Source organism: Ambystoma mexicanum, chromosome 1p (assembly GCF_040938575.1).
Source record: "Ambystoma mexicanum isolate Mex_15411 chromosome 1p, UKY_AmexF1_1, whole genome shotgun sequence".
Lineage (NCBI taxonomy): Eukaryota > Metazoa > Chordata > Amphibia > Caudata > Ambystomatidae > Ambystoma > Ambystoma mexicanum.
Window position 1 is genome coordinate 75,091,897 of NC_090921.1, and position 72,089 is coordinate 75,163,985.

Here is a 72,089-nt window from a genome sequence, read left to right on the forward strand (position 1 = left end):
TGGTCTGCCTTCCCAGTTAGGTGTGCCTCCAGGGCCTGTTGAGCTATTCGGAGTGCCCGGGGTGTGTTGGTTGCCTTGTTCAACATGCTCGTGTTCTTTCTCCTGCCCCCTCCTTCTAACATAGCCTGATGACACTTCTGAGCTCTCCCCCAGGCTACCGATCGTTCAATAAGTACCCCTCTGACTGCTGCTTTCCCTGCAATCCATATTGTCCAAAATTCAGGCTCTCCTGTATCATTAATCTGAAAATAATTTCTAATAGCTTCTGAAAGCTATGCTTTCAGGGTTCCATTAGGTAACATGGCGTTGTTAAGTCTCCATGGGGGCCTGGGACGTGGGCCACCCAAGGGAAGCGCCAATGCAATTTTAAGGGGGGGGGCGTGATCTGAAAGGACTTTCGTTAGAATGGCCGCTCCTCGCACTGCAGGGATAAGGGTATTGGAGACCAAGAAAATGTCTAGTCTAGAGACTCCTTTATGTACTACTGAAATAAAAGCTATCATCTCTTTCCCCTGTGTGGAAGAACCGCCATGCCTCCATCAGTGAGTGCTCCCTCAATGTTGGCAGGGCGTAAATGTTTTGTTCATCATTGCCAGTGGGGGTTAGTGTTTTAGCCATAGTAGGGTCTATCACACAGTTGAAGTCTCCCCCAGGATGAGTTCACCCTCTGCCGCTTCCGCTAAGACTGTTAAGACCATAGAATGTAGCGATTGTAATCTTGAATTCACCCGTACGAGCTATAAGCACCAAGAACCTCCCTCCTCAATCTCACAGCACTTTCAATATTTTCAAAGGTAAAGCCTTGTGGATTGTGATGGGGACACCCTGCTTTTTCAGACCGCTTGAGTCAAAGTTCTAAGAAATACCTCATTGCTAAGATGAGGTTCATCCACCTCTAGGAGGTGGGTCTCTTGTTTAGGGTGGACAGTCTATGAAGCAGAGCTTTGCGCTTTACTTGTGAATTAACGTTCAGGGTCAGACAAGAGAGTCTAGGGGATGACAGTGTGTATCCCTTCAGGCCCTAACACCCCAAGACTGGGCACAGTGAGAGCTGTGGGGGTCTCGTCTGAGCAATGTCGCTTAGTCCTGGTAGTAATGTATGACCATGTGACAAGGAAAAAGATAAAAATCCCAACCAAAGAAAATAAAATATTAGAAGGCATTGGGCTTCATTACCAGTCTGCCGGTCTGGAATTAAGGGTGCCAGTAGCAACGTATTGGCACCCATTCTGGAGTGACAGACTACAACTGTGCCTCCTGGGGCCGCTGCGGCCGGCAGGGCTGGCCTGCCGGATGCCTCAACCCCGGCAGAACAGTTGTCACAGTCGCACTGGCACTGTTAGCAACGCAGCTTGTGCTTCCGAGTCCTCATTCCCGTGGAGTCCTACAGGACTTCACGGGAATGGGGACTAACATTTTCCACCACCTGACTTCCCGGGCCACTGAGACTTGTAATGTCCCGTGGCACCAGGAAGTCAGACGGCGGGAACAGTGTTACAGGGTTGTCAATAACCCTGTAATGAGGCCCATTATATGTGATTCAACCCACATATACCAAAAATAGCCACAGGTGTGGTACCCTGTTGGATTACTGCTCAGGAATCAAATTGGATGCAAGCCTAATGAGCCACCTGCTTGGCCAGTCTGATCCGAGTGCAAATTAGTAGATATGTTATAGCTCAGATATTAGGGGGATGTTTTAAAGCACAGGGTTGTGCTTCTTACCGTGGCTTCAGGCTGATTTGGAAACTGGTTGTGATTTTTTGGGACTATGCTCCCTGTGCTGGGTTGTGCTGGCCTTGCCCCACTTATTTCATGGAGCTGAGAGAAGATCTAGACAATATCTCCTTCAATACAAAAAGCGACCTTCCACCTCTGTAAGAGTCCGGTTTTCTTGAGTTTTGTGTTCTCTGTGGGCTTGCACTGCACACCAACAGGGTATCAGGCACCCCACATCACGGCTCAGGGAGAACAGCATGCAAACTGCTGCAGACCTTGCCGTGCCCCTGTTCCCGGTATGGAACGGCGCGGGACCAACCTGCTTCTCAGCGCAATGTGCAGTCAGGTTCCAGGCAGCCACACTTCACCGACGGGTCCCGTCACCACTAGGGAGAGACTGTTCTTCCCCCAAAGGCACTGCTCGCCAATCCGCTCCGGTGCAAGTTCTCTGGGACCATTGTCCCTGGTCACCCAGCTCTCTTCATTGACAGTGTACACAGGGTACAAGAGATCCCCTGGTCCCCCACTGTCACTGAATGGATCACCTGGCGATCCCGGGCCGAGTTCCACCCTCCAACTGCAGAGACCCGATTGGGTCGTAGCAGGTACCGCACACGGCTTCAAGGCAACCGCCATTTTCTCAAGCCGATGTGCAGTCCCACTGATTTCCACTTGCATGAAACAGCACGTTATCTGTCAACACGCCTCATTCCGTCGGATCGCCATGGTCTTAAATGCTTAATTGCCATCTATTGGGTTTTTTTTTCGCTCATATTAAATAAATAGAGAAGATTAAGGTGCTGATCGACGGAGCCTATGGTGGGCACATCTTCATTGGGTGCCACCTGGCGATGGCCCCCCGCTTTGTTTATTCTTGCAAAATATTAGGTGCTTGGTTCACTCTCCTGCCAAACACCTGACCCGCTTATCTTGGTTGTTCTTGGTTTGTTATATGGGTGTCGGTCCCGGACTTGCAATTCAGCATCATATTTGTTCAGTTCACGTTCTTGCCACACATATGAATCTTTGCTTTTGGGGTTTTCCAGGGTCCCCAACCCTCTTACAATGCATGATTTTGTGGGTGCAGGTCCCAGACTCGCTGGGGCCCTTCAGGATGCCAGGACCCCTTTATGTAATGTTCAAAATCACTCTGTAGCTTCCCCGGACCTCCAACATGTCTTTGTAAACCTACGTACCTGTTCTCTCTCTCTTGACAGGTACAAGCATTTCCCCAGCTTCTGCGTTGCTCTTCGAGGCTCTGCCAGCTGCCAGGTGAATGGCGAGGTCTGCAGCGGTTCCGCAAGTGTCTCTCTTCTGCCGGTTGCTCGTCCTGCCTTGCAAGCAGCCCACTGGCACCTATGGTGCCCTGAGGTACGTATCGGCAGCAACTTGAACGGTCCTTCTAGTTTGGACCACGTCCGGCTTCTCCTTCCCCTTGGTTCACGGCTTCTTCCCCTCTGGCTTCTCTCAGCCAGCCTGGTGCAGTAGTCCCGCATTTCCACCGTTGAGGATCATTCACACCACCTTGCTAGTGCTGAAGCCCCCCCTCCCCTTCCTCTGGGAGACAGGCTAGTTTACTTGATTCCCCCAGTGAGAAAGACTCCAGCTCTCCTCAGTTCCCCATAGACTGCTGGGATTCAAGAATCCGCCCTCTCTCTGGGTAACACAATGGTCCACAGCACCTTCTCTTGTAGCACATGATTCCTGCTCCCTGCTCCTCCATGGAAAGCTTGACAACTTCCAGAGTCTGTTTTCCCTTTTACATTGGCTCTGGCCGATAGGAGATTGGGAAACACTAGACTGCATAATGTGGTTCTTACAGGTAATCCTCATGCCTCTAATCTTCCCCCTCTTCACATTACTGATCTTATGACTTCCTTGTAAGTCATTGGGTTTCTTCTTCGTCACAGTACTGGGAAAGGGATCTTCACTTAAGTAAGTCCCATTCTTCCTAGTCCCAGTACTTCTTAGGGAAAGGGTATGGTAACAACAAAAACACATGAGCCTATTAGTGAAGGGGTTGTTCTTAAGGATATAGGAAGGGGGTCTATGGTCGACCCAACTGACATTTTTGATAGGGAAGCTGAAACCATTTGGGGAAGGGTATTTGACAATTCACAAGGGTCTTGCCACTTCTCTCTAGGTGGGGAGCCCTTTCCTATGAGGCTAGGGAGTTGAGGCCACTACCCAATAGTTCCCCTAGGGGTGGTAATATGCGGGAGGACCTCATAAGGGGGAGTACCCTCCTGGGGATAATGACATCCACCTGGGGAAAAGCCCCATAAATCCCTGTCACACAACCCCCTACCCTCACAGCCACCCTAGTGGAACCACACGTTATTGTAAATACATGACTGTGGCAAGTGTAAAAATATTCTGGGATGAAGAAGAACATGAGAGGCATATTGAGTAACCATATGCAAAGCCAGCCAACAATTGTAATGAGGAGTGCCAAAGAGACTTTCCACGACGGTGTTGAAATTACATGAGGGCGTAGCCAACAGTATAAAGATGAAAGCAAGAAGGGACTAAGCGGCCCTCCCTGCGGAAGCCAGGAGTATGCAAACAAAGCCCAGGAAATTCAAACTTGGAACGCTGCAGCCGGAGAAGTCGCATCTCTCGGGGAGGGAGGCGAGAAGAACAGGATGTTGCTGGAGCATCCTGAGAGATGGCAGGAAGCTGACTCACTTGGTGGTGGCGGGACCACTGGAAGGTGGACCGCCGGTTTCAGAAACAACGTCAAGATCACCAGCCTGCTGAGGAGCCACGCAGGAAACAAGAAGGAAGAGGAGAGGCCCCCCGTACCCTGTGAAGAACTGGAGCCGTGTCCCCAAGCCACCACAGGTAACGGGAATGGCGGGAAGACTGGGTGGGGTCCAGGAAGAGGGCCATCTCAAGCTGAGTGCAATGGGAGTCGTCACTCTCATCGCAGTGGCCAATCCAAAACCACTGCTCGAGCATTGTGCATCGGGTGTCATCTCCCTCGTCACAGTGACCAAACCAATGCTACTGCTCAAGCTGACTTTAGAAAGACTTATAAGAGAGATACAGCCTAGATAGTACATCCCTCTTCAGAGTGTTGAATGTAAACCAAATAAGGCTATGAGTTTTTCTACTTCCTGGAAGGAGTTAAAGATACTAATCCACGTTTTCTGAAAGCGTGCTTTAAGACCTCTGTGGAGAACTTTTATAGAAGGACCAGGAGAAGTGAGTAATTCCCCTGGCCCTTTTGGAAGGGACATTTAAAGAGTTACTGCTACTATAAGACGGAAGCAAGACACCAGGTGAAGGGAGTCATTCCCACGGTGAAGGAAACACAAGCTTTACTTAAGTTAAAGATTTAAAAGGGCCTCATCACGAGTTGGGCTATTACTGCCGCATTTAAGGGCTGGCCCTATTATGAGTTGGGCAGAAAGTTTGGAGTTTTACCTCCTGCTTTTTGCTGGAGGTAAGAATCCTGCTTTCCGCCCATTTCTCTGCACAATTAGCACAGCGCTAATAGCGCCCCAATGCCATTGGGTCCAATGGACCCAATGGGGAATGGGAATTTACCGCTACTCAGGATCCGGCGTAAATTGTGCCAGGCTGAGGAGCTGTAGTGCTATTTGCATTGGAGGTATCCAGGTGCTATTACCGCCGGGATACCACCAGACTTGTGATGAGGCCCTTTATGTTTATAGTGTTAGGGTTAGGTTAGTTGGTTTCTGACGGAGGACGAACATTTAATTTTGACATACATTCTGACAGCTCACTAAAGCTTTCCTAGGTTGAGGAAGGCCAACCCCTTAGAAGTAGGGAGAGATTGTTTTTCTTTAGTTGCACAATAAAAGCTTGTAGCCCACAAAAGGACCCCTTCTTGTCAGTCTCCTTCTTCTACACCCTCACAGTCCTTACATTCAGCAACAACACCACCCTTCTAGGTTTCCCACTCGCCTGACCCGATATACAGAATAATAACTTTGGTAGCAAGAAATAAGTATCGTACAACAGTCTACCCCGGATCTCCATGTGATTCCATAAGCCAACAGCACTCCTCCGGTCTTTCCCATATTCATGTCCCAGATTCCAATAAAAAAAGGCAACAGTAAATCAGCAAGCAACCATAGAAAAATATCCAAACCGAGTTAACAGGTGTGAGAAACCTGAAACAGGTTTGAGAAACCTGACGGTATTCTCCCACCCACTCTCTCGGGGATCTTTTAGTCAGGTGACCAGAGAAGGGCCTTCTCATTTGGACCCCAACCATGAGGGTGGACAAGCAAGGGAGGATCACCTGAGTGGAGAGTTGGGGGGGATTGAGAGGAGAATGCCTGAGAGCGAGACATGTTATATTCCCAATCCTAAAACACCTTACCCTACTCTCCCTCAGCCTTTGTGGGGTGTTTACACTCTCACCTCATCTCCCCCTCCCCATTTCCAAGAAATACTGAGACGAGGAGGAGGCCACTAAGATCAATGAGGATTACCCATAGGAATAACATGGGGAAAGTAAGGGAAACCACTGACTTTAAAGAAAACCACTGTCCCACTAATATAGTCAGGCAGAGTCAGGCATGGGTAGGTACCCATTCGCACCTGACTACACTTGACTATGGGCCTCATTACCAGTTTGCCAGTAAAAAAAATAATTACCAGCATGTCTCTGCTACCGTGTCCGTGTAGCACTGCTGCCGGAATCTATGGTAGATTCCGAGTCAGCGTGCAACGTGCATTCCGGCATGCCAGAAACGATAGCACAGGCATGCCAGTAACCATCCTCAAACCCCCGATACGGCATCATTGCCGCAGGCACTGACCCCGGCACCAACGATGCTATAATTACCCTGATGCTGGTAATACCGCCAGCGGAAACAACATCATCGCGCCGGAACGGGATATGCACCAGCGGCCATCTTTAAAAACGCAATCCATTGCAATCCTCAGTCTACAGCAGTCCAACAGGATAACTGAGTAGGCAGCAACAAACCAAAGCATCATGTCATCCAAGCAAGGCACCGTTGGTCGCTGGAAACCAAGATTCAGTGAGATTGAGCTAACCATGTTGGCGGACCCACTCGTCGAACATGCCGATGTCGTCTTCTGTGCTGACCTGCGTGGCCAGCCCAATTATGCAAAAAAGACATATGGGAGGAGGTGACCCGCAAGGTTATCGGCAGAGGGGACAACATCCCGGACTACGCGTGACTGCTGTAAGCGCTGGGAAGATCTTCATCTGCGGGTCCGCAACCTTCTTGCTGCAGAGCACAGCCAGGGGCTGGCCACAGGAGGCAGACCACCATCTCCCCTCAAACTGACTTCCTGGGAGGAGACCTGCAGCACCGCCATCCACATGGAGGGTATTGAGGTTGTAGTAAATGTGGAGATGGGAGCTGCAACATCAGATGATAACGGTGAGTGTCCCTTAACATAATCCCAAAGTCACACCACACACCTTCATCCCCAAAACTAATGGCGAAGTCCAAATGCCAAGTAGGTGGCACCAGATTCCTGCTGCATTTGCACCCACCGAAAGCCACCTCCCACACAACTACAATGTACCTGCCATGTACTGTCCTTTTTGCCAAAAATCAATCTTAACATAAATCACACATTTGTACAGTTGTGGCATTTTGGCAAATTACATAGGCAGATTACATATTTCACACAGAGCATAGCAGTCAAATTCTCACGTTTGTAGGACTTTGTTTCGTCCGTCCAATAATTTTTCATCATTTTCAATTAAATTATTTTACCTAAAATTCTATTACTTTATACATGTGTATATATCATCATAAGGCATGTGAATATGGAATTTCAAGGTGGCATCATGTACACTTTCCTCAGAATATCCAATTCTCTGCCATTTCTGTCCACAATATGCCAGTGAAGGCCAACACCTCTTGTTTAAATGCCACACAAATTACATTTAAAAGTTAAACTTTTACATTCCTGCAAAGTCCTATTGCAGAGATAAAAGACTTAAAAGTTTATTAATAAAATAATCTTTTCAGCCAAATGGCCAGCATTGTCTACCAAATAAGTGCATAGCTTGCGAGGCGGCTCTGGAATTGGCTTGGAAGCTCCCCCATAGAAGTTGTGGGGAGGTACTACTTGAGTTTTCACACGTAGGCGTCCCAGAATCTACCTGGAGCACAGACAGTAGTCTGACGAGCGTGTGATATTCTGCCTCCTGTTCCAAACAAAGTTTCAAAGGGCATTATTTACACAGAGGTGTCCCAGAATCTACTATGGTTTCTCTTGGGGGTAGGGCACTCCTGTTGTCAGCACCCAACTGTCCCTTGAGTCATGGCAGAAACCTGTTTGGACTGATTTCCCAGTCCAGCCAATGCATTTATTTCTTTATTTTATTTTATTTTGTTCTGAATCAGCAAGCCTGTTGAAATAAAACATCCCATATGTGTTTCCCAGCAAAATACCCTTTACAATGCTAGGTCAGGACAAGGCATTATTCGAGATTACACTTTTAAAATAGGTATTTTTCTTATTTGCAAAAGCACATTTTGACACGTGGTGAAGTCTGCTGGGTGTCCTTCTCAAATTCGGTTTTTCTCTTCCATCTGAATTCCCAATATTGTTTTGCAGCCCTAGTCAGTTTCTCTCACACAGCAGTATGTTCAAGGCAAAGGTCCACTGAAATTGACCTATGCGCAGAGAGCTAGGGTTTGTTTTGAAGGGTTTATTTTGACATTTTGCAGCACAAAAGTCAAACGTCTTCCCGTGCAGCTGAAAGTAAAGCTTCTGTTGATTTCCCAGATCTAGTCTGACACAGCCTGTCATTCAGGGATAATGCTCTCTTCTGCTGGAGCACAATCTGAATATGGATGGGCATGGCAGGGCCTCACTGATAAAAGCAGTGTGATGCTAAACAGATAAAAAGAGTGTCAGGGCAGCATCCTTTTCAATGTAAAATGTTCCCAATGGGAACTTTTTGGCAAGAGCAGCGCTGCTTTTCACTTTGTGCTTTAGTGCACACAAGAAAACACACTGGCGGACTTTCTCGGTGTGCTCCCTGTTCCAACTTGCCCATTAGGTGTGCTTGGCTAGACAGTGCAGCCATCTTGATGTTTACTGCTGAAGTGCAGCTTGGTTATGGATTGGAATTCTGCGGAGTGGATCAATGTACCGCACAAATTAGGGCTCATCTATGGCTTGGGGGATGGGTGCAGTTGCCGTCCCAAGGATCATTCAATGTGGACCTGCACTCTCACAAATCAAGTCCAAATGTCCATGATGACCTCAGATTTCATTGATGTGTTACCAATGGGAATGGACTGTGCATGTACAGTGGATCAGCAGGCACGTTTCCTATGCTTCCAATTCCTCCCCCCCCCCAATCAACACCCCACATGGCCCAGCCAGCAGACAAGTTGCCTATGCTTGTGATTCCCCCCCAATCAACACCCCTCATGGCCCAGGCAGACATGTTGCCTATGCTTGTGATTCCCCCCACCCCGATCAACACCCCTCATGGCCCAGCCAGCAGACACGTTGCCTATGCTTGTGATCCCCCCCAATTAACACTCCTCATGGCCCAGCCAGCAGACATGTTGCCTATGCATGTGATTCCCCCCACCCCAATCAACACCCCTCATGGCCCTGTGGTTGGCCTCACAAAGCAGCCAGGTGCATTGTGCTGCCTGTCGCGCTACGAAGCGGGGAGTTGCGCTGCATTCTGGCGTCATGTGTGGAGCCAGGGAATCTTGCACAGCAATGCGTGATGATTTTGCGTGCATTGCACACCATCTGTACATTCAGGGAATGGTACAGCTTCCTATTGCGGTACACTACCTCCACGGCATGCCGGACAACCAGATCCACATGTGTACAGTAGAGGGCACCAATGCCATTTGGTATGCCTGCCAGTGCATAGAATGCTATTTTGGTTGCATTCACATCCTCTGCAGTCCGTGGCAACTTGATGTGGTCGCTTGGTCGTTTCAGGAGTGCAACTAGCACCTTGTTGAGCACACAGAAGAAACAGGGTTGTGAGATTCCATGCAGCTGCCCCACTGTTTGCTGATAAGTGCCTGTGACAAGGAAGTGCAGCGCGGACGCTACCTTCAGCAAGGGGTGGATGGCTGTCCGGATATTGAATAGGCTCACCAGGTCATCATGAATGATGTCCACTATTGTGGTGATGGTGTCCCGGTCCAGCCGGTACAGGATGTGGATCTGAGCAGGGGTTAGGTTGAATGGATAGTCCTTAGGCAGGGGATTGGTGGTTGCCTGCGGGGAACAACTGCCTGCACATTGGGTATGTGCTGGCCCATTCTCACCCTCCTTCTCCTCTTGTGCATGCGCTGCATGCTCTGGCTCACTGTCTCCTCAAAGAGTAGCAGTGCATGCATTTCCTCGAGCTCCAGTACTGCTAGCGATCATGTTAGCATTGTGGGTTTGGGAGGGGTGTGGTGTGTGGGAGTGCTCCTTTTGTGCTGTTCCAGACTCCATTGCCTCCGACTGTGCAGATTGTGTGCACCTGTGGCAGTTTTCTACACTCCAGATTCCCATTAATGCCTGCACTGCGATGCCGGTGTTTACGGCATGATTGCATCCGTTATTACAGGCATGTCCATGCCAGTAATTGCATGTCTGTGCACCACTTAATGCGCACCTAACTGCAGCATGCCGGTGTCACTGGCATGGCTGCCTCGCGTCGGCGCTCATACTGGCAAGGGTGGGGCCATACACAGCGTGTCCCTGCGGATGCCGATGAAACCAGCATCGCGGCTCCTAATACTCTGGTCTGGTACACGATGCTGGTACGGTAATACCGGCATCGATTTTACCAGACCGGCAACCTTGTAATGAGACCCTATGTTTTCAGTTATAAAAGGTGCGGTCACAGAAACTGGAGAGAGCTGGGGATGCAGTCCGGTCCAGTGAAGCCCACAAGCGGAAAGAAGCATGAGCTGTAGGCAGGAGCAAGACGGTGCAAAGAGACACTGGCCCTGTGTGTGTGGGCTGCAGCATGGCGAGGGAGCTGTGCCTTCAGAGAGCCAGAGAAGCACTGCCAGAACCTTTTTGAGCTGAGGGCAATCAGACTAGCGCTGAAGGCTTCCTTCTCTCTGTACGGGGAAAGAATGTCCTGATAATGACGGACAACACAGTGGCCATGTACTACCTCAACAAGGAAGGAGGTGTAGGGTCACTACCACTGTGCAGAGAGGCAATACAGCTCTGGGCAATACAAGAAGGAATCTCTCTGTCGGCTACTCATCTAGCCAGAGAGCAGAACCTGGCAGCGGATGCTCGGAGCAGGGAGAGCACAGTCTCCCACGAGCTGGAACCAGCTCAGGAAGTCCTTCAAGAGATCTTCACCCTTTGGGGAACACCTCAAGTGGATCTATTCGCGACCTAACTGGAAGTGCGAGCTGTATAGCTCAAGGGAATTTTCCCCAAGAGGAGTGTTACAATGTGTGTGAAGGGCTTACCTGGAATGCTGGGTTAGCTTTCTATATGTTCCCTTATCTGTTTCTCTGTTTACCTCTGGAAGAGGTTCCAGGTTCTATGTAACAGCAATTGGCAAAGGTGGCTGGAGAGTCCTGCTGGGCTCAGGGTTTGATGCAATAAAGCTACTTCTCCACCTACCCAGTGTCTTCATTATTACACTGGCGACAAGGGCAGCTTACCCTGGTTCACCACGCATGCAGTTTGACCATATTGCAGCCCAGCAGTACCTGCTGCTGCTTGCCTTCCCAGGAGGGAGGACCCAAGGCCTGCGGTGAGCGAACAGCCTTTGTGTCCTAACAGATCCAGTTCACACGATTGATTCTCCTGCGCTCCCCGTGACAGGAGAGGAGTCGAGCGCGGTGGCACCCAGCAAGTGGCTTGTAGCCGTACCGCTCGCGCTCCCCTGGTTGTGTGGGGGTCAAGCACGGCGGTCTCCTGTGCGTCCAACTCCCCTTCTTCACCTATGCAGTCACCAATAGGCGGCGTGTTGTGCCGCGTTCCCAAGCGCTTGTCGGAGGTCAGCTGCATCGAGGGACAGGCCCCGCCCCCCTCCGGTTCCGAGTCAGCATGCGCACCCTTGCAGGCACACAAGGTTGAGCGGGGCTGACGCGTTACTTCCTGCCCTCCTCTGAATTAGGCTGGGCGGAGCCACTCTGGTCACGTGTCTCCGTCCGGGCTGCACATCCTTCTTGGAGGAGAAGGGGCAAGTGGGGTGAGGAGGCCAGGCTCAGCACAGGAGTTAAAATAGCCGAGCTGCGCTCATTCATAAACAGGGGGCAAGTATCAAATTGACGCTGAGCTTCAAATTCACTAAGAAACTAATCTATAAAGAAGGGCAATGTCATGTCTCACAACCAGAAAGGAATTAATGAACAAGGAAGTGCAACTTCTCAAGGGTGAGGTTCTGAGGCCACATAGAAACATTGCAGGACTATATATAAAGATAAGCAGACCAGGAAAAAGGAAAACAGTGTTTTGCTGCCCGTACTCCCTACCCTACAGACTAAGGCTCCCAGCGAACTCCAAAACTGTTTGTTTGAAGAATAACTATGCAACAAAGCAACACTCGTCCATCCTCTGCCTTTCTCCCCAACCCAGGTGAAACCCCTATAGCATGGGACTTATGGGTAGACAACTTCAAAGTATACTTGAGAGCAGTTGGTGGGTCTAGACTAAGTGATGACGACAATGAAGCCACCCTCTTGAATTGTTTGGATACTGAAGGGTTAAGAGTCTTCAGACATCTTCCTGGGCAGGAAGTGCAAGCTCCCCGCGCTGATGGAGGCGACGGAGGAGATGAAGGCGAAAGGGTTATATTGGCCTATGAGACACCTTTAGGGAAAGCACGTTCCGGAAAAAGAACAAATGTGGTGTTGGAGAGATACCACTTTTTCTCTAGAGCTCAAGGAGCCGGGGAGAGCATTGACACATACATGACTGCCCTACATACTTTGCTTACATCTTGCAAATTCACTGGACTGGCCGATGAGTACATTTGTGATCAAATCATGATGCGTACCAGCGACTCCAGGGTAAGAGAGAGAGAGAGACTCTGGATTGAGAGACACCCACCCTTGGAAAAAGTGGTGGAATTTGCAAGGGCCATAGAAGAATCTAAGAAGAGCGTTCAAGTGATGACGGATAGGACTGAAACGGTGCATGCCATAATGGCCAGGAGAGGCATTTAAGATCACAAGGGGAAGGGAAAAGAAACTAAAGGGATACCAACTTCAAGGGAAGTGTGCAGAAGATGTGGATGGCGGGGGCATGCAACGGGCTCCCAGGAGTGTACCACATCTACTGTTGACTGCAGGAAATGCAAAGGAAGAGAGCACTATGCCCGAATGTGTAAAAGCAATGTCAGCAACAGACAGATTGTTAGGATGGTTGATCCTGAGCCTGATGATGACAGTGTAACAGTTGTGGGCTATGTGGGTGACAGTAAACCCTACACAACGAGCGAGATTGTGCATGAGGGAATGTTGTTGAGTGTGGGAAATGGGCACGGGAGAAGAAGTACATGGGCTACACTGACTGTGAATGGAGTGCCTATGAATATGATGTTTGACACTGGTTCACCCTATACAATAATATTGCCCGAATTATATGTGGCGAGCTTTCACAAAGACGTGGCACAATTGCTTTCCCCTGATATCAACCCATGTGCATATGGTCGAGTACCAATAAAGGTTTTGGGGTATTCATGGGCGACCATTAAGTTCGAAGGGCGTGAAACCTGCGGAAAGTTGTATATGGCCCATAAGGGTGATCCTGTAGTGGGTTGGGATGAGCAGGCAGCTTTGGAAATATAAATTCAACCATGGAAGGCTGTTCCTGTCCTTGTATGAGTGCTGATGGAAACCAGAGGAAGGTCACATGTTATCTGTTGAGTATCTCAAGGAGGAGACCTTTCCTAGTGTTTTCGCTTCAACCTTGGGAAAACTAAAGGGGTTTTCGCATAAAATAGTGCTCAAGTGGGGTGCCAAACCGAGTGTACACAAGGTGAGGAGGGTTTCATTGTTGGCCAGTGAGGGGCTTAAGGAAGAATTGGTGAAGCTCTAAGAAGCTGACATAATTGAGGAGGTGGAGAGCTCCGAGTGGTTGGCGCCAGTGGTATTGGCGCGGAAGGCTGATAGTAGGATGAGGATGTGTGTTGATCTGAGGGACTTGAATGCCAACATATGGGTGGATAGACATCCCCTGCACAACATAAACGAGTTACTGTCATTGGTAGGGAGGGCTTCATGTTTTTCCACCAAATCGATCTTCATTTAGAATCCCAACCTCTTACGTCATTTGTAACACCTTTCGGGGCTTTCCAGTTTTGTTGGATGCCATTTGGTTTAGCTTCCGCGTCAGCTGTGTTCCAAAGGATCATGCATAGGTTGTTTGACGGCATTGCGGGAGTAGAATACTTTCAGGATGACATTCTGGTATGGAGGAGGAGTCGTAGCGAACATGACAGAAGAGTGCTCGAGGTGATGGAAGTATTGAAGGGTAGCGGGCTCACCATGAAATTGAGCAAATGTCATGTGGGTGTGTCCAGTGTCACCTACCTGGGACACACTCTGGAGGAGAGTGGAATTCATCCCAAAGAAGATCTTGTTAGTGTTGAAAGATACCCCTTCCCCCGCAAATAAAGAACAACTTAGATCATTCATGGGGTTAACAGAGTACTATAGTCGTTTTGTTGCATCCTACGCCGACAAGACACTCAAGATGAGAGCATTGTTGAAGAAAGGGGTTCATTTTATTTGGTCTGAGGAATGTCAAAAGGAGTGTGACAGATTGAAAGAAGAGGTTGATTGGGCTCCGTCTTTAGGCTCTCTCTCCCAGTAAGAAAACTGTACGAACAGCTGATGCCAGCGAAATTGGTGTCGGAGCTGAACTGGAGCAATGAAACGAGGGAAAGTATTGTCCCATAGCATTCGCATTGAGGGTATTGAGGGAGGCAGAACAAAGGTATGTTGTCATTGAGAGGGAGGCCTTGGCTGCGGTCTGGGCGTCGAAACATTTTAGGACCTTCCTGTGGGGCATGCAGTATATGCTGCGCACTGATCACAAGCCCTTGGTTCACGTCCTGACCACCAAAGGTTTATCACATGCATCGTCTAGAATTTTGAGATGGATGGCTGACATGCATGAGTTTAATTTTAAAGAAGAGTACATTCCGGGTGGAAAGAATGCTGTGGCCGATTGTTTGTCTCGTCTCCCCTGTGGTGGAGGTATAATTGAGGAAGTGGATGCAGACCAATGCACCATGGTTGCTAACATAGTTCCAGCTATCTATGAGGAAGTGTGGAACAAGGAGTGTGCCGACAACTTGACTTTGCAGAAAATCAGGGTAGCCCTTAAAAAAGGTATTCTTGATGAAGAATTGAGTAGGTACTATGGTCATGTATGGCACGTACTTGCTGAAGGCCTACGGGGCATCGCCAGAGGTCAGGGGTTGATACCTCCGGAGTGCCTTAGAAGTAGACTCATTACATTGGCTCATGCGGGGTATCTAGGTAGATCCATGACCAAGAGAAGATTGAGAGAGTCTTATTGATGGCCCAAGATGGATAGTGTTATAGAGCTGGAGGTAAAGGAGTGTGTGGCTTGTGCCACTAGTGATAAAAGCAAAGCTCCCAGTCCCCAACCTGTGTATCCGGTGGAAGTTACGAAGGAGGTTTGGGGCAAGGTTGCGCTCGACATAATGGGTCCTATGGAAGTTCTAGGAGGTGGTTGCAGGTTTGTGGTTGTACTGGTGGACTATACTTCTAGGTGGGTTGAGGCGACTGTTTTGGAAACAGTTACAGCGGAAAAGATTGTGGATTTCTTGAATAAAGTGTTCGACAGAGAAGGGGTTCCAGCTGGGATTGTAACCGATAATGGAATGCAGTTTGTGTCTAATCATATGCAACAGTTCTTGAAGGATATGGGAATACAGCATCACAGGGTTTTGTTGTAGAATCCCGCAGCCAATGGTCTCATAGAAAGGAAGAACAGATTTGTTAAGGGGGTGATTCAGTTAGCTATAGCTAATGGCTTGTCTTGGAGGAGTGTGGTCTCGGAAGCGTTTAAGACATTTAGGTATACCCCCTCTGCCTTGACGGGTTGTTCTCCATTTGGACTCATGCGAAGAAGGAAGCCGGGCACCAAGTTAAGGGTGCCTGCCTTAGGCGAGGGTACCCATTCCGGGGTGGATATGCAAAAGGTTTTGGAATGGGTGCGGAGGAAACAGGAGGTACGCAGGGTGCTGTATAGGAGCAGGAAGCCTTTGGAGGTTAAGATAGGTGATCTGGTCCAGATTAAGAATCCTAGATATGTTGCAAAGGGCACCAAAACATACATGCATCCTCGTGCTGTAGTAAAGGAGAGGCGGGTTATGTCAAGTTGGATGACGGCTTTAGATGGAGTAAAAGGCGGGTGGTGCTTGTCGAAAAAGGAGGTGTTGGGAATAAGTACGATGTGACTCAGGGTGATGTGTTATTTTCCGAACTTGAAAGTGGGGAGATTAGTGAGGGCCCCGGTAAGGAGCAAACGCAGTTGTGCAAACAGAGCGTATTGATCAGGTCCCAAGAGAAGCAACAGTACCAATTAGTGTTACTGATGGTGGGCGGCAGAGCAATCATCCGGTGCGGGAGAGAAGAATGCCTGCCAAATATAATGACTTTGTTTAAGGAGCTTTTATAGGCTAGCCTTGTTGCTCTTTTCTCCTTTTTGTTGGTAATGGTGATAGTTATGACTGGAATGAATGGGGCTTTGACTATGTGCGGGGTGTAGTGCTTGAGTGGGTGTGTGACTGATGTGGTGTATGTGTCTAGTGTTGTGTTAAGTATATTATGGGGGGAGAAGTGTTACAATGTGTGTGGAGGTCTTACCTGGAAAGCTGGGTTAGTGTTCTATATGTTCCATTATCTGTGTTTCTGTTTACCTCTGGAAGAGGTTCCAGGTTCTATGTAACAGCAGTTGGTAAAGGTGACTGGAGAGTCCGGCTGGGCTCAGGGTTTGCTGCAATAAAGCTACTTCATACCTACCCAGTGTCTTCATTATTACAAGGAGCTCTAGGAGACGCGTTCGTCGACTGGGAATTTCCACTCCTATATGCGTTTCCTCCAGTCTCCGTCATTCCTCACGTGATCAGGAGGTTGAGAAAGTTTGGGAAATCCATGTTCCTAATTGCTCCGGATTGGGCCAGGAGGACGTGGTACCCGGACCTTCTGGACATGTCCATCTGCCCTCCAATACGTCTTCCAGAAAGAGAGGATCTTCTCGCGCAAGAGTAAGGTCGGGTTCTACATCCAGAGGTCAAGACACTCGGCCTTCATGCATAGATTCTGAGAGGCTGGGATACAAGGGGCCCCATTACGAGGTTGGAGGTAAGTACCGGTCATTACCGGCATGGAGCAAATACCGTGTCCGTGCTGGTAATAGACAGCTAAAAGCGGCCTATTACGACTTTGCGGGCACGAGCTTTGCGCCATGCCTGTAACGAACATACCGCCCTGCCGGTAAAGGTCGAAAAATCGCCCTTACCGGCATTGCGCAAAGCGTAGATAGCTCCACCGCCATCCAAGCCATCTGTATTAGAGGTGACCGCTATTAGCGGTGACCGCTAATAAGCAGAACCGGAAATAGCGTCATCGCACAGGAACGGGAAATAGCACGGTGGCCATCTTTAAAAACACAATCCATTGCCAGGACCCAAATCCCGACCACATCTCTACCACACCTGTACCATTACCTGCAGCATATAAGAATGCCAAAATCACTTGAAAAAAGCGCAGACCGCCTGCGCAAGGAGCGCTTCTCATAGGAGGAGCTGGACATGCTCACCGAGACGCTGCAGGAACATGCAGATGTCATTTTTTCAACCAACATGTCCCGACCCGCATTGCTGCGCAAGAAGGCCATATGGGCGGAGGTGGCGCAGAAAGTGAGTGCCTTTGGCACCACCCCGCGCACACCGAAAGACATCCGGAAGCGCTGGGACGTCCTGCGCTTACGCGTGCGCAACATCCTTGCGGTCAACCGGAAACAGGGGATGGCTACAGGTGGTGGTGCAGACTCCCCCATCAAGTTGCAACCGTGGGAGGAGATCTGCGCAAGCATAATTGGGATGGAGGCCATAGAAGGAGTGGGGGACATGGAGCGAGGAGCCCCGTCATCGGCAGATGCAGGTAGGCGTCACAAAATAAACACTCTAAAGCACAACACAATGATGTCCCCCTGAACTGACAGTGCAATGATGGAAGGCAGGGTCCACCAGACACATTTTTGCAAGACTGCCTACAGGCAGTGCCATCTTAATGCGCCATCATTTACCAGCGGGGCTCAACCAAGCAAGTTCGCTGCGCTGAAGCTCCGCATACCTAAGGGAGAAAAAAGAGACATTTTAAACAAAGAAAGGCATTCAGGATAGCAACAAAACTAAAGAACAGCAATAAGACCTACCTGAACAATATCAAACGGGCCGGCGTCAGTGAAGTAACTGGACCGCACTCGCCCATGAAAGACAATGCGCCCCTGCAAAGAAGGCAGGACGGAGAGCATGCCTAATTCTACCACAAGGCAGAACCGTCCCCGCAGACCACATCAGGGCAAAGCTGAGAAGCATACCAGCGAGTAACCTGGCTGGGTGGCGTCCCTGTGGATACCAGGTGAGCGTAACAGGCAGGTCCTCTCCCAAATGGTGGCAGCAATGCAGGCCATGGTTCCAGCACAGGTGGCCGAACAACCTGCCACATCGTCGAATGCCAGCTCCACGAGGTCCAGCCCCCTGCGTAGGTCTGGGTGGAACCTGCACTGGTCAGCCAAGGGTCCACCTGATGCCCGGAAGAGGAGAAGGTGTGTAGGTTCTGGCAGGCATCCCGAACTCATGTTGACTTACGGTACATGCGAGTGCACACCATGTGTGGGGAAGTTGATGGGGCAGGGGGAGTGGGTGTGTGGGGGAGTTTAGGGGGGAGGGGTGAGAGGGTGTATGGGGGAGTTGAGGGGGGACGGGGGAGAGTGTGTGTGGGGTGAAGGGCTTGTGCACTTTGTTATGTTTCTTTAATAAACCTGTTGGAAAATCATAATTCATATGTTCGTTCATTGCTTATTGTGTACGTGTGCTTTATTGGTGAACAGTCTACAGTGTTCGTGTCCCTGACACACCCAGTGCCCTGAGTGCCACCTCCATGTCACACTCCCCATCCATGTGTGCTAGAAACATTGGTTAATCAGAGTCAGAGGCATGTCACGCCCCTCCTGTGCATCGCTGCTCCCTGAAGTGCAGCCCCATCTCCACCCCCCTCATCCTCATCGTCAGGTGGTTGCAGTTCAGCGTTAGGGGACAGAGGCACAGTCTGTATGATGCACATATTGTGTAGCATGACACATGCCATGACAATCTTGCCCACCTTCTCATGGCCGTACAGGAGTGCCCCACCAGACCTGCTGAGGCAACAAAACCGTGCCTTCAAGAGGCCAAATGTCTGCTCAATCACCACACGGGTACGTGTATGCACACGATTGTAGTCCTCCTCGTGCCTGTTCTGCGGGTTCCGGACGGGGGTAAGGAGCCACCTCTTCAAGGGATAGCCTGCATCACCTGTATGTGGGCAACAATGTATATGTGTAAGTCATCACATCATATGGGACCTGTATCAATGACACCATAGAATGCATTTATTTCGTGTTTGCAACCACATATCCATGCATGAATAGAGACACACAATGTGACTGCTATGTGTGTATTCCTCTTATGGACAGGTGTGCGTGACATCGTCTAGTGGGCGCATGGGCTTCCTATTCCTTGTGAGTGCTCATGCACTGTGTTAGTCCACGCTGGTTGTTCCCATGATCTGGCAGATGTGCAGTCATTTCTATGCTTTCATCCTGTCACCGTTGATGGCAGTCTCATGATGATCTCACTTTGCACGACAAATGGTGACATGCAGTTTTGGTGGACCTTTGTGTTAGTGTAGTGGTGTTTTAATGTATTTGGTCCTCATGTGACTCCTCTGTACGCAGTAATGGAGGACTGTCCTTTCTGTTGATGGTATTTGGTGCTGTGCATTGGCCATAATAATTGCTAGTAGCTGCATTGTGTTGCGGGGGATACGGTCTGATTATGTACAGTGCACATGTTGATGGCTATGGAATGGTTGTAACACTGCATCATTTTCATGGTAGGGAAGCTTACGTCTTGCATTTTGGGGTCATGTGTCAGGTCCAGTCTGGCCTGCTTTGGGGTACGAGCATGGTCCATTCTCTCAGGCACTCTCAGCCAGGGGAAGCATGCATCCCCCCCCCCCACCTCAGCCTGGTGAAGTATGCATCTCTCCCCCCCATCTCAGCCAGGTGAAGTATGCATCTCTCCCCTCCCCCCATCTCAGCCAGGTGAAGTATGCATCTCTCCCCTCGCCGATCTCTGCCAGGTGAAGTATGCATCACCCCCCCCATCTCAGCCAGGTGAAGTATTCATCTCTCCCCCCCCATCTCAGCCAGGTAAAGTATGCATCTCCCCCTCCATCTCAGCCAGGTGATGTATGCATCTCCCCCCCCCCATCTCAGCCAGGTGAGGTATGCATCTCTCCCCGCAATCACCTACCCACATTGCATTTCCATGAGCCTAACATGCAACTCACCGAGAAGCCAGGATCTCTGCCCTGCATGTCGCTCCATGTAGCGTGGTATCGTGGAGTTCCGCATGACCATTGAATCATGGGTTGATCCGGGGAATCAGGCACAACAATGTGTGATGATCTTGTTTGAGTCACATACCATTTGCACGTTGATGGAGTGGTATAATTTACGGTTGCGGTACACTACCTCCATGGCATGTGGGACCACCAATTCCACATGGGTGCGGTCGATGGCGCCAATGTAACCAGGGATGCCGGCCAGTGAATGGAAACCAACTTTGGTGTTGGGGATCTCCTGGGCTGTCCGTGGTAGGAAAATGTGGTCGCCTGTGTGCTTCAGGAGGGCATCAAGCACTTGGTTCAGCATACGTGAGAATAATGGTTGTGATACGCCATGCATGTGCCCCACTGTGTGCTGGTAGGTGCCTGTGGGCAGGAAGTGGAGCACAGACACTACCTTCAGTAGGGGTGGGATGGCGGTGCGTATTTCAATCAGGCTGACAATGTCATCATGTCCACAATGGTGGTGATGGTGTCCCGGTCCAGACGGTACAGGGTGTGGATCTGCTCAGGGGTTAGGTTGAATGGACTGGCTCTGATGCGAGGGATTGGGGGCTGCCTGCGTGGTACCACTGGCTGCACTGGTGGGGCATGCTAGCCCTGCCTAACCCTCATTCTCCTCCTGCGTCTCCTCTGTGCTGTCTGTTGTTGATGTTGTTGCTGTTGCTGGAGTTCCACTGGAATCATGTCCTCCAGCCCCAGCATTGCTAGTAGTATGGGAATCATTTTGGTGTGTGACTGGGTGTGGGAAGGGGTGGGGTGTGCACCTTTTGTGCTGGCCCAGTCTATATTGCCTCCACCTGTGCTGATTGTGTAAACCTGTGGCAGTTGGGAACGCTGCACATGGCGGTTTACGGGTGGTCCGCGATGCCGGTATTTGCTCCATGCCGGTAAGGTACTTTTTTTCGGGCTTCAGTAGGCCGTTATTTGCATGTCCACCTGACTTGTGATGTTATCCTGCTTACGCCATGCCGGTATTGACGGCATGAAGGGTCGCGTGCCCGCGCCCATGCCGCTATTAGCGGCACCGTCAAATACGGTGCCGCTAATAACGGGTTGCTGTGTCATAATCGTGCAGAGCAGTAAGCGATGCCGGTAATGCATTACCGGCATCGTTTTTCCCTTACCTCCAACCTCGTAATGACCCCCAAGGATTGGGACCTCCCGTTTGACGCAATAGAGATTTTGCTTTCAGCCAGAAGGCCAGCAACCAACTCCTTGTACCGGTGCCGTTGGAATAAATTCAGCAACTGGTGCAGGGGTAAGAAAGTGGATCCATTCCAATGTGGCACACCTATGGTGCTTTCGTTCCTATTGCATTTAGCCAATTTTGGTCTCCTGATTCGAACCATAAAGGGATACCTTGCAGCGCTTTCCATTTTTAAGCGCTCCTCAGAAGAGGATTCGTATTTTAAAATCCCCCTGATTATACAATTTCTAAAGGGACTTACCCTTCAGTTCCATTTAATGTACCCGTTTGGGACCTAAACCTTTTATTTGAATTCCTGACATGTATCCCATTCGAGACCTTTACATTCATGTCCTTTAAGGCTCCTAACATTGAAAACAGTCTTACTTATCACAATAACATCAGCCCACAGGGTAAGTGAGTTGCAGGCTCTATCATGCAAGCCTCCTCATACTACTTTCTATAAAGATAAAGTCATCCTCAGGGTAAAACCATCTTTTCTACCGAAGGTAGTCTCTGACTTCCATTTGTTGTAAAAGATAACGCTGCCAACTTTCTATCCTCCTCCTCATTCAGGTAAAGAAGAGGAGAGATTACATAGATTAGAATTGAAATGGCTCTAAGCTTTTACGTTTCTAGAATTGCTAAATTCTGATTGGCTGGGCAACTTTTTGTTGGGTATAGTGGCCCCAAATTGGGCCTGGCAGTTACCAAACAAACAATATCCAGGTGGATTATACTGGCTATTGGCGAATGTTATAGACTTTTGGGTAAGGAGCCACCGGAATGCCTAAGGGCTCATTCCACAAGGGGAATGGCAACCACTGAGGTTCTTCCAAGGGGTGTCCCCATAAATTACATCTGTTCAGCGGCCACTTGGTCATCCATTCCCACATTTTTCAAACACTACTGCCTTTCAAGGAGGAATTTTTCCTTGGGCCGTCCTCCATTCGGTCCATGTTTAAATTGATTGATACTCCCACCTCCAAATTGTTACTGCTTTGGGAGTCTATCAGAAGATGAGGAATACGTGGGAGGACACAATCCATTTGAAGAACAAGTTACTTACCCCGGGTAACATTCTTTTGGATGGATGTTCCTCCTACGTATTCCTCATCGCCCCTCCCAGACTACTCCGCCATACAATTTACGTGTATTACACTCTGTGTTTTCTGAGGACGTATGGTCTTGGGTATGCCTGGTTAATTTCTCGAAAAAGGGGAAAAGAAAAACAGAACTGAAGCCAACTGGTGCTGCATGCGCTATTTATGCGGATGATGCCGCTGATGATCGACGGAGGCCTTCGAGGGTCATCGACGCGACGACATTGTATAAAGCGCCCTCTGTCAAGAGAAAAATTGTTCAGAAGCAGCAAAGCTGGAGAGATATAATATCACAAGATGAGGAATACGTGGGAGGTACATCCAATCCAAAGATTGTTACCAGAGGTAAGTAACTTGTTCTTCTATATGTGAGCGTTATTGCACTTGCTCAACCTAACGGTCCAGATATAATCACGGAGTGCTGGAACCTTAATTGGTCCGTGACTGCAGTGCCCCTTTCAGAAAAAAAGGTGATGTTGCGCTCGCCGGCACCGACATCCCTGTCGGAAAAATTTTCAAAGTATTTATGTTTTCCCTAGAGACTGCAGATACGCTCCACCGCACTCTTACACGCTGCGCTCGCATTGCCTAGCCGCGCTACGATAGCTATGCGTTCATTAAGTAATCATTAATCATACATTCTGTATATTGTAAAGAAGTTCATAAGCACTTAACTGGATGCCCGAGCAGCAAAGAAAGAGGAAGGACAGAGAATTGTAAAGGAAGATAATGGACTATGGTAAGACAGGATTCGTTAGAAAATGTCACGTGTTTTGTTGGACATATCCAAAATGTACTACACAAAAAAAAGCTATTTCCATGGGAACTGTAGTTTTAATGTGTATGTTATTTTTATACGAGTTGTAATTGTTTTTCAATGCTGCTCGAGTTAAAAGTAGAGAAAGAAAGCATAATCCAAGCTTCCGGCCTTGACAGATTTATTCTAGGTGGGAGAAAGAAAAAAAAGCAACATTCTTGATAGAAAAAAACGTTTTGACTCTGTTTAGTTTTGAGGATATTAATGGGTTTTATTTTTAGAATTGTTGTGAATACTTTTATTAAGAGATAAGTTTGTTAAGATGTCTTCTAACTTACTAGAAACTGTAGTAACACATTTGATTTTTGTGAAATAAAGTAATGAGAAAAAAAGGGCTTGCATGTATGAGCTGAGCAGGGAACAGAGCAGATTAAAGGGCAGTGATACCATACATGCGAACATTCTGAGGCACCTGGGAGGGAGAGTTTGCCACAGAAATGAGAAGGCATAAAGTTTTCCATGGGAATTCTATGGCACGACAAGGAGGCTCATATTATGCTTTCAATCTTTACTACTGAGAGTATAGCAGCAAAGAAATATTTTGTTTAAACAGTAACTTTTTCCTTATTAAAACAGAAAAAAACACATAATCCATAAGCACACAGTTTTGGAACCCAGTCCAAGATGGGGGCTAAGAAATAGTCCATCAACCGATCAGGATGAACCCACCCCCATAAATGTCCTTTACTCTAACAGCAACTCCTCTTTCTTTGCTGCTGACGCACGAGATAAGTCCTTTTGTTTCACGCTCATCCTTTCTTCTGTGAAGGGGTTTTAGTGATACATTGTTTCTCTGTTTAACTGTATATGCTATAATTTAGCATTTACGTTCGCTCGTTCAAATGTTGAGTACTTTGTTATTCTGACCACTTGGCGTGAGGCGTTCTCTTCGCCTCAGTCACGCCCTGAGTAGGCCCTTTTCTGCTGCCTTCCCGCCCTCTGCCCCTTCTTCCCTGTGAATATTTATGATTCGCCTGCTCGGCAAAGTGTTTTATTACAGTAGCGCTGCTCGCGCTTCCCTCCCCCGCCTTCGTTCTTCGCGTCTGCTCGACGCGTATATTTTTATATATAAAATGACTTCAGCTCGCCCGGTGGGGAGCGGCCTGAATGTAAGGCGCAGTCACGCCTCATGATAAAGAGGCTTTTTCTTGGTTCAGCGTTCGCCTGCTCGGCGTAGCAAAGGAATGACTGCCTCAGGCAGTAATACATTGCAAATTCTGCATTGCTCATGCGAAGTTGTGGGATTTTATTAGTGGGTGATTCCTTCACTCTGTTTGTCCCTGCTTGGTCCTGGGTTTTACCTAGGCTTCTTTATTGATTTATATTTCTTTTAACATATATACATACATTTCCACATAATTTTAAGTGGAGTTTTGTTAGGCCTGCTAGGCCTTCTATTTGGTCAGTGTTCACTTGGGTGTGCTTTCCCCATTGCATTTCATTTTCAATTGGTATTAGCAATGCAGTCAAATAAAGGGATAGATGGGGTTCCCTCTGTAGATGCCAGTACCCAGGTTAGGGTGGCTTCAAAGAAAAGTGATAGGTCCAACGAGGATTCCGGAATGAGGGGGTTTGGAGAGGCTTCCCTTGTTCCACCCCCTTCAGTCTCCAGGGCTATAAAGGATTCCATGGATTTGGCGCTGTTGAATTTAAACTCAACCTTAGCCTCAGCCTTAGACAGGTTAATTAATTAGATTGCCGATTAGATTGCCGATTTCCAGCCAGTTCAGGGACCTTCTACAGCCCCCAGAAAGTGCACGAATAAAACTAAGCATTTGCAAGGGCAACTAAGCCCAGTTCAGAGTTCTCCCTCTTCCCCGGATAGAGCCTTAAAACGTAAGTTTGGTGAGGCGTTGCCCAGTCGTCAGCCCCAATTAGGGTGACCTCTACTCCTTTATCATCCCCTGATTCCTCTAAAATTCAGACTCCCCGCCTAAGATGCGAAAAAGGAAGGTATCATCTGTGTGGGTGTCCTAGACTGCTGGGGAGCAATTGTTAGATGACAGCGGGGTCCCGTTTTTTGACTCTTCCCTCATTCAGCACCCTAGGTCAGCGGAGTGGCGTCCCTCTGAGGCAGTATCCTCTTTCCTCCATCATTGGGTTAGGAGGGCTCTCCCAAGTGAAGACAGGAGTAAGTTACGTTCAGAATGCCCCTGCCCTGTTATCCCAGACAAGGTGGCAACGACTCCCATTATTGATCAGTCCATGGTTGCTTTTTTGTTCCAGAGGGGTAAAGACCCAAAGAAGGGTGTGGATGGAGCACTTAAGATTTGTCAAGACAAGCTATTGGACATGTTAGGGCCCTTGACCCAAATATTCAAATTGGCAGAAGAGACGGCTATGCATGAGCCACAAATTGATGTCGAGGCACTCAGGGGCTGGGTGCAGCGCTCCATTTGCCTGCTCAGCAATGCTAATTCCAGTATTTCCAAGCAGAGGCACAAAGCGCTCCTTAGGCGCATTGACCCCAAACTACAGGATATGGCGGAGGGAGAGGCTGGTCCCAAAGCTCAAGGGAACCTTTTTGGAGATAGGTTTATAAAGGACCTTTCAGCTTCTGTCCATACCTTTACGGCATTAGACAAGGCCCAGACAAATATTAGAAAGGTTTTTGCACCTAGACGAGGAAGAGCCCGCTCTTCTGGCCGTTCCTCTTTCAGGGGCTCTACCAGACCTCAACAATACGCCTCTAGAGGGGCCCATCATTCTTCCTCTGCTCGAGGAGCGCAGACGACCTTCTATCCCTAGAGAGGAACTCAGTGGAGAGGTCGGAGTGGCAGAGGTTCAAGTAGAGCGAGATCTGCTCCAGGAATTGTCTCGTCTCGTAAATGTTTCTTCCCACAAATGTTTGGGGGGGCAGGTTGGTACGATTTATTCATCATTTGGAAAGTCTCACATCAGACCCATGGGTGTTACAGACAATTCGGGGGATTTAAGATAGAGTTCTACTCCCCTCCATGTCAACTCTTGCTGCCTCCACCTCTTGTGTTCAATCAAGAGAAGCAGAAGCTGGTGGACGTTGAGATCCAAGAACTTGTTTTCAAGGGTGCGGTAGTCCCAGCCACATTCAGGGCTTCTCAATTCCTCAGCACAATTTTTCTGGTTCCGAAACCTGAAGAAGGATTCGTCCTGTGATAAATCTCAGAGCCTGTCATGATCCCTGCTTCCAAGGGGTCAGGACTTGCCCCACGACCTTGGAAGCAGGCCCATGACTCTGATCCCAGGAACCAGCCAGTCCCTATAGGGACCCTCTGGACCTTGTCCTGGCGCCAGTGGCGCAGGCTCATGATGATGACTGGTCCCGGCACAGGAAGCGCCGGGCTCATATTAGATAAGAGTGCTTGGTGGACCTACCTGTAGCAGACCATGCTGCTTACTTACCAGCTAACTGGTCTCCTGATCCTTCTCTGCCTGGAACTACTTTTTCTGTCTGGGTGGAGCAGGAGTCACTCCCTGGAAGCAGAACACAGGAACTCTTCTAGAAATCTGGAACTCTTTTCTTACCTGGGTGAGGCCGTGGAAGGAGACGCCTAAGCACTACAGAAGGCTATTTAAACCACACCCGATTGGTTTCACGTGCTTCGCGTTATTCTGCATCTGCAGCAGGACGCTCACCGTGTCAGCTCCAGGAAACCTCCAGCTCCAGATCCTGTGAACACGAAATAACCTGCTGGAATCCAATCTTCAGTCTTCTTCAGTCTTCTGCAGCTCCTGCAAAACAAAGGCACAGGTTAGGCTAAAGTAAAGGCAGTGAATCTACTTACCTAATCCAACGGCAGCATCCAAGGCGCCTTTTTCTGCCTTTCTCTTCCGGCATCCGACATCTGCAAAGAGAGAGAACATCGATCAGTAATATTCAACTACAAGTTCTGCTTACCTGTGTTACGCCCGTTCCAACTCAGCTCGCGCTGCATTCCGGCACCTGCAAGGCAAGATACATCGGTTAGTAACGCTTAGTTACAAGACTGCTTACCTGTGTTACGTTCGCTTTCAATCTGTTCGCGCTGCACCTCAGTACCTGCAAAGACAAAAGAGACATTACGGAGCATTCTCCAGCGCTAGTGCAGTCTTTCTACTCACGTGCCATTAGAAGGATAATCTTCATCGTCACAGCATCTGAAAAGGGAAAGACATAGACTTTACAGACTTAAGACTTTTGAAAGAGAAGAGAACAATGCAAAAGGAACTTTAATACTTACAAGGCACGCTCGTGCATTAACGGCGTCTTCGCTCTCAGCAAATCCTCTGCTATCAAGAGGCAGAGCTCGCATCCAGTGAAGCAACTGGACCCAGCGCCCCTGCACAAGACGCAGGATGGAGAGCCCGGCATTTACCTATATAAGGTAAGCGCAATATCAACCCAGTTCCACGGGGAAAGAAAGGGCGAGAGGGGCTAGGAACTTTCCGAACCTTCCAAACACTAATACCTTGGTTTACCCTTGCAGACATCTCACTCTTCAGCTTAAACTGTCGGTGGGAAGGGGGCCCAGTCCGGGAGCAAAACGAACCCTGCGCCTAACACTGAAGACAGTATCCTCGCCAGATCAAGACCTGCGCCTCCGGGGGAACCAGGTGAGTGTTACAGAACGCGAAGCCTTACCACAAAATTCCCGCCCAGGCGCAATGGAAACCTCAGACACAGACCAGTTGGCCCAATTACTCGGGGAGTTGAGGGCGGAAGTACACGCTGCACGTCAGGAAACAAATGCCCTAAGGAGGGAGTTAGTGGTCTCCAAAGAGCGAACAGACGATTTGGCTAGACAATTGCTGCAAGCCCAAGCTGGACAAACTCCTCTACCAACCCCAAGTGGGGCCACGCTCCTCCAGCTTCCTCGAATCCGGTACAAATCAATCTACCAGGAAATATACCTTTGGCTCCGCCCGAACGCTTTTCAGGTGATCCAAAAAGGTTTGCTGTGTTCTTCAATCAATGTCGCTTGCACTTTTTGTGCAGACCCGCCGCTTTTCCAACGGACCAGGCTAAAGTGGCCTTCGTGCTCTCTTATCTCAGTGGCAGTGCCGCAGATTGGTCTGTTCCTTTAGTGTCTCAAGATGACCCCATTCTCCATAACTTCCAGGACTTCCAAGCCAGTATGGAGAAACTGTTCGCAAGGCACTATCAGGGACAGGCCTTGGACAATGAACTTCTTTCACTACGACAGGGCAATCAAGATCTTCTGACTTATATTGCATTATTTAACAGACTAGTGGTGGAAACCGGATGGCCGGAGGATAAGAGGATCACACTGTTTTACAGAGGTCTGCGTGGGGAATTAAAAGACGTTCTGGCTCAAGTGGTAAATCCTCCACAAGACTGTTCCGAATATATCGATCTGGTAGTGCAATTGGATCATCGACTACAGAATCGGAAAGCCGATCGATCCAGATTTGAAACCCGACTTTTTTCAAGACCACAAAGTTCTACGAAAGGAACTGATTCCGTGGAACCCGTGCAAATAGGGGGTGTAAAAGGACCTTTAACCCAAAAGGAGAGGGAAAGGAGGAGACAACTGCAATTATGCCTCTATTGCGGAAACTCAGGGCACTTTCTTCGAGATTGTCCAGTGAAGCCCAAGAAGAAGATAGTAGGGGCGTCTGATAAAGGTACCGAGAATTCTGAGCCGGGAAACGACCTCGCCCGGCAAGTGTAGAGGTCCGCTTGCCGAGCGTTAAAACCAGTTCTTTGACCTTGCATTTCATCATGCCCATGGTCCTCGTGAGTCCTGAACAACCTAATCGTATGCATGCCATTAAAGCATACATTGATAGTGGCGCAATCGGGAATTACTTGGACTGTGAGCTGGCCGCCAGGATGAATCTATCTCTTTGTCCAAAGACGGTGAAAGACGTCATTACCACCGTGGATGGGACGGAAATAGCTTCCGGACCCGTAACTCACACCACCATGGAAGTAATGTTAGTAAGCCAAGATGGGCATCAAGAGAAGATCGTGTTTGATGTGATCAAGGCCCCTCAGTTTCAAGTCATCTTGGGAGTTCCTTGGTTGGAGAAACACAATCCTCAAATTGATTGGCGAGCAAAGACAATCCGGTTTCCAGAATGCGCTTCTACCTGCTACCCTCAGCTCTCCACCAAACTAGCTGCAACTGTTTCTGAGAGTCCGCAACTGCCTCCTGAATACCAGGAATTCCAAGATGTCTTTCGGAAAGACCAAGCTAATTCTTTGCCTCCCCACAGATCATACGACTGTCAGATAGACCTGATTCCCGGATCCACTCCTCCGTGCAGTCGGATTTATGCCCTTACTGAACCTCAAAATCTCCACCTAAGGCAATATTTGGACCAGTACCTGGCTAACGGATTCATCCGTCCTTCGAAGTCCCCGGCCTCCTCAGCTCTGTTCTTCGTGCCAAAAAAGGAGGGAGACTTAAGAACGTGTATAAACTACCGTGCCCTGAACCAGATTACAATTAAGAACAGGTATCCATTGCCATTGATCCCAGAACTACTTGACCAAGTCAAAAACGCCTGCATATATACTAAGTTAGACCTCAGAGGAGCCTACCATTTGGTGCGAATAAAGGAGGGCGATGAATGGAAGACGGCCTTTCGTACCAAGTATGGACTGTTCGAGTATCAAGTGATGCCCTTCGGTTTGTGTAACGCACCGGCCGCATTCCAGTTCTTTATGAATGACGTGCTCCGTGAACTCATTGATGTGTGTGTAGTTGTATACATTGACGACATTCTGGTTTATTCGTCCTCTGAGGCAGAACACCGAAAACATGTAACCGCAGTACTGGAGAGGCTCCGCAAACACAAACTTTTTGCAAAATTAGAGAAGTGCGTCTTTCATGTTACTGAGGTCGAATTTCTGGGATTTATTTTGTCACCTAACGGAGTTCACAGGGACTCGAGGAAAGTAGATGCAATAATCAAGTGGCCCTCATCATCATCTGTAAAAGGGGTTCAAAGTATGTTGGGCTTCGCCAACTTCTATCGCAGGTTTATTCCAGACTTTTCTCGGGTAGTCCAACCCATAACAGCTCTCCTCAGAAAAAACAAACGTTTTGAATGGTCTACCAAGGCAGAACAAGCCTTTCAGGAGCTAAAGACTAAATTTACCACCGCCCCGATTTTAAAACATCCCCGCCCGGAACTACCTTACATCGTCGAGACCGATGCCTCCAGCCTTGCTATGGGAGCAGTGCTTTCACAAAGAGATCCAGAAACCAACCAGTTGCACCCCGTGGCGTTTTGGTCTCGCAAATTATCAGCCCCAGAAATCAATTACACCATTACCGATAAGGAACTGTTGGCTATTAAGTCCGCCTTTAAGGCCTGGCGGCATTATCTCTTAGGAGCCCGACACACAGTCACTGTCATTACTGACCATCGTAATCTACAGTATCTTAAATCAGCCAAAGCTCAATCCTCCAGACAACTTCGCTGGGCATTATTTTTTGCCGAATTTGATTTTATAATCACTTACCGACCAGGCAATAAGAATGGTAAAGCGGATGCCCTCTCTCGAATCGGAGTAGAGGAACACATGGTTAACCCTGAGCTCGTACCTATTATTCCTGAACAAAGAATCCTGGGTTTGATCAGCATGCAATCCATTGAAGAAATTGAAACCCAGGTTAAACAACTTGTAACTCCAACGGACATACAAAAATGGCAGCTTCAGGGGGAAGACTTCACAGTAAAGAACAACTTATTATACTTCAAGGAACGACTTTATCTACCCTGTACCAGCTTACAAAATCAAGTCATCTCTTGTTATCACGACTCCTTAATGGAAGGACACCCGGGTATGGCCAAGACCTCGGAAAAGGTCAAGCGTCACTTTTGGTGGCCATCTTGTAGAAAAGACATCAGAAACTTTGTCATGTCCTGTGGAGTGTGCGCCCAGAACAAGAGTCCTAAGGAAAAACCAGCAGGCCTCTTACAACCACTTGAAATCCCACCTCATCCCTGGCATACCCTTTCCATGGACTTTATCACTGACTTACCTCCCTGTTCCGGATACAATACAATCCTGGTAATCGTAGACTTATTTTCAAAAATGGCACATTTCATCCCATTAAAGGGGTTACCGTCAGCAGCAATCCTGGCTCGAGAATTTCTTGAAAACATCGTTCGGTTGCACGGCTTTCCTTCAGTTTTAATCTCAGACAGAGGAAGTCAATTCATCTCCCACTTCTGGCGGAGTTGCTGTCGGTTAGCTCAAATTGATGTGAGGCTTTCCACCAGTCACCACCCACAAACCGATGGTCAGACCGAAAGGACCAATCAGACTTTGGAACAGTACCTACGCTGCATGCTGCAACAGACAGGAGGAACTTGGAAGGACATCCTTTGGATAGCCGAGTACACTTACAATAACTCAGTCCACTCTGGAACCGGAAAGACCCCGTTTTTTCTTTTGTATGGTAATCATCCTCGAACCTCTAACCTGGATCCACCTCAGGATCTTGGAACACCAGCAGTTGACCACCTACATTCAACCATCACCCAAGCCTTCAAGGAAGCTACTACCCACCTTCAAAGGGCCAAGGAACAATACAAGAAAGGAGCAGATCAACATCGAAAGGAAGCCCCTCAATACCAAATAGGAGATCAAGTCTGGTTATCCACCAAATATTTACCCCTAAAGAGACCACGCACCTTTAACCAAAGATACCTGGGACCCTACTCTGTTACTGCCATAATAAATCCATTAGCGGTCAAGTTGGAGTTACCCCCTCGCATGAAAATGCACCCAGTCTTCCATGTCTCACTACTAAAACCTGTTCAACCAGAAACCCGATTGACTAAATCTCCTGAACCTATCCTAGTTGACGGAGAACTTGAAATTGAAATCAAAAATATCCTGGATTCCAAGATCTCCAAATCAAAACTACACTACCTGATTGACTGGAAAGGCTACGGCCCCCAAGAAAGATCTTGGGAACCTGCAGAACATGTACACGCACCCCGACTAATCAAGAAATTTCATCGGACATTTCCTAACAAACCAAGACCTCCGGAGAAGTCAACCTTGGGAGGGGCCTTGAGGGGGGGTGCTGTCATGATCCCTGCTTCCAAGGGGTCAGGACTTGCCCCACGACCTTGGAAGCAGGCCCATGACTCTGATCCCAGGAACCAGCCAGTCCCTATAGGGACCCTCTGGGCCTTGTCCTGGCGCCAGTGGCGCCAGGCTCATGATGATGACTGGTCCCGGCACAGGAAGCGCCGGGCTCATATTAGATAAGAGTGCTTGGTGGACCTACCTGTAGCAGACCATGCTGCTTACTTACCAGCTAACTGGTCTCCTGATCCTTCTCTGACTGGAACTACTTTTTCTGTCTGGGTGGAGCAGGAGCCACTCCCTGGAAGCAGAACACAGGAACTCTTCTAGAAATCTGGAACTCTTTTCTTACCTGGGTGAGGCCGTGGAAGGAGACGCCTAAGCACTACAGAAGTCTATTTAAACCACACCCGATTGGTTTCACGTGCTTCGCGTTATTCTGCATCTGCAGCAGGACGCTCACCGTGTCAGCTCCAGGAAACCTCCAGCTCCAGATCCTGTGAACACGAAATAACCTGCTGGAATCCAATCTTCAGTCTTCTTCAGTCTTCTGCAGCTCCTGCAAAACAAAGGCACAGGTTAGGCTAAAGTAAAGGCAGTGAATCTACTTACCTAATCCAACGGCAGCATCCAAGGCGCCTTTTTCTGCCTTTCTCTTCCGGCATCCGACATCTGCAAAGAGAGAGAACATCGATCAGTAATATTCAACTACAAGTTCTGCTTACCTGTGTTACGCCCGTTCCAACTCAGCTCGCGCTGCATTCCGGCACCTGCAAGGCAAGATACATCGGTTAGTAACGCTTAGTTACAAGACTGCTTACCTGTGTTACGTTCGCTTTCAATCTGTTCGCGCTGCACCTCAGTACCTGCAAAGACAAAAGAGACATTACGGAGCATTCTCCAGCGCTAGTGCAGTCTTTCTACTCACGTGCCATTAGAAGGATAATCTTCATCGTCACAGCATCTGAAAAGGGAAAGACATAGACTTTACAGACTTAAGACTTTTGAAAGAGAAGAGAACAATGCAAAAGGAACTTTAATACTTACAAGGCACGCTCGTGCATTAACGGCGTCTTCGCTCTCAGCAAATCCTCTGCTATCAAGAGGCAGAGCTCGCATCCAGTGAAGCAACTGGACCCAGCGCCCCTGCACAAGATGCAGGATGGAGAGCCCGGCATTTACCTATATAAGGCAAGCGCAATATCAACCCAGTTCCACGGGGAAAGAAAGGGCGAGAGGGGCTAGGAACTTTCCGAACCTTCCAAACACTAATACCTTGGTTTACCCTTGCAGACATCTCACTCTTCAGCTTAAACTGTCGGTGGGAAGGGGGCCCAGTCCGGGAGCAAAACGAACCCTGCGCCTAACACTGAAGACAGTATCCTCGCCAGATCAAGACCTGCGCCTCCGGGGGAACCAGGTGAGCGTTACAGAGCCCTCAACTCATTTGTAGTTTACCACCATTTCAAAACGGAGGGCATTCATCTTTTGAGGGATACACTGCTTGCAGGGGATTGGATGGTCAAATTAGATCTCAAAGATGCTTATCTGGTAGTCCCTGTTTTTCCCCCTCCCTGTTTTTTCCCCTCATCAGGAGTTTCTTCAGTTCCATTGGTGGGGGTCTCCTTTGGCAGTTTGCCTCTCTGCCGTTCGGCCTATCATCAGCCTCGTGGTATTTCACCAAACTAATGAAACCAGTGATGGCATGCCTCAGGACAAAGGGGATCGGGAGTATAATTTATCTGGACGACATTCTTTTCTTAGCCCAGGATCTCCGGATTCTGCACGGTCAATTGGATCTGACAATCTCCCTTTTGCAGGATCTAGGGTTTGTTATAAATGCCAAAAAGTCCATATTTTGTCCTACTCAATGTATCCAATTTCTGGGCTTCAATATCGATTCAAAGCAGTGCAACCTCCTTCTCCCAGACTCTTAAGGATTCGGAAAGAAATTCGCCTCATCCAAAAGCTGGGGGTTGTGTCCCTCCGACAGTTAGCGAGGGTAGTGGGGATGTTGTCCCCGTCTATTCAAGCTATTTTTCCGGCGCCTCTTCATTACAAGGCTCTTCAACGTCTCAAGGGAAGATATTTGCACAAGAGCCTGTTTTATGCTCAAAAGGTGAAGCTGGATCCGGAAGCCCAATTGCAGCTTCTTTGGGGGCTCAAACATATGAATGCCTGGAATGGCAGAGCGATCTTCTGACCCTCTCCGGATGTGGTTCTCGAGTCAGACGCCAGCAGAGCCGGTTGGGGGGCCAGGATAGGTCAGATTTCCACAGGGGGGAAATGGCCAGATCAAGAGAGACTGCTTCACATAAATTTCCTAGAATTGCTTTGCGGTTAAGAGCCTTCTCAAAGATCAGGGGAATTACTGCGTCCTCCTTCGGATGGACAATGTGTCAGCGGTTCGATATATCAATCACCTGGGGGGGACCCGCTCGAAGGCCCTAGCAGACTTGGCAAGGGAGTTCTGGCATTTTTGCCTGGACAGAAACATTCTGCTTCAAACAGAGTATCTTCCGGGGATAAGCAATTCAGTGGCAGACTGGAATTCCTGTTACCTTCAAGACAGCAGCGATTGGATGCTGGACAGGAGTATATTCACATTGATTCAGTCTCTTTGGGGTCCCATTCACATAGACCTTTTTGCCTCCCGTCTCAATTGTCAGGTTTCACGGTTTTACAGTTGGAGACCGGACCCTTGAGCTCTGGCGACCGATGCGTTCCTCCAGGACTGGTCAGCCCCTCTCCCCTATACTTTTCCTCCATTCTCCATGATAGCCAGGGCTCTGGTACAGCTGCGCAGGCAGTGCACTACCTTGATAATAGTGACCCCGTTCTGGTCTTCTCAGGTTTGGTTTCCTACTCTCCTAGAGTTGGCTGTGGACTTTCCTCGCCTTCTTCCTTTTCATCCCCAGCTCCTGACGGACCCGTTGGGTCGCCCTCACAGCCTGGTCCTTCAGGGACACCTTTCCCTTATGGTTTGGAGGATTTCAGCTCTTCCTGGTGCTTCAGAGGCCTTTCGCAGGACTCTATTAGTGTCATCAAGGATTCCTGGCCAGCCTCCACCAAGACAGGGTATTCATCAGCCTGAGGCCGCTGGGTTAGCTGGTGTTTGGTTAGACATCTCAATCCCATGTTTGCTCCTCCAGTAGACATAGTAAACTTTTTTGTGGAATTGTTTAAGGAAGGCAAAGCCTATCGAACAATTAATGGGTTTAGATCGGCGATAACAGCTGGCCACGTTGTGGTTAAAGGGGAGCCAGTTGGTAAACATTTCCTGGTCAGGAAGGCTCTGAAGTCAATTAGAGTTAAGGTTCCTCCTAAAGCCAGTTATTCAGTTCTGTGGTATGTTAATAAGGTTTTGAATTTATTTATAGCGTTTATAGGTTATTTATTTATTCATAATCAAGAATGATCCCTTCAACAACTTTTTTCACAGCTAGCAATGCTGTTATTTCTTGTCTCCATTAAGAGAGTATCTGTTATTAGAGCTCTTGATGTGGACAAGATCTTCTCTCCGCAGGGAGTGACCTTTTTGTGACTAAAAGAACAAAATGTATGAATTATTCTATTTCTTATCCGGCATTTCCTGAAAATAGTAAATTATGTGTGGTTCAGTGTTTGAAATGTTTTGAAGCTACAACTGTGGATTTTCATTCCCCAGGTACCTCTTAGCTGCTTATTTCATACCGTAAGCCTTATAAAGCAGTGTCCTCAGCTACTCTGGGTAAGTGGGTTAAATGGGTGATGGAAGAGGCTGGTATTGACATTTCTTCCTTTGGAGCCCATTCAGTTAGGGGTGCCATTGCATCAAAAGCGGCTCTCCTTGGTGGAGGGTTGGATCAGATCCTAAAAGCAGCTGATTGGTCCAGGGAGTCTACTTTTAAGACGTTTTATCATAAACAGATTGATCATGTGGGGTTCAATGTGGTGCAAGGGCTTTAAACTTGCATAATATGAGCCTCCTTGTCATGCCATAAAATACCTAATACCCCGCACTATCATGAGTGGGGGTTTAGATTCTATTAAAGACAAGGAGGCGAGTATTATCCCGCCCTCCCACCCAATGCTAACATCTGTCTCCTTTTTCAGCTTCGGGTTGATCACCTTGGGGAAACTGGATTAGTGGAAGATCTCCGGGGTCAGCGCCTTGATGAGTTGCCTGAATGTTCTTTAGTTGGACTTTGGACCTTTTATGTTTTGCTGTTTAAAGCGTCATTTGCAGCTTCAGAAGAGGAGTTGCTGTTAGAGTAAAGGACATTTATGGGGGTGGGTTCATCCTGATTGGTTGATGGACTGTTTCTTAGCCCCCGTCTTGGACTGGGTTCCAACACTGTGTGCTTATGGATTATGTGTTTTTTCTGTTTTAATAAGAAAAAAGTTACTGTTTAAACAAAAATTTTCTTTGCTGCTTTTTTGTCAGTAGTAAAGATTGAAAGCATAATACTCGCCTCCTTGTCTTCAATAGAACCTAAACCCCCACTCACGATAATGCGAGTGATTAGGTATTAATTGCGGCTAGGATAGATATAAGCGAGAGAGTGTGAAAAATAACATATTTTACACGGAAAAACCGGGAATCTCCTGTGTAAATCAGGAGGTGACACACACCAAAAGTGTGAGTTTAGCGGTATGAGGGTTGGGAAATAGCAAAACACCTAAAAGGTCCAACTAATAGCCCAAACAAAAAAGGGCCCTGGAATGGAGGCAGGAGCTCAAATGTAAGTACTGTGAGGAGGAAGAGTACGAGCAGGAATAACGAGGATTGTAGGTAAGTAAACGGAGCATTCGCGAAAACCAAAGGATTAGGGAGAGTAAAATGGAGATGAGCGTTACCGGTAAAATAACAACACGAGAGAACCAAGCGGCGAAACGGCAAAATGGTTGAGCAGTCTGTGAAAGCAATGGCGGGCAATCGGGGCATGTGCAGTGGAAGCCAACTGCCAGCACGCACGCACGCACGCACGCACGCTTGCCTGGCGGCACGAGGGGCCGCACGACAGCCGACATCTTGGACAAGGAGCCATCCGAGAACAAAAGACGGATTAAAGCGCGCGAAATTCGTCGAGTCCCTATGAAGTATGCCGCACTGAAAAATAAAAATAAACCTGTGTAAAGCCTAACGCGAGTTCTTTTTCGAGTTATACTAAGCAATTAGTGGATTTTGTTTTGCGCCTCGTTGAGCCATTGACATGACGTCATCATCATGCAGCCGACTATGCGTTCAGCGGGCTCCCTCCGAGTAAAAGAGCGGGCTATGTAAGTGCTCCCCGCAGGCGGGGGTGACGTTGTTCAAAGGCAGTGCGCACAGAACAAAGTGCGCGCACGGCGCCCTGGCGTCCGTGGCAAAGAGGGGCTGCTATAGGTAGTGGCTCAAATTGAGCGAAAAAGGACATTTTTCACAAAACTAAATAAATAAAAAAGCGAAACATAGTTGCTTCAGTAATTTGTAGCGCAAAAGGTATACAAGAAAACTATGTTCATGTTTCATTTAATTTGAATTTATATGTCACTGTGGCTTTTTCGCGTCTTTGGAAACGGTGAGGCGGGAGTTAAATTCTGGAAGCACGGTTAATTTCCGGTTTCACGTGATGGGTGACTCTGTTCGTCAAAGATGGCTGCCGCGTTCGAGCGGCGTCACAATAGAAACAGAAGACATCTCCCGCCTCGCCATTGATAAAATAGTACTTCTTTTGTTTTCATCACTAAAAGGAAACACTGCGAAACGGAAGCGGTCTTTTTAGATCGCGCCTCGACGGAGAACTGCGAGTCTGTGGAGGCACGCAGATTTGAAGGCGGTGCGACACGGTTTGGCAGCATGGATGCGGGAGACGCACGCAGCAGGCGCCGGGCGGCGAGGTATGCCAGCCCCAGCCGCGGAGGCCGCGAGCGGGGTCTTAACGGGGCGAGCGGGGCCTACAAGTCTGACTACGCGAGCCTGCACGCGACCTCCTCCAGGCCCTTCAGCCGCTTGTACGATCGGGTGGGCTCCGAGCGGCACAAGGAGCGCTCGCCTTACACCTCGAAAGGCCGCTTGGGCCGGAGCCGGGATCGCTCGCCTTACATCGCGAGGCAGCGCTCGCCCTACATCTCCCGCTCTCCTCTGGGACTTGGTTCGTCGTCGTCGTCTTACGCGCTGAGGCGCTCCCCGGTGGGGCTGAGCTACGCCCGGAGCACGTCGCCCTACCTCCACGCCATCTCCAGGGCCCGCTCGCCCCTCGGGCTGGGATACAGCAGCAGCAGCCGCTCACCGTACTCCACGTCCAGGACCCGCTCGCCGCTCTGGCTGGAGTCCAGCCGGCGCCTCTCCCCGCTGGGACTCAGCGGCTTCAGCAGCCGCAGCCTGTCTCCATCTTCTCACATCTACCTGGGCCTGCCGCCCCTCCGGCACGAGCGCTTCCTGCGGGCCAAGGACGTGTACGCCAAGGCGCTCCCCCCGCCTCCTCGCAGGGCCCCGCGCTACAGGAGCCGCTCGCCTCACTACTACGTGTCCAACCACCGGTCCCCGCCGCCGCCTGCGAGGTACGGCAAGGAGCGCGCCCCGCGCACGCGGCGTTCCCCGGCGGCGGCCGCCGCCACGCCGCGCTACCACATCCGAGTCAAGAACTTCCCGGCGCACTACTCGGACGAGAGCGTCCGCCAGGGCCTGCAGTACAAGTTCAAGAAGTACGGGGCCATCCCGCGCGTGCAGGTGCACGGCGAGGGCCCGGAGCGCTACGCCGTGGTCACCTACAAGAAGGAGAAGGAGCGCGAGGAGGCCCTGGCCGACACCAAGGGCAGCACCTTCTTCGGCGTGGAGATGGAGGTGGCCGCCTGGGAGGACCCCGACAACGTGACCAAGGGCAAGGAGTGGTCGGCGGCGGCCATCGAGTTCCACCAGGAGATCTCCATGACGCTCTACGTGGGCAACCTGGGCTCGAGCACCACGCCCGAGGACCTGGCGGCCGCCTTCAAGCCCTTCGGGGAGGTGCTGCACACGGAGGTGAAGATGGCGCGGCGCAACTACGGCTTCGTGCAGTACAGCGACGCGCGCAGCGTGACCAAGGCCATCAAGGAGATGAACGGCCGCGTGCTGGGCAAGAGCAAGGTGTACCTGGGCTTCGGCAGGAACCTGCCCTCCAGCGCCGTCTGGGTCTACGGCCTGCAGGACGCCGCCATCACGGAGGCCGTGCTGACCCGCCACTTCGGCCGCTACGGACGCTTGGTCAAAGTTCTGCACGACGCGCCCAAGGGCACCGCCTTGGCCTTCTACAAGGAGCGCTACGGCGCCGCGGCGGCCGTCAAGCTGCTCCGGCGGGACACTATCGAGGGACACGTCGTCAAGGCGCTCTTCGCCAGCACCCGGGTGCAGCAGGCCTTCTGCCGCGCGATGGAGGCGGCCGGCCAGGACATTGGGGAGCTGCGCGACTTGATGGCTAAAAAGGCCGAGGATGAGGCGCAAATGGGGGAGTTGACCGAGGAGGAGCGCCTCATGGTGGCCGAGGCCAGCGACGAGGAGGAGGGGCCCATGGTCGCCGAGGCCAGCGACGCGGGCAGCCAAGAAGAGGAGGACGAGGAAGAGGAGGGTGGGGAGGAAGAAGGGGACGACGAGGAGGACGACGCCCAGATAGACTCTGTGCACGAGGACGCCGAGGTCCTCGACGAGACTGAGATTCTCGAGGAGGCCGAGGTCCTCGACGAGACCGAGGCCCTCGAGGAAGAGGACGACGACGACGAGGAGACCGAGGGCCAAGGTGAGGACGAGGAGATGGTAGAGGAGGATGAGCAGGAGGAGGAGAATGAGAAAGAGGAGGATGAGGAGGAGGAGGAACCCGAGTCTCGGGAGGAGGCCGAAGGCGATGCTGCCAAGGAGGACGGCTCAGACCCTCCTTGTGATGGACCGCCCAAGTGACACTTTTCATAATGCTTAAGTGTAGTGATTGAATTTTGAGAAGGTGGTTTGGGGGAGGGGAGGGGCGGGAGGGCTAGTTCTAATTTGGAAATGTTGTGTTGTCACAAATTAGTTATCTTAACAAAAAATAAAAACCGTTTCTTTATCTTGTCGTTCAACCTTTCAACAGGTGTCTGCTACCTCCTTGGTTCCTATCTTGCGCCACACTCCCGAGCCTTTCTTTAGCATCATTTCTTGTGACTGTGGTTTTTCCTTTCAGCTGCCCCCCACCTAGTACCCGAGACTTGGATTACTTTTTGTTGTGTCAGACTTTCGTGTCTGGCTGGCACCCCGTTTTGGCTTTCATATGGTTAATGGGCGAGCGCGCGTACCCAGCAAAAAGATGCCCCTACACTACAGCCTGTAACACTCGCACATTTGGTGCGAGTTCTAAATTCCTCCAATTCCTGGGTAAAGTTAATTATGTGGGGGTCCACGCATGTGCCACAGGACTTCGCACCGAGTGATGTACACATATGGGGCACTGCCAGCTTTGTATTCTAGCTCCTGCAGTAGACCCGAGAGCTGTACTCGGCGCTTTATCGTCTTCCTGGGGCAGAGGATTGATCTCTAACAGATGCACCCACACGATCTGACATTAACTTGGGTTTGGGAATGGGGTGTGTGTGTGTGGCTGGGCGCACCCGTTTCAGCATCTGTGGTAGCTGGCGACCTAACAGGTGAGTGTTGACATCGTCAGGCATTTAATTCTCAATGGCTGCTGCTCTTCTGATCTAGGTTCTTCCCTGCTCGTGTGCTAAAGCTGCCGATGGATGCTGTCGGATCTGTCTTCGTAACAGGCAGCAGTTTCTGAAATGTAGGGGGGTATTATTGGGGGCTGGGAGGGGGGATAGATTTCCCCCAGACATGCCGCAACGAGGGATCACAGGGTTTCGGGGAAGTTCTCCCCGCAATATTTCAAAACCCTATGGAGCATACTTTCAAGAAATGGGTTAAACGCCAAACTGTTTGCAGGGGGTAGGTATTTCTTTTTTTCCTGGACATCTATCCTAGATATCCAGTAAAAAAGATTGCTCTCTGGACCTTGCCGCATGTAACGCTCAAACCGTGATTATATGTGGAGGGGGCTGGCATTGGTATTTTTTTGTTTGTTACTGGATATCTATGATGGCGGTCCAGTAAAATCCCTGTGCCCCAGAGAGCTGATTTTTGACAGGTGGGTGGGGGATGCCTCTGTTGTTAAAACGCACACGTTCACAGCAAACGCGATCATTCACACTTGCACCCATCTCTTTACACTCACTTATAACCAGACCATGCTCTCATCCATACACATTTAAATAAATGAAACGTAAACTTATCTTCTGCCTTAGCCTTGGTTTACTCTCAGTGCCTGCATCATGAACATGGAACGGGAAGCAAGAGCTTCCTGCATGTGCATCTGTAACTCGCCGCTCCAGCCGGCTGTCAGTGTGAACTTTTAAATAAAAATAACATAGAAGACACATCTGTGTCCTCCGACAATATCAAAGTCGATTTCTTGTCTGCTTCGCGTATGCAAGTAATAGCCAGGGTAGTCCCTGCAAGTTAACTAGTCCCCTCTGGCGACAGCCTGGAGTTAGAAATGTTGAGTTGTCCAACGCAACGATTTTTCTACGTTGCCTATTGTGTGCCTGATGTAAGGACGTCTTAATCTTTGATCTGCTGCTTCATCAGCAGCCAATGCAGGGACTCTCATGCAGTGGTCTGTAAGCTTAAAGATAGTGTTTCAGTCTGCAATACAGTTCCTGGTAGATCCTTACAGAAGGCGATGTGAACCAGCTAACAAATTGGCTTTACAGATCGAAGTTTCTCGTCCTTGTGCCATGGATTATCAACATAGTTTCTATTGGTAACCTTTTGCTGCTGTTAAGCTACATCCATAATCTAGTCTTTTAAAACTGTATCCAGCCTGGCAGGTGGGGGAGGGGGGGGGGGCTGTAAAGATCACGTTTACGCCTTAAAATGTGGAAATGCCCCACCCCGCCCTAAGATTAAAAAATACTCTAAATAAAAAAAATAGGAAATTATTTTGTGCCTCTACTTTCACGCACTAGTAGTGCATGTAATGGCACAGGAAGAAACTACCATTACTGCCTGATTGGAAGAATGTTAAACGTGTCTCTTCATTGAGTAGCTGGCTTACTCTCATTTATCTGATGGGACTTTCATTCCTTTTTGCTTAAGCGTGAATGCTGGAATGCCCCTGGCAACTAAAAGTGGTGCCTTCCCCACAGCACCAGTATCCGATCTGGTGTATGGCACCATTGCTTTGTGTTACCGTGCAGTTAGAGCTGTTATCTTCCATAGTGGAGTCTCTAACCCTTTGACTTCATGGCTTGGGCAGAGCCGTTTCTAATTTTAGTGGTGGATTTATGCGTGCCATGTGAACTTCAACTGTGTCATGGTGGTGAAGCAGCCAATGAATCCCTCAAAACTTTTAGCATATCAATTGTTCATGTTTTAAGGTGATGGGGTTCCACACTTTAAATCCAGTCTCCAGCAAAGGCATCCAACCACTAGAAAACAGCGTACACGTCCAACTGTAAGGGTGGTTCTTCCGCATCAGAGCTTCAGCCTTGCTGTGTTGGCCGATTAAGTAACTATTGCTATCTGACCCTTTAATGCTTTTTGATATAACCATTGGTTCTCTGCGAATTCCCTTTTATCACCGAAGTTTGACGACCAAGTTGTCCTTTTGTCTGTTAGCTCCCATCCTGTACTGTGTAATCTCCAGTCTTTACTACCAAAAACGGACTATCAACTGATCCGCAGTACGTCTGTTTCCACTCAAGTCCTACCTGTACTCTTGCATCAGGACCACTCCCTTCATTTGACCTGCACTAGACCTGAGTTTTCTATCAAAAGCAACCTTCTGGGTGGTTGACCAGCATATCTTCACTTTTCAATTCCTATTATAACATCCAAGTGGAATGTAGCCAATGCAACGGGTTCACAACGTCCCCCACATTTTAACCACGTGGTTTGGGTCTTGCTCGGCTTTTAGTTCCAAGCTGCAGTCTGCTTTTGTGCACTGTTGCTTTGCTCGCTCTTCCCTTCAACCATACTGCGATACAGCAGCTGATTGCTTCCTTGAGCCTCTAGCTAATCACGTGGAACGAACACGTGCGTACGCTCCATCGTTACGTTAAATTCGTTGCCGTGTTACGGAAGCAGTCGAGGCTTAGAAGTACAGGTTGATGACAGTAGATTGCTTTGTAGCAAACCCTTTCCCTATCGGTAACCTGCCCGTTGCAATGTACGGGCCAGGCACTCGTCACCCACCACCTACATGCGCACATCACACCATTCCTTTTAAATTCCCCCCCCCCCCCCCCCCCCCAATCGCTGTGTTACGTTAAATTCTTTGCTTTCTTGCGGTCGAGACATGGAAGTACACGTTGATAAAAGTAGATTGCTTTGTAGTATGGGTAACCTGCCCGTTGCAATATACGGGCCAGGCACTCGTCACCCACCACCTACATGCGCACATCACACCATTCCTTTTAAATTCCCCCCCCCCCCCCCAATCGCTGTGTTACGTTAAATTCTTTGCTTTCTTGCGGTCGAGACATGGAAGTACACGTTGATAAAAGTAGATTGCTTTGTAGTATGGGTAACCTGCCCGTTGCAATATACGGGCCAGGCACTCGTCACCCACCACCTACATGCGCACATCACACCATTCCTTTTAAATTCCCCCCCCCCCCCAATCGCTGTGTTACGTTAAATTCTTTGCTTTCTTGCGGTCGAGACATGGAAGTACACGTTGATAAAAGTAGATTGCTTTGTAGTATGGGTAACCTGCCCGTTGCAATGTACGGGCCAGGCACTCGTCACCCACCACCTACATGCGCACATCACACCATTCCTTTTAAATCCCCCCCCCCCCCCAATCGCTGTGTTACGTTAAATTCTTTGCTTTCTTGCGGTCGAGACATGGAAGTACACGTTGATAAAAGTAGATTGCTTTGTAGTATGGGTAACCTGCCCGTTGCAATATACGGGCCAGGCACACATCCAGCCTCTTCTTTGCTTCACATGCGCACATCACACCATTCCTTACTCTTAAATGGCTAGTGGAAATTGAGTCCTGGGTATGTGATTTTGCTATGGGGTAAAGTAAACATGACTGCTTTGTAGGTGAGGTGGTCCCTGCCTATGCTTCCTCTTAAGAAAATGGCATGATTGGTGTAATGTGCATGTGACGAATTTCCATTTTTCTTAGTAGACCCTGCTACTGTGATGAGTGATGGGGTGCTAAGACAGTGCTATAGGGTTAACAACGCGGCACCTGCTGAACGAGTGTTTGTCCCCTACCGGGGGTCTGCAACCAGTGGCTCTCCAGGGGGTTTGCACTACATTGGCTACTGGGTAGGGCTGAAGGTGGGGGGGGTGCAGTCTAAAACATCCAGGGTTTTAAAGGTTGCGAACCCCAGGGAATGTAGTTGGCCTTCGTTGATGCAGTATGGCCCATGGTGGGAGAGCAAATGACATACGCTCAGGGTGGTATGTAAACAGCTGGAGGTGGAAGGGTATATTTGAAGAACAGGCATGGTGATTTCGGAGAGAAATGACTTGCAATAAAGCATATCACGGCTTACGGGCAATGCCTGTACAATGGTTCACAGAAGACCAGCAGGGAGCCACTTTATGATGGAAAAATATTGAGGTCTATACCAGAGACAAAGCATAATGTATAAGAGAATGGGTGACTTGCAGAGGCAATGTTAGTGGGCAAGGGCCTCAAAATGAAGAGCACTAACTTCACTGGAGGCATTAGTGGGGGGGGGGAGGGGGAGAGGGAGTTGCACTTTAAGTGAAGCTTGGGCCGGCTGGGATTGGTATGCTTGCCGTAGAGCGCATTTGATTAAAACACAAATGCCTTTTAGATGTTTGGTGCATGCAGTAATGGCCTAGTGACCTTTTTTCGGAAATAAAATCCATACTCGAGTGCCCAACTGTGTATTGTAGATGGCAAGTTCTTAGATAAGAGCATTGGGTTAAGTGGGTAGCGGGCAGAGATGCGGGTTCGGAGGGTTGTGCAGTGCACAAGTCACAGTGAACTGCAGTAGTAAAGTGGAATTACAACCACAACACCCTGTAGGAACCAGATGTAACCATCCTCTTCATCTCAAGTGGTCCCAGTTTATACTTTCTTATGGCTCTAGTACTAGATGTCGTTACGTATTTAAATAATCTAATACACCCCCGTAATTATGGCACGATTTGACTCCATATGGAGAGCACAAGATGGGATGCTTGTACCATTAACACGTCAGCAAGACTTTCAGAAAAATGGACTGCACTTGGTTTCTTTAAGACTTTTTGTGCGGTTCAATGAGTGCAACATTGTCGGTGGTACCTGAAACGCTAACCGATGGGTGGGTTTGTAACATCTCTGCGAGGCGGTTGCCTGGACCTGAAAGCTTGCTTTCATGGTTTGTTTTTAACTTGGCTGACATTGGCAAACATCCTGTTAGGGATAGCTGGCTTTCCTTCACTATGGCAATGGTATTCGGATTTAGAGAGGGTGGCCAAATTGGTTATTTGAAATGGCCAATGATTGCTTTATCACCCAAAAAGAGTTGGAACTTGGCGACCTCCATTATTTGGACCTATTGGTGGGGTTCTGTAGGGAAGCAACATTTTGGTCGGTTTTTTCCCGCTACGTCGCCCCTATTTGGTCCCCTTCATTGGCCTCTGCCCCTATCACTAGAGCAGTGACGAACCCGGCGTAATCAACCCTGCAAACGGTTGCCATTTTTAACCTGAGCAAAGTGCTCACCTGTGATGACTGCACGCTCGTCCCAGTGAGTATGGACTGTTGGTGTGATGACTTTGTTTTAGTTGCAACACACAGACTAACACATTAACCAGTTAGTGCATGTCGGTGCCCGAGCACTACTCGCACCACGTACCAGCACAAATAAACTGTACATAACATAACTCGCGGGAATGAAAAGAGCAAAGCGAAATAATAACTCTCTAAATTAGATGTAGACACTCTACTTAATGAACCATGTCTGATACATATTTGCCCTGGAAGCGGTGGCTTACTTAGTGCCTGATTCATGGAATAATTTGCGCCGAAAACGATTTGTGCGCCATTCTGCCAGCAAATCTCCATTTGTCAAACGGATTTGTGGGCAGAATGGCGCACAAATCCCGGCGCAAATAATTCCATGAATCAGGCAGTTAGTTGTTATGCCCTGCAACCTTTAACAACAACTTCGCAAGCTCAAATATTTAGTTTTCAATACAATGTTTGGACACGTACTACCCACAATTCCAAATAAATTACTATACACACGTTAAACACCAAGTTGCCGTTTAAAGTATTAAACGGCAAACAGAAAAGCAACATTTTTACAGCCATAACGTGCCTTTGGTTTTGAGTTGTTAATGGCTTTGTTAAATGAATTTGCGAGCTGTAGTGTGCTTGTTTGTACTGAGCATGTGAATGGTCTTGTGTGAAACGTGGTTTGAGATGTTAACGAGGATATTGTCTTTGCAGTAATTTTGGGTGTATTTGCTGTCGCTTAGTATACGCTAAACCCGACAGATTTGGAAATGGATGTGGCCGGTAGTTGCTTGTGGGTCTATACTAAACGGTAAAGGTCGAGCAATGTTGCTTTTAGTATTTAATAAGGGGCAATCTTAGCACTTGTGCCTGTTTGATAGGCAGTAGCCATAACTTTAATTTACCCAACTGATTGCCTGTTGGTCTAAGTGGGGTATTGCATGGTTTTATGTTTTCAGGTTTGCTTTGGCTATGTCGTTTTGCAGTAGATTTTCCTTTAGCGGTTGGCTTCTTTCTGCATGTGCATTATGGCAGCCCTAGTGCATGTGTCTGGAGTAGATCTTGTGTTTTGAGCCATGAATTTCCTTCCATTTTTAATACCACAATGTTCCCCTTGCACAACTGAACAGGGAGCGACGTTTAGCACGTTTTTTTGCAATATATTGTTTGGTTCTATCACAGCACCCACGGTTCTATCATAGCACCCACTGTACATATGTGGCAGCACTACTGCATGTTGGTGTGGGATATCTTGTTCATTTTGTACCTCACCTCACTGTGCATGACTGAAGTGTGTGCTTTGGTGCCTGCATTTCTTTTCCTGTTTGTTTTTTTTTAGTAGTTTTGGTGTCCTAAATTCACAACACGCACTGAAAATATCCACATGTTTTTGTTCGTAAGTAATATCCCCAGTTCTGATCGATCAGTCTTTTGCAGCATCCATTAAACCAGCTTAGTTCTAGGTGCCAGCTCTCGGAACATTTTTCACATCCTGGACTGAATCCTGCTTCCATGCAATAATCCAGTTTTCCTCTTGTTGGGTATAAAACATATATATATATATATATATATATATATATGATCCTTTCACAGCGAGGTAAACCAGCTATTATGCATACCCATCCTGCTTTACCCCTGTGCAAACATTAACATCCATGTGGGCATGTAACATCAACAAAGGTGATACTTCATTAATAAATTTGAGTGATGGTGAATGTCGTAAAAGAACTACAGTGTACCAATATTTGTAACACAATTGTCAGTTAAATATTTCTTCGATCGTATCCCTCATTCTACTACGCCCGGTATTTTTTTGGGTTAAGATTTAAAGGATTTTCAATAATCTTTCTTGATGCAGTTCCTGCATGCTAGTCCTTAATAAATCCCTTCTCAACAATCATAAAACACTTGATATAAAACCCATCACTGTGCTCCATGTCAAATTTTTACATGCCCCATTTCGCTGTGCATATATTCAATGAAAAAACGTTGTTAAAGGGACGTTATGGTTACAAGTAAAACTGAAAAACCCCAGAAATTCTCCAGTTATGGTAAGCTAAGCAACCATAACTTGCGCCACCAGCGTGCACTCCTAAGACCAACACCCAGGACATCAAATATGACATCACATATCTGGCCTGCTTTTGTTCACTGACATATATAGGCCAGGTTGTTTTGTTCACTAACAGAATATTAAAGGTGATTTCCCTCCAATCCTTTAGTTCTAAGCTCTCATGCCAAAAAAAATGCATCCGAAAACAACAAAGAAATGTTCCTTGAGAAAATGGCCATCTCCCAGCCTAATATTCAAAGTAAATCTGTTGGTTGCCTTCATGACCATCAGTCTGGCTTCAGAGCTGCCAGAAGCATGGAAACTGCTCTCCTGAAAATCTGTGAAGATCTGCGCTCCAATCTTGACTTTAACACCCCTTGTGTCCTCATCCTGCTTGATCTCTCATCTGCCTTTGACACTGTCAACCATGCCATCTTGCTCAACTGTTTGTGATAACCTGGGTATCACTGGTCAGGCCCTGGCATGGCTAACTTCTTTCCTCTCTGACCGATCCTCCCAAGTCCAACTTGGGTCCTTCCTCTCCGCCACCTTTTTCTCTACCTTTTGGTGTCCCCCAGGGGTCTACCCCTCTCCATGGCTGTTCCACCAATACCTGGCACTCCTTGCCCACTGCATTGCTGCTCTCTGCCCCAACTTTCAGTGTTAGGCGGATGACGCCCAGCTCATTTTCAGGCTACCCTCTACCACCTCCCCTCCTCTTAGACTGTCTGTCTATCCAGTAGTGGTGTGCCGCCAATGACCTTTGCCTTAATGCCAGTAAGACTTGAGATTCTCCTCATCGGCACACCCACTCCCTCCTTTCCTGCTGCTCTCTGGCCGGCCTCTATTGGTCCTCTTCCTGCTTCCACCTGCAAAGCCAAAAACCTCTGGGTCATCTTCGACTCCACACTCTCCTCACATCTGTGAAGTCTCCAAGAAGTCACACTACCAGCTACACCTCAAGAGGTGTTTCCTGCCTTTCCTCTCCTTACCCCAGAAGCTCACTGTTTCCAGAGCTCTGGTTCTCACTAGACTGGACTATTGCAACAACCTCTTTCTAAATCTGCCTGCATCTACTCTCCGCCCTCTGCAACTCATCCAGAACAGGACTGCGAGACTTGTCCTTGGCCTCAAGCCCAGGGATCGTATCCCTCCAGGACTGAAATCTCTGCATTGGCTCCCAGTGGCAGCGAGGATTAAGTTCAAAACCCTCTGCATCGCCCACAAGGCCTTCTGGGGCCTGGGTCCTCAATACCTACAACTTGCTCTTCCTAAATATCTTCCTTCTCAAGCTCTTCGCTCATCTGCCTCCAACTCCCTCATGGTCAGTCGCTTCTCCAAGCAACGAGTTGGTGGTAGATTTCGCTCCCCGGCTGGCGCTTCCCTCTGGAAGAGCCTCCCTTAAACTTGAGGAGAACCACAAAACCTTTCTCTTTGCTTCTGCCTTCTCTCCTCCTCGGCTGACCTCCTGGCTGAATCCAGTACTGGCTACATGGACACACCTGAACTATGGCGTCCCTCGGGGCTCTGTGTTGGGACACTTTTTTTTTTCTCTCTATACCTCTTCTTTCGGCATTTCCCACCATTTCTACGCTGATGATGCCCAACTCTGTCCTTCTCTTCTTTCACATGACCTCCACCTCACTCTTTCTTACTGCCTCTCGGCCATAAAAGATTGGATGTTATCACACTTACTTTTTCTCGATACTGACAAGACTGAGGTGCTTTTCTTCCCTCCTAACACTCTCTTCATCCACTTTCCACCTTCCAACCTCCCCATGGCCGCAATCTCAGCCTCCACATCGACTCCTCTTTTTCTCCAACCACATCTCACTAACCTCTCGAGCTTGTCGTCACCACCTCTATAACATCTGCAAGATCCGCTCCTCTCACATTCCATGCTTCCAAAACTCCTAATGCCCTCCCTTATTTTCTCATGCCTCTTCTACTGCTCCTCTCTCCTCTTTGGACTCCCTGTCTCTCACCTAACTACCCTAAAATCCACCTACCACTCCTCAATCCGTACTGTCTCCTCGGCCCGAGGCTCTCTTCCTCTCTCAACTTGACTGGCTTCCCTTTCTCTCACAATTGAAATCTCAATTCCTGTCTTGTCTTCAAATCTCTCTGAACTGGCGCCCCCCCCCCCTACCTTTCCTCCCTCCTCTCATTTTACTCCCCATCTCTGCTTAGCAAACCTCTACCCCCAGCCCCATGTGCCTCCTCACGCTTCCGCTCCTAAGTCTTGCCCCCCCCCCCCTACACTGGAACTCTCTCCCGCTCTCCATCTGCTCCACCCCTACCTACTCATCCTTCCGCCACTCCCTGAAAGCCCATCTTCACTCCCCCCCCCCCCCCGACTTTCTTTCCCCCAATCCTCTCTCCTTCCCCTTCCAACCTTAAATTGGTAACGAATACTACTTAAGGGCAATGAGGTCACCAGATCACCCCCTACCTCAAATTCTACACCGTAACTCCCTTCATCTACCCTCGCCCACCCTGCCCCCCCCCTTGTAAATAGTTCTAATGACCTGTTCATGTTTGTAAATATGCTTCTCTCACTTTTGTACCTGTTATATTGTAAAGCGCTTTGGCTTAAAGCGCTATATAAATTCAATAAACATCCCGGGCTCGGGTCCCTCTCCTGCCAGCGTCACACACCTGCACTGCCCACCTGGCAACTCCCGCACTTGGACTGTTCTGTATCCCTAAAGTCCCCCCCCCCCCATTTCCCCCATCGGACCTCGATAGCTGATGGTCTGCACTTGCTGGCCGCTATTTTATTTATTATCTACTCCCATGTACTGCACGTTCCTTTTCCTCCCTTCCCATGCACTTGTGCAATCTGAATGACACCTGGCCTAGTAGGATCATTGTCCCCCTTTTCTCCTCCCTTGCCTCGTTGCTCCTTGGAACACTTGTGTATAGGCGCGTTATAAATGCCATATCATGACAACCTTTCACAGTTAGAGCCTAAAGTTTTTTTTTTAAGTTCCTTTTTCTATCTACTTTACAGTTCTCAGTAAAGTACATAGAATCAATACGATTTTCCAACATTTCCATTTTGTTATGCTAATGGAAATAGTGGTGTTCATCCCCCGTTGCCGGACCATTATCCCCCCGCCCGCCCCTGTAATGGGGGATGAAGGCCATTAGCACCCTAGGTGCTAAAAAAGGATTTTTGTTCCTACACTGGAGCGCCTGCGGCATCCCAGTGTAGGGAAGGCAGGGTTCCATACAGGGCCTCTTCGCTTTCCATGGCAGCCTGCAGAAGGCGAAAAGAGAACCATATTGCCACCAGCACATTTTTCTTCCTATCCCACTTTCGAATAACTTTACCACAGAGCCAGTCCCAGGTGGACATGGCCACTTTAACCCCATGTGTTGTCCCTCGTGGTCATGGCCAGTAGCCAGATTGTCCGGATCATTACTTTGTCCGCTTCATGGAATTATCTGGCCACATGCTACACCTCAGTCATCAAGGTATATCACTATTTTTTGTTACTACATTATGGCACTTGTCAAAAAAATAAAACGCAGGCACATTTGCAAAACCATGCTTTCAGGTCCTTGCCAATGCTCCACACACACACGTTTGCTGGAAATCCAGCCATGTGTACTTTTTTCAAAAGTATGCACATGCAATAGTCATATAACCTAGCCCCTACTTGACAAAATCCATTCAGACTTTACGAAAACATTTATTTCTAGATCTATAATCTTTCTGCAAACATTTTGTGTAGATTGGTCAAATGGCACCACATCTATAAGCCTTAACAGTATTTTGGGAATTCTCATCTATTTTGCCCTCTCGACAGAATCCACACAACTCATTCGGAATCAGGTCAGGAATATAACTGCAAAATTTCATGCTGTTTCATTAAATGACGGCAGTTATAAGCCACCCAAGAACTGCTTTTCACCAACCCTTTACAGTGATCCCCTTTTGTATTTTTTGGGTTCTTGTAGCCATATCCCATCCTCAACACCCCTCTGCCCCCAAGAGATTATTTCATAAGTTTGAAAAGTGCAATGTTGTGTTTTTGAATTTTTACTGTGATGTCTGTGGAGAGCAGGCAAAGTCTGTGAATCCAAGATGACGGGAGTTTCCAAAAATCTGATGACATCACGCTTTTCGCTATCCCATCAGTGGGCGCGTCTGCGGACAGTGTGTTGCCTTCTAAGTCAATCAGTCTGGTCCGTGGACCGGACCCGGGTATCACAAAATTCTTTGGACCTACTTTTTGGTCGTTTAAAAAAATATATACTGTGCAGATTTCCACCAAATTTTTTGGGACCAATCGCCGCTCCTGCCGCAAATTTGGTGACAATCTGTCCAGCTGCTTGGGCTGTAGGCGTGCGCAACGTTTTTCTTTGTTCAGTCTATGAAACCTCACCAAACTTTGCAAAAAAAATCAGAGCGTGCCATATAATTTGTTTTGCAAAGTTTGGTCACATTCATCCACGAGAGCAAAGTTATAAGCCGCCCAAAAAGTGGTCTTCCTATGGGTTTAGCAATTTACCCATAACTACGTTTTTTTTTAAAATTATATATTAGATTGAGGTATTTGTATAGCGCTTGTATATTCAGTGTGAGTGCATTGTTTCTCTTTCTACCCTTTCCAAAAAAATACTCAAATCTACTTGAACAGGTAAGTTGTTCGACTGGCAGGGGCACTGTTCTTAGGTAAAGTGGAAGACGGCCAAAATTTTGGTCTGAAAACAGTTTGCAATCTTCCCTGGACACACACTGGGCTAGTGCAGCAATTGGCAGATGTTAGTCTTCTGATATTAGAGACAGAGTTGGTTAATACGATGTTTCTTTTTCATCCAGCTACGAGCTTGATTGTTCAAACACATGAAATAGATAGATCCTGCTTTGAATTTAATCCCATCTTCCACTGCCAGCGGTGATCGCCATAACCCTGATATGGGTATTGACTTCCCTACTCCAAACACAAATCCTACTGCCGCATTTTGTGTCTTTTTGAAGTCAATGCATTTGTTTGGCAGCAGGAGCCCCCAACAAGAGGCTTTTGCTATAGTCCAATTTGGAATTGATTAGGGCTCCTACAACTGTGACATGGTCCCTTTTTAGAGACATAGGGAAGTGTCTGTCTAAGCAGCCGCAGGTTGTAAAAGACGTCTTGAACATTTGCTGTCACCTGACATCACACCCCAGGTTACTCTATATGCAACCCAAGTTCTTAATTCTGGGGGTGTATTTCAACTCTGATCCCAGAAAACCAGGCACAGGGGGGCACCTAGTGCCCTTAGTCGGGTGTTTTGGGCCAAACAAGATTACTTCTGTCTTGTTTGGGATAGGTTAGAGACAATTTATGGACATCCAGAATTTGACTTCCTCCAGGCAGTTGCTGACCTGACAGACATTAAGTCTGAAACCACCTGCGTGTTGTCCGAGTGATGGGTTATGTTACCACAACCCATCCATTTAAACCAATAAATTTAAAAATGATGCAGTGAAATGGGGTAAAATAATTCGCCATTTTGAGATGTGCCGTAATCACATAGATCGGGTATAGGAGCCTGCAAGGAGAAACAAATCTAGCAGGAACGGTGTGTAACACAGAAATCTCCCAGCTTTCAATCTTTCCAACTTCATGAATGGTTATTTCTTTGTAACTAGTTCACATTGGGCCGGACAACTGAGCACAAAGCTGTGCCGAGAAATTATATTCAAGGATTACATTGTCTACTTGATTTGAATCTTCACAGTGATGACACATTCTGGCTTTTCTCTCCTTCATTAGTAGGGTATCGTACTTCTCCGGGGAGCAGGGCTTGGTGGCTGAAGAGGGGTGTGGGGGAGCGGGAGCAAGAAGCGGGACTTTTGGTTGGAAAACTTGGCTTCCCTACCTCGTGACGGGAGGCTTGAAATGCTCCCTATATCGGCACCGGGACAGCCTCCTCCCAGGCTCTTATTGCTGCAATAGCTGCTGTGCGTTGTTCTGCAAAACTATACCACCTGGGAAGAAAGCAACGCCTGGACGATTATCGCTGAGTGTCAGCTCGCGAAACCAGCGCTGGTCTTTTTGCAAGCCTGCTCCACAGGGTGGGCTTGTATTTTAAAGCTCCATCTGTCCAATCCACCTCTGTAAGGGTTGTGCGTACATATCTCGAGTGGTGTAAAAAGGTGCATTTGAATTTTCACTACTGGAATTACTTTCGCCCACTAGGGGAGGCATATGGCATTTACACAGCACATGTTGGGGTTGACTTCTTGGATGCTCACAATATGTTACACCTGAGAGGAAACTGGTCGTCAGTAAGAGCAGTGCAACGGTCCTTGATATGATATGGCATTTGTAACGCGCCTATACACAAGTGTTTCAAGGCGCGACGAGGCAGGGAGGGGGGAACAAGGGGAGACAGACAACGATCCTACTAGGCCAGGTGTCATTCAGACCGCGCAAGTGCATGGGTGGGGGGGCGGGAAAAGTGCAAGGGGGAAGGGAGAGGGGAAAGTGCAATACAGGGTTAGTAATGAAAGAGGGCCAGCTAGTGGCAAGTGCAAGATAAGTGCAGAACAAGTTCTGGGGGGGGGGGGGACTGTAGGCATACAGAGACGGTACCGCAGTGCAGGGGTAGCGAGGAAGGCAGTGCAGAGGAGAGTGGCTGGGCCAAGGACCAGGGTTAGTGAGTGGCCCAGTTGCTGATTCAGTACAGTATCAGTGGTTTAGCAGGGGAGAGGGGGAGAGAAAGCAGAAGCAAAGAGGAAGGTTTTGAGGTGCTTCCGGAACCGGAGATGGTTCTCCTCAAGTTTCAGGGAGGCAGGAAGGCTGTTCCAGAGGGAGGCCCCTGCTGCGGAGAGAGATCTCCCCCCAACTCGTTGCTTGGAGAAGCGGCTGACCCTGAGGGAGTTTGAGGTGGAAGAGCGAAGTGCTCGAGAAGGAAGATATTTAGGAAGGGAGAGTTGAAGGTATTTTGGCCCCAGGCCCCAGAAGGCCTTGTGGACAATGCATAGGGTTTTGAACTTAATCCTCGCAGCCACAGGGAGCCAGTGTAGTGCTTTCAGTCCTGGAGAGATACGGTCCCTGGGCTTGAGGCCAAGGACAAGTCTCGCAGTCCTGTTCTGGATAAGTTGCAGAGGGCGGAGAGTAGAGGCAGGCAGATTTAGATAGAGGCTGTTACAGTAGTCCAACTTCGAGAGAACCAGGGCTCTGGAGACAGTGAGCTTCTGGGGGAAGGAGAGGAAAGGAAGGATACCTCTGAGGAGGTGCAGCTGGTAGCTGGTAACTTGTTCTCTGCTTTCCTCTCCTGCAGCAATAAGCAAAAGCTCCCAGTAGGGGCCTTTGCTTGAATGTTGCTACGGGGGCACTGTTTTTGCTGACCAAAACGCTAGCATCCAAGTCTTTGAAAATCAAAGCTTGTAGCCAGATTTTGAATCCTATTTTTCATAGGAGCATTTTACTATTAATTACTAGTGTGGGATCGATCTTATTGTGTGCGCTAGTTACCACTCTCGATTGGTAGGTGTGCAATTCAAAAATATCAAGAAAATAGAGATGAAAAGATATTTTGTGTTCAGGGTGGCAGCGAGTATCAACTTCCCTCAAACTTCCCACAGTTTGATATAAATGAACATAGGACTTGGACAGGGGAAGGGTGTTTGCGCTCATTACACCCCTGTAAATCGTAAACATGTACTAATATCAGACAGGTATCACTGTAAACAGTCAGTTGGATCAGTGAGTAAGTATTTATTCTTCAAATTGTCGACAGCTGACGTGTTTCGACCCCCTGGTCGCCCTCAAGGCCAACGCAAAGTATCTGCACTTCTGTCTTTTTGAAGTTAGATTTGGCTTCTCATGGCATCAATATATGATGGAATCTCATAATAAACACTGATTTCAAAGCATGTTGTCAGTTATTAAATGGCTGTGTAATCAAAAAAATCTAGGTTCTTTGCCCATAAATGTCATGGATGGGTTATAATATACTTCCAAAAATTAGCTTTCCTATAGCAAGACTTTTAATGGGATAAATCCACTCACTCAGAAAAAGTAATGGCTGTTCATTGCGTTGATGCTTCCCAACGTTAAGAAGCATCAAGGCAAGGAGTGGCTGTTACTTTTCCATCTGTGACATTTATGGGCAACAGCCGGGATTGTTTTGATTACACAGCCGTTTAGGAACTGACATCCTTTGAAATCAGTGTTTATTATGAGATTCCCTCATATATTGATACCATGAGAAGCCAAATCTAAATTCAAGAGACGGAATTGCAGATACTTTATGTTGGCCTTGAGAGCAACCAGGGGGTCGAAACCCATGTTGGCTGTCGACAATTTCAAGAATACTTACCCATTGATCCAACTGACTTATTAGTGATACCTGTCTGACAAATTACAGGGGTGTATTGAGCGCGAGAACCCTTCTCGTGTCTAATGCCTATATTGTACTATTAATGTCTATTTTTTTTTGTTTTGATATGGACAATATTTTTTAAAGCATATGTTTTGTTTTTCTGGTCTACAGTAATACTGGCCTTTACACCTTAGTAAGGTAGTCCATTTAAGCCTTATTTATCCCTCGATTATAATATGTATTTTGCCATTCCCTATTCTCAAAGTTGGTGTTCATGTCAATGATCACTCTTTACATTGTATGACGGTTCTTCATATATTTTCTCCATTTGCTTGTTGGCACCCACAGGGCATTGTAGGGAACAAAGGGATGTGAAACAATTAATACAATTATATACATAAAGGAAATAGTTGATGGGCGGAGGGGTGATAGACAAACCTGCTATACCATGTCAGTGTTCAGAACGTTCAAGTGCTGAAGGGAAGGAGAATGGGATGGGTGCTGTGGTCTTCCTGCCTGAGCAACAGGTGAAGTGCAATGTAGGGAAGTGCAAGCCTCCAGGGAGGAGGATGAGCCGAGGCAAGTGCTGATCAAAGACAGAAGCTGGGGGCCATTTGCTGTGGGAGGTCAGGGCCCGAGGATGCATAATGGCCCTGCACACCAAACAAGCAACTGTGAGATTAGCAGCGGAGGGTGAGGTGGAATGAGGAGCTAAAGAGTAAAGTTTTGAGGAGCTTTTGAAATTTAAGAAAGTCATGCTCCAGTTGGAGGGGTAGGCTGTTCCAAGAAGGGAGTCGGCAGAGGAAAGAGATTGACCACCTGCCCTCTGTTTAGCGGCTTTACACGCTGTTGGTGTCAGAGGAGCGCAGGGGTCTAGAGGGGGAATATTTAGTAAGCGAGGTGCAGATAGTGTGGTCCTTGGCCACAGACAGCCTTCTGGATGATGCAGAGGGATTTGAATTTAGTCTGAAGCAACCGGGGGCCAGTGAAGACTTTTTAGGGCAGGAGAGGTGCAGTCCCAGGGCTTGAGGCCAAGGCTAAATCTTGCTGCCCTATTAATTAGCTGGAGAGGTTGCAGAGTGCAAGAAGGGAGATTGAGGAGGAGGTTACTGCATTAGTCAAGCATGGAGCGAACCAGGGCTCGGCAACATTGAGAAAAAGTAGTCCAAAGTATCTGGTTTTTAACGAATTTAAAAAACAGGTTTTCTTTAATGGAGAAAAAAATCTTGAATTTTTTTGGGGGTGGGTTAATAGGTTAAAATGGGATTGGGGTGTGTTTAAAGCATACGTTAATAGTGGGGCTTGACCAAAATTAAAATTCATTATTCAAGCATTCTCTCCTTTTTAATTAGTTAAAATCTCATGTAACTGTCAACGCTCCAGTTTAACTTCACAACCAAGCTTTTCCTCTCTTAATTGCACCATCCTTCACTGTCCCAACACCCTGTTCATTCTCTAGCATTATCTATATGCAATTACAATTTGGGTCTCCACCAATGACTATATCGTTTGATTCTCTCTGTGCCAATTGTCTAAGATGTCTTCTACCAAGTATATACTTTCATCTTGTAAGATACCAGTAGGATTCCAGTATACATTAATCAGCAGCTTTTATTGCTGTCTAGGGAATTTGGACTTATTCCAGCGTAATTTTACAGACTGAACAAGCTCCAGGTTCCAGATGTTGGCTGCCACACCCAGTCCATTATCTTTTCCAATTAGTAGGCCTGCCGCAGGCATCCCTTTCTTTGCTTGTATCGCTGGGTTTAGGAATATAAAGTATACCAGTGTAATACAGGTTTCTTAGTCAACCATGTTTCCTGCAGCAGAATCTTTTGTTTTGTTGCCATCTCTTCTAAGTTATAACCTTTTCTTTGACACATAAGGGCTGCCCCTGATTTTACCAAAAGTGATCTTTATAGTGTATTCTAGATCAGAATGTGATTGTTAATCCACCTGTTTAGATGTTGCAATGATCGGGCCAGTCAGTTTCAATCTTCAGTTGACCTATTTGTTTCTTGTTCGTGTCCATTTATCCAAATTTGCCTGGTTTCCTTTATAACATGTCACCCGTGAAGACTGGTGGGTGCCTCTTCCCCCTGACGCTTTGTCATCACTACCATCGCCAGGCAACAGCTTTATTTGCAACATCACATAATTCTTAACCATATGGCAGTTGTTCAGAAAACTGCCAACAGTCATTCTTTTACAAATAAAAAGCTAATACTCCCTTCAAAGTCCACTCCTTCTGTGTCCTTTGAATGGGGGTCAGCTTGGGCACCTTGGCGTTCTTTAGTTGCAAAACATGACTCCTGTTCAAATTGTTTCTTAAACAATGGGTAGTTTTGCAATATACACGATCTCTGAGCAAATTTCCTGGAAATTCTGTCTGTTGATTAATTAGACTTGTGAAGAAGGTCACTTAGTATTATGTGCTTGGTTTGCAGCAGTAATGGCAACACCTTCCAGGAGGGAGTAGGTTCGGCCGGTAAGGCCAAGTTAATGTCTTCGGAGTCGGCAGGAAAATTAAACCAGGGATCTTGCGTATTCCCTCGCTTAGCAGATAGTTGACTCATAGACACAGATGTTGGTATACCCACCGCCCCCCTCTATCCACACACACATTCTGTTTCTTTGTTTACTCTTGAGTCAATGTACGGATGTGACGCCTTGGGAGGTCAAAATTACGTTTTGATGGAATTTACCCAAGCGTCGATTTGGTATTTTCAGTTTTTATTATTGGGTTTCTTGGCTTTAGGAGCTTTATACTAAATGGAACAATTCTATATCTGACTCGGCGGCCCCTCCTTGGCCGCCGATATAGAAAGAACGTCTTGGGCGGATCCATTGTGAGCTGCCTTGTCATTGACGTGGGGGGAATTGCCTTGTTGAAGGCAGCTGCGTTCTCACCAATCCGTCACCAGCCTCATACCTTGAGTACACAGGTGTTGGGGTACCTCCTCAGGGGTGTCTTCCCCGCTCTTTCCTCACTGAAGGAATACCGTTATGGGCCTTACAGCCTGCACTGTAATAAAGCCTTCTAAAAAGGCTAACTTCGCCTTGGATTGCATTATCTGTCCTTGGTGCCCTAGGCTGACCATTTTCTGGTAGAAACGTACAAGAGTTCAACACGAAGTTTAATGCGTAAATTGTGGTAGTTCGCACAGATGGCAGCCTTGCGTTGTCAGAATTGATATGCAAAAATGCGCACAGTGATGTAGATTGTGAGGGGTGAGCCTTTCGGGTTGGAGTGCTGCCGTGAGTCTTGGTTGGTGGGGGAGTTCACCCGTAGGGAATTGCTTTTGACCAAGTTATGGTCTGTCGCCCACAGAAATGGCTGTTTCAAAGATATCGGCTATCCTGTGATGCATAGAGGACGACCCCCTTTGCTTGAGGATATCATTAATTATTTTGTGTGTTAGTTGATGTGTTCACCTGTGGATTTAGTTCGCCATTTTGTTTATTAGAAAAGCTGGTATTACCATGGGGGGAGGGGGTAGCATAGCAGCTGGTTTTTGCCACCCGTTTTAGCAGGTGGTTTCGGTGTAAATGATCTTTCTTCCATCACTGTCATCAGCGCGGTATCGGGCGCTCTTAAATCCGACAATTGTTTCGCTGGCAGATATATTAGCTGGCGAGGAAGTCACGGCTATATGTGCACGGGTAGGTATACATAGTCCTTTTGCACTTTCGTTTCGCTTAACACTTGACTTTTCCCCTTTCTTTGGCGCGCTGCCACGTCTGTTGTACCATCCGCAGACTCCACACCCCGAAGGTTACTCTACACTAGTGCACAGCTGACAAAAAGCCCCCCCAACTAAAAGCAGTAAGCGAATGTTCCCCTTGCAGCTTCTCCAACTGGAAGGCCTGGAATCAATCCCAACCTCTGACATTGCTCTTTTGGGATAGGACCAAGCCTGATTTGCATATGCCCCCCACCCCTGTAATGGCTTAGCAGGCGAATACCAATGACCTAGAGGGTGGCCCAGAGCAATGCCAGAGGTTAAGAGGAATTCTAGCCATCAGTTTTGATTAACGAATTTGGCCTGATGAGTGCATATTTAATTTCTTATTTCATGGGTTAGAACAGTCTGAGTTTGTCCGTTTTTGCTCTTGTAGTTCATCCTTTTAATGCAGAAAGGACCCCCCACCCCCTGCCTTCCTTAACTTTCTAAACATGTTTAAGTGGCCACTGAACTAGCCTGGCATCTCGTGCATGGTTAATTTCGTTACTTTTCCACATTTAACGTTGTGTGATAATTTTCCGTGACTACAGTAACGTTTTGTGATAATACTACTTGTTCAGTGCCACTAAACCCTCCCATCTCTTGCACTACCTCCCTTGGGGTTCTCGTACCCTTCCCACCCTGGCGTTATTTCATTCCCGGCACTTCTGTACCCAGTGTTTGCGAGGAACAGTGTATTTAATGCCTTGCCTCCTGCATTGCATCATGGGGGATCTGTGCATATATTTTTGGTCACCCCAGGCTACTGCTTGCATCTAATAAACGACTGATTGTCACCACTTAGTACTTATTCCTGCATACCATGGGAACTCTTCTAACCCCTCCCATCCTTTGACCCCCCTCCCAATTAGTTTGTATTTAGTTGAGCCTTGCCAAAGCGCTGCGCTATTGAGTAGAATTACAGACATTATGAAATACAAGTTGGAGAAGGGGTGCAGAGGGGTGTGGGGAGGGCGTGGTGCGGAACAGTGGCAGCGAGGGAGAAGAGTGAATGGCGAGGGGGGGGGGTTCTGAAGTTTAGGTGAGAGCAGAAACGAAACTGGACACAAGGAGGTGCAGGAACAGGAAGGAGAAATTACTTTTGACTGCAAGGTGGGGGAAGGAGTTTGGAGTGAAGAAGGTAGAGAGGACTGAGACCATGGAAGCGCTAAAGGACAACTACAAAGTGGAACAGGAGACCAGAGTCCAAGAGGAGAAAGTAAATGGACTAAAGGGAGGAAGTGAGAAGTGCAAGGGTGAAGAGAAGAGGGATGGCCACATTATAAATAATATGGAATCGTTTAAGATGAGAGGCGGGTAGAACAATCATCAATATTTGGCGGGGGGGGGGGTGGGACAAGTAAAGTAGAGGTGGGCGAGTGGGAATAAGATGAGATGTAAGTGGCAGACCAGAGACGTGTTAAGAAACATGAGCAGAAAAGCTAAAGCAGATTTGAAGGTGGCACCTACTAGAGGAGGGAAGAGGCGATGGTGGGCAGAAAAGCTAAAGCAGATTTGAAGGTGGCACCTACTAGAGGAGGGAAGAGGCGATGGTGGGCAGAAAAGCTAAAGCAGATTTGAAGGTGGCACCTATTAGAGGAGGGAAGAGGCGATGGTGGGCAGAAAAGCTAAAGCAGATTTGAAGGTGGCCCCTACTAGAGGAGGGAAGAGGCGATAGAGTATTGCTGATGTAGGAATATAATGGTGGCAGTTATCCAGGATTGGATTGCTTGAAGACCGCGGGTGAGAGTGAAGACCGAAAAGAGAGCACTAGAAGTTTTGGCTGTTGACGGTCTAGAAATGGTCAGATGGATTTAAAGAGAAAATGCAATCCTGTAAAAGATTAGGGTATAGGGAAACATGAGGACCAATGACTCCATCTCCATCTAGGGCACCTCTGTTGAGCAGGGGATGGATGGAAGGAAGAGGTGTACCCGGGCCAGGAGATACTAGGAATGATTAGTATGATGAACAAACCAATTTGAGATCCAAGCCTGAAAACTCTAGGAGGAAATGGAGATTATAAAGCCGCGGGGAGCCTAAAAGAATATTGAAGATGGAGTTTTGTACAGAGAGAAGGTGATTGGTGACTTAAAGAGCAGTCTCCGTAGAGATTGAAGTGCGGGTCGAAGTGAGTTTAGCGAAGAAAATCCCAGTGTGTATGCAGCATGCTCTAGGAGTTTTGAGAGGAAAGGAAGTAGAGCTGAGGAAGATGATAGGATTGTTGGGGCTTATATTGGATTATTTTTTTAGATTATTTTTAAAAAAATGTTTTACGGTTGGTGTTTGAATGGGGCAGTAAAAAGAGATGGTCACACAATGTTTAAGATGGGGGGGGGGTAGGATTCATGCACTTCAATCTATCCACACCCCATTGCACATAGTGTATCTATAAGCAAAACAAATGTTGAGCCCAACTCGTATTGTGGGGTTGGGGGTTTCAGCATGCACTATCCGGTTCCTTCCTGTCATCGATCTTGGATCTCCTCAGACATCCACCGCCTGACTGCAATGAGTCTGCCTCTTAATGTCACTGGCACAGATTGCTCCCCCACCCCACTACCACAGAGCCTTCTTGCACTCATTAAGGAGCTTGGCCCATACATATCTTTCTCTGCTCTCATCCATGTAAACTGCCCTCTCCTGTGGAAAGCCCTATTGTGTCTTTAAGTTTCTCTTTCTCAAAAAATCGCATATACCTTTCCCATCACCAGTTACCATCTGCTCTTCACCCTGAAACATATCCTTCTGTTAACTCTTTTGTGCTATAATCAACTCCTGCACAATAAATTATCAGAGCCATCACTCCTTCCAGCTCTTCTCTTCAGCCCCTGCTTCTCCCAGGGCTAGCACCCCACAATCCAGAAACCCACAGCTGACCTGAATCACCCCTTCTTCAGAAAGTATCTCCCTCCCTGCTGTTCTTAAATCAAAATCCTATTATTGATTTACCATGGCGCACTGCTTCGGCTCTAATTGGGCTTCTGTAGTCCTTGCAACAAACTAGCCAACTCTTAGTCTCACGCTGCGATCCTCCGAGTGGACCTCTGAAACCTATGCTACGCTGGACTACAGTCTCTTAACTCTTTAACTGGCCCTGATCCTCCCGAGCCCGCTCCTCTTTATCCTCCGCACCTCCTTCCTTAACCGTCCTCTTGGCCTCCTACCACATCTTGATGCACACATCATCCCAATCGTGCTCCTCTGACATCTTTGAACGCACAAACAGGTTCTTCATTTCAATTCGTCTCTGTATGGCCTATGCAGCTTGATTCCTAATAGACTGAAGTAGTCTTACACTAATGCCATCCCCAGCTGCCTGCCTTTTATTCCCCCCCCCACCAACCCCCGCCTGCATTGTGGACTCTCGCAATGCTGGCACCCTTGTGATGGCATTGATAAAACCATCTTGAGTTCCGGTAGTTGATTCGTGAACTGCAGCCAGGATTAACCTCCTCTTCATACAGGACATTTTCTTTTATTGATTTGGTTGAACAAAACATCAACCTTTCAATACATAATGATCTACTTATAATAATGACAAATCGTTTGTAATTTTTAGATAGAACCGTATTAAAACACATGAAATAAAGATAGATGAAATGTGTGTAAAACAATGAGAACATAAAAAAATGTATACATTAAAAAGTTGGCTTTGAAATAGTTTGATCTCATTGCATGCAATATGTACGTTTACTATCCAAGTGAGTTTGTGCAATGTCCAGCTTTCTCATTAATTCAGCGGGATCAGATTAAATTCAACCAGCTAACAAATCTGACCATAGCAATTCTCACAGCAGTACGACTAGCGCTAAACAGTTAGTTCATCCAGAGTCACAATACCTAATCCTTTAAAAAATGCTTTAAAATGATAAATTCTCTCATTCAACAGTTGTGAACATCTCGTTAGCAGATTTTGATCGTTTCAGGCTGACCTGTGAGTGTACAAAATGTACAATAATTCTTAGATACTGTTTTTCTTCTTCTATTTTGCCAATAATTCTCTGGTATGACGTACATTAATTTGGCATCGTAAAAATGCTGCTCTATACTTTGCAGGCACTTTGACTAGATAAGACTTGGTTACTCCTAGTTTCTTCAAACCGAAGGGTTCCGGTTAAACGTGGCATGTTTGAGACCTGTTTCTCGCGTGGTGATCCATTCCTGTTGCTACAGGTTTTGTTTTGCATGGGTGGGATTGTTAATATATCGGGCAAAATATCCGCAGTAACCAGGATATCAACAACTAGCCGTTTCCACTTGACCACAAATTGATCATCTGAGGTTAGTAGGTAGGACGAAAGGAGATGTGTAAGTGACTCTGATTTCCTGTAAAGCGGGCATAATCTCCATGTGTACCTTGCATACAAAGATATTAATCCTTGCACGTGCCCAATGATGCACATGGGCTGAGTCCGAGGCAGACACAGTATTGACTTCCAAAGAAGGCCTTCCAACTTGAGCCCAAACAATTTACATGTTACAACTTTGGTCTCTGAGCCATATAAATCTACAGGGGTCGCTTTCTCCTTGTAAAAGACAAGTACGCTTGAATATGAGAATTTCCCATACCTCTTGTGGATGACTTGAGCCTGCGAAGTGGCAGTTTTCATTTTCCTTTTGATGTCTAGGTAGTATGGACGGTCGGATATGATTGTTTATATTTAGCCCAAGTATCGGTAGTCGTTAATGACCTCGAGTTTGATTTTGTGTGCAGACCAATCACAGTGGCGCTTAGGATTTCTTTTTTTCACACCACATTGGATAATTTATTGATGAGTGATTCTCATTGGTATAGATCTCTAGGGCCTTTAGAAGATTTTGTAAGCCTCTGAGAGTCTTGGACAAAAGGACCAAATCGTCCGCGTAGAAAAGCCAAGGAACTAATTTTTGGCCTAGCATAGAGGGGTCGGACACAGTTTCGCTTAATTTAGATCCCATATCTGATATGTGAAAATTAAATGGGACTGAAGCTAGAATGCACCCTTGTTTAAAGCCCTGGTATGTGTGAATTGGGTCAGACAACTTGCCATCAAGTGTAAGGTGAATTTGCACAGTGGTGTTACTGTGCAGTTGTCATGAGGGTTAGAATGGACTCTGGGCATTGAGCCTGCAGCAGCTTATTAATTAGCAGGTGTCGGGGGACTGAATCAAACAGACTTGAAATCTTGAAATGCCATGCATAATGGCTGGCTTTTTGAGCGCAATGTGCTTCTAAAGCAGTGATGGTTGCCTGATTAATAGATGTACCCAACCTGGGGAAAAAGCCCGTTTGAAAGGGATCCTGCAGGTTCTTGACGCATGTCCAGGTGCTAAACTCTTTCAATATTAGCCGCACAAATACTTTACTGCGAGCATCCAACAGTGTTATTGGTCGGTAGTTAGATGGTGGTTGTCGATCTCCTTTTTTGAAAATCGGAATAACCTATCGATTAGGTAGGGTTTGTGTTTTGACAATCATTTTGAATACTGTGTAAAATATCTTGTAAATTATCGTGCAGTGATCCAGTTTTTATTCTGCATTTTAAGGGACCTTAACATTTGGTGTCTTAATTCAGGTGGAAGTTGGGCTATGTTACGTTTTGGCTCCTGAAATGCTGTTTTCCTTTCTTGTAGCTCTGGTTCATGCATATAGGCTTGGAGGGGTTACCAGACTGCTGCAGATAAAATGTTTACAATGCTGAAACATAACCTTCTTTATAGTGTTTACCAATCGTGTATGATGGTAGCGACTGACAGAATCATGCAATGATTCGAGGTGTTGAGTGGAGGCGATTTCTCCCTCCCGAGAGGGTCATATTTCCCAGATACTTTTTGGGTGTACCCCTAGCGGGACTGTGCGTCCCAAGAGAATTCAAGAAGCTCATGGTCCATGTGTTTGTGGAGGTCTCCTCTGTAATGACAAACCACTAGCCACATATATATATAATGGCTTCCTGATGCGATCGCCGCCACGTGCTTTGAGGAATGTCTCCACGGAGGGAACCATTCTGCATAATCAACGATTGCTCATTCATCAACCTCATGCAACGTTTAGCCAAAGGAGAAGCAGATGTAATTTTACTAGCTATACAGTGAGTTAAGATCGCCAACTAGGAGGGTATGGGTAAGGGAGGAATCAAGGGCAACAATATCTATCAGCTCTAGCTCATCTGTCTTGATGCCAACTCGATTCCAATAAACTTTAATGAGCTAAGTTTTTGGATTTAGGATTTTATCTTAACTAGTCTATTTGGGATGTTCCGTGGTTCAAAAAGCAAGCCAGCAAATTTGTTATTTTTTTACGTAGCTGTCTGGAGGCCAGCTATCGGTCTGCCTCTGATTTGAGTTATAGCTGGTAATAAGGCGTTGTAACCATCCCACACAGGAGGGATTGATAGCCAAGTCTCTTGTAGACTTACAATATCGTATCTTTTCCACTTGTCTGCAGCGATAGATAAGTGCTTATTGTAAAGCAACTGTGCACTGCAGGGGGGTTTCTGTACTCCTGCTCTCTATACAGCAGAGGAGAGGCACAGAGGACCCCAGCCAAAATTCTCTATTACGGTAGCAATGGTCGAGCAATCAAGGCCTAGCTTCTCAAGAGGTGATGCGGGCTGGTTATTAAGTACAGTGTAGTCCCCAAGTACCCACAAAGGAATGTCCACACACTGTATTGGTTAACAGTCTTTATATAAATAAGGTTCAATGTTATATACACTATCGCGATAATACACTTTGTGCTCCTTTAACATGGTAAATATATACAGTTCTAGGTGGTACCACAATTACTCTGATTCTATTAAACTGCATTAACTGTACTCAGTTCAAATAGCATACAAATCAACACAGCAAAACGATATCAACCATAGACTTAGGAGGAAGACAAGTTGGTTAGACAATTGACAGAATACTGAGCCCTTACCACAGTTCCGTATGAGGATTTTCCCGCCCGCCCCCAACCTGGGCAACCTGTAAATGAAGATGCACTACAAGCCCAGTCCATATATTGTCTACTATTATCTTCTATAGTTCTGCAACCCAAATGTACCTTGTGTTGTAGAGTTCTTCGTCGGGCCCTTCTTGAGTGCGCTCCCTTAGAAGTGGGAGGCACAGTTTGTCGAACTTCCGAGATGAAGAAAGGGTGAACGTTGTTGTTGAGGCAGCAGCTTAGCTTCTTGCAGTGCTCGTAGAAGAGTGATCAAAAACTTCCTGCAACAGGGGAGGCATGCGGTGCACCTTGACGACGGTTGGTGATGGCGGACGGCTGTCTCGTGCTTCTCTTCATTCTCCACGGCGGTCCCCATCTCCGGTCGGCAGCCTTTCGTAGGTCTGTCTACCAGGGAGCTTTGGCAAAGATCAGCTTGTGCATGATGGTCCCTCGAAGCCCGGCAAGCGGTCTCCTTACCAGGTCCTCTCTTGGATCAGTTATTCAAGACACAGCATCTTTCAGATTACACGGAAGAGACCAACGGATCACCTTCTTCTTCCGGCTCGGCTTCGAGAGTAAGCATGAAGTATCAACTTCAGCTTCTGAATGATTTCTAGCAGTGAGAGGCCCCCAGATATACTGTTGATCTCCCATTAATTTTGCTGGGTCACACTCTGACCAGGCGCACAGTGCATTCAGGCCATTTTTCTCCATCCAGACACTCGCAACACAGAATGTGAATTCGGACAAGTACTCTGCCATTTAGCACTACACACTGCATTCATACCCGTTTTGGGCAGGGCTGTCTCAGTCATTGTGTCAAACACCAGATACTAGACACCCATAACACAGAATGCGTGTTTGTCGAACACTGCATTCATCCAGGACCCACCCCATGGGTGTACCCACAACATACGGTCGTTCGGAAGGCTCAAGACAGTCTGATCGGCACTTCCCCATCCTTCGCCCCTCCCACACTACCATATATGGAACTTCCACCCAACAGCCAGTCAGGGGGAAGATACAGAGTCTGGGCTTCCCAGGACTTCGGGGAAAAACCAAGGTAACAGGTGATGGGACGGCAAGAGGCCACAGGGGCCATTTTGTCTCCATCGGGAATCCACTGATTCCAATGACGGGGCCTGGGCATTCCAAAATGGAGGACGCTTGGGGCACCTGTCAATTCAGCACAGAGCTGCCACCAGCCCGTACCCTGCTCTGTGGGCCACACACAGGTGCCCAAAACATACACTAAGAGTACAGGATCGTACTCCCACCCATGGGTGCCATACTTTTCACCAAACCAAATAAAGGAAGAGCTGCACCGTCCAGAGTCCCACATGAACTCCTGCGTGGAAAACAGTCAGAACACATGATAAAAAGCAATGAAGGACAACGATTCGGAGGCCCTGTCCCTCTGATGCATTTCCAGTATCACACTTATGGCCATGAGTATTCCAACTAGCTAATGTGTATTGGCAGTCCCTCTGATGTTATACCTACGGACGGACCAAAAAATCTACTGTGTATGTCAGATGTTGTTAGTTCTTCCAGGGCTAGTACATCGCTAAAAATATTGAGAATACATTTCCTATTGAAATTGTATGTGGGATAAGGGCTATCGCATCACTGAATGATCAGTTGATTGTAATGTGCTACATGCCCTATTCTAGGGTCTTGATTGTGCTCTGCTGCCGATCTTCTCATATTCGACTGCTTCATAGAAGCTAGGGTATTTGATGTCGAAAAGGGCAGAAGCATCCTGATTAGTCATATTGCGTTGTGGATGGTAATTGTGTTGAACAGATTGCATGCAAGCTTCTACTGACTTCGCAATCTGATCTCTTCGCTTCTCAAGAGTCTGCCAGATTTAATCCGGTGCTATTGCAATTCGGTGGCAATTGAGAGGAAGAGGCAACTGCTATATCCTGAGTTACGGGTGGGTTTGCAGATGTAGCTCTTCTTTGCTACAAATTGGAGCTGGTGATTTGAGTGCTCAATCCAGCATGCAAATGTCCTGCTAATTGCAATGGCAGTGGTCCGCTTTCTTGTTTGGCCGCAACCGGCGAGAAGATGCTCTGTTATCTACTTTTTCAATCAAGTGGTTCATGTTGCAACTCTTGAAGCATTCTCTCTATTAGAACTCTTCCTCTTAGACGCCATAGCTGCGTATTTCTTAGTAATTGGCAATTTGTGTTGGTTTCTTGGGCAAAGACAAGGATTTAACAAATTGTTTTGATTTGGAACGCGTTTGGAAAACTAATCCATTTCATGTTCTTTTAATGCTTTCTGATGAAGGGGCACAGTGGATTTTTTGGGGGTTTTTGCAAATATGGTGAAGGCTGGCTTTTTTGGGATCTGATGCGACGATAGCACCTCTGTAGGGAGTGCTGAAGTCTCAGTACTGGTGTGACCAGTATGGCTGTCGGTTTTGGCAGCCAGTTGTATGGGCGTTGCTTGATTTAAAGAGCAAGACATATCCTTCGATTCCGATACCAAAAGGTTTCTGTTTAGTGGATCTGGTTCATCTGCAGTTGTTTCCAGAGGTTGACGTTGTAACAACTGCATCATCATGTTTGACTGCATTTATCTTATTGTCCAGCAACTCATAAAGTCTAGTTATTGCCAGTAATGCAGTATTCATTGCAGTTAGTGTTATGCCGACCTATAAAGGCATTCTTTCATCAAGCTGTCTAATGACTTGACTTGCTGCATAGGAATTTGTTTCCTCGGGGTGGGTTTAGCGAAAGAAATAGAGTGCAAAGCAGTTATGGGATGACTGTGGATACATAATGGGTGGGGGGATTGCGATAAAGCAGCAATGAGAAAGGACTTGCAGTGAATCCACGAGTGTTATGCTGCTTTAATACAGGTGCTGATATGTTGGTGCATAGATCCGTGTGAGAGTATGCCCTAGAAGTAGTATCGACATTTCTATGAGCTTCATCGGGTCTACAAAATAAGCGGCATGATGAGTATGCATCTAAGGCTCCAATCACGACCTGCTTATTGGGGCAGTTTTCGATCTCGGCTGGAAATGTTGTGGTAGTGATTATGTTGCTATCACTTATATCGTCCATCTGAGGGTCTATATACCCTGCCACTAACGATGAGTCCGGTGGAGTTGACAAATCTATAACACCGCTAGTTACAGGGTGCACATCAGCTACGGTTGACTTTGTGTCGATGTTTGTGAGTGCTTGTTGGTATGTGGGTGTTGGAAGCATCACTGTGTTCTGTGGGATCAGCTGTGTGGGACTGCGACCATGTATGCACGGTCGCCACCCTAATTTTAACTGGCTGTAATACGTTTAATGCTCTTACTGGCGTGCGTGCAGCTTGTGTAGGTAATTTCGACTTATTCTCAAGGATCCGAGATGACTGAGAATAGGTGGAGGAATTTGTCTAAGAATGTGGCTCTTACTACTTTGAATCTTGGTGAAAGGAGCTGCCCAATCAAAATATTGATGCCACAAAAAATATTTGCAAGGGGGTTACTTGATTCGGAGGCCTGTTGGAGGTGTAAGCATGTCAAGGGGAACCTTTTGAATACTTGATTTGGGATTGTTACGAATTAAGAAGCTTCTGGAGGGAGGTCACTTCGAGAATGCGTAAGGTTCTTATATTGAGTGAAGACTGATTATGCAAGTATAATTCTGAGTGAGAAGACTTGGAAGATATTTCACACAAAGATGCTGGTTTTTCAGGGCGGCAAACTCCGCAAAAAAAAGAATTCTGAGGAAGTGGAAAAGTGAAGAAAGACCAGTTGTTTCGGAATGGTTGATTGACCTAAAACAAGTGTCAAGAATGGAGAGAATTATTCTTCACAGAGACAAGAAAATTAACTTATTTGGACAAATCTAGGGTAGATTTTTGGAACTGATTGTTTTAATATGTTCCACCATGAATGTTTGTATATAATGCTCGATTGTTTCCTGAAAGTACTACTGCTGGAATCTGTTGGGTACTCTTAATGGGATGAACTTGGTTTTAGGCTTGCTTCTTCTTATGATGACCATGGCTGTTTGGGGGTTTTATGTTATGTATATAAATTTAATAAATTTATCTTCCTCGTCGAGGGGTGAGGGCAGGAGCCCCCCCAGCCCAGCAGAGGATCCAGGCTCCAGCGCAACACGGACAGGGCCTGCCTGACCCTGTCCCCCTACAGCGCCTGACTTGCCCATGCCGGGCGCGAAGCGGCGCGAAACCGAGGCTGAGTCTCGATCACATCAGCTGGTTCCGCCGGCAGGCGGATTCGCCGGCGGCCAGCACTAAGGCCACACAAAGGCCTGTTCCTGCGCCCCAGATCCCCCATTCCATCTTCCTCGTCGAGGGGTGAGGGCAGGAGCCCCCCCAGCCCAGCAGAGGATCCAGGCTCCAGCGCAACATGGACAGGGCCTGCCTGACCCTGTCCCCCTACAGCGCCTGACTTGCCCATGCCGGGCGCAAAGCGGCGCGAAACCGAGGCTGAGCCTCGATCACATCAGCTGGTTCCGCCGGCAGGCGGATTCGCCGGCGGCCAGCACTAAGGCCACACAAAGGCCTGTTCCTGCGCCCCAGATCCCCCATTCCATCTTCCTCGTCGAGGGGTGAGGGCAGGAGCCCCCCCAGCCCAGCAGAGGATCCAGGCTCCAGCGCAACACGGACAGGGCCTGCCTGACCCTGTCCCCCTACAGCGCCTGACTTGCCCATGCCGGGCGCGAAGCGGCGCGAAACCGAGGCTGAGCCTCGATCACATCAGCTGGTTCCGCCGGCAGGCGGATTCGCCGGCGGCCACACAAAGGCCTGTTCCTGCGCCTGTTACGCGCATGGGAGCGCGGCGTGGCCACCCCCCCTGCACAAATTTTCTACA

General features: G+C 47.8%; 1 protein-coding gene across 1 annotated transcript; it reads left to right on the forward strand.

Annotated features, from left to right (window-relative positions):
• The first annotated feature begins 38,191 nt into the window (after positions 1-38,191).
• On the forward strand, positions 38,192-40,548 carry LOC138566236 (msx2-interacting protein-like). The gene has a single exon (XM_069643312.1). It carries the CDS (start codon positions 38,310-38,312, stop codon positions 40,380-40,382), a length of 2,073 nt encoding a protein of 690 aa, XP_069499413.1. The 5' UTR covers positions 38,192-38,309; the 3' UTR covers positions 40,383-40,548.
• Positions 40,549-72,089: the final 31,541 nt, after the last annotated feature.

Excerpts from the sequence above, each read along its gene's own strand:
- LOC138566236 (XM_069643312.1), top strand. The coding sequence starts at position 38,310 with ATGGATGCGGGAGACGCACGCAGCAGGCGCCGGGCGGCGAGGTATGCC.